A 72,089-nucleotide genomic window follows, 5' to 3' on the forward strand; every position below is an offset into this window, starting at 1 on the left:
TACCATGTTGAGTTTTGAAGCTTTACAAGTCCTAAGAAGCATTTTTACTTGAAGTATAAGCCTTTGGAAGTGATTAGGGCACCATTTCACTCTTTTGTGGAGTTTACGGTCCTTGGACCATTTCTCTTTGGGTTTACGGCCGTAAACCCAAAAGGTTTATGGTAATTTTGATGTTTTAAGTCCCTAGCACATCAAGGATGGTATCTAGACTAGTTTCCAAGGCTTGGTAAAGGACTAGGGCACCCTTTGGCCCCTTTATTAGGGTTTACGGTCCAAGGTGTTCTTGGACCGTAAACACCTTTGATCTTGTGTTTCTTTGGTGTTTTCTAGATGATTAGAAGTGTAACAAGTCTTATAATATACTAGGGTAGGAGTACTTACTAGGTAGAAGCTTGAAAAGGTGCTAAAAGTCCAAGAACACTAGTGTGTGTTATTGGTGTTCTTGGTGAAACTTGAAGATCTACACTTTTGGAATGATTTCACGGATGGAATCATGTAAGATCACTAGATTAAGTAAGATATCAACTTTTTAAGGATAGAAACACTTACAAAGTTGAAGATCAAGAAGAAAAGTTGGATGATACTTGAGAGGATTTGAGTTTGGATCTTGAAAATGTGAAAAAGTGGTAAATAATGACAAAGTGTCATATTTATACCCCCTTTTGGGTTTACGGCCGTAAACACCTTTGTTTAGGCCGTAAACTCCAAACTCTTGGAGTTTTGGGACATTATTGTTGCACAATAAACCCTAGGGCATCCCCTCTCCTGATATCTCCCGAAGTACTAACTTTAAAACACTCAAACTTATTCGAAAAAGCTTGAAAGTTAGCAGAAACTGTTCTGACTTCTATTGAATTGAATGGTTGTACAGAATAGAAATTTCGGGTTGTCACAAACCCCAACCGAAATCCGAAAATTTCTAGGCCTCGAAGGTTATTACCGAAGGTTCATCCAGAATTTTTCCAAAATCGCCAAGCCTCTCACCACTCTTACCTAGAAGGGTGTACCTTTCCAATGGAATGACAAACAAGAAGCTGTCTTCCAAACCCTGAAACAAGCCCTCTGCAGTGCCCCAGTGTTGTCCTTACTGGAGGGAATGGAAGATTTCGTAGTATACTACGATGCTTCTAATCAAGGGTTAGGCTGTGTGCTTATGCAACGTGGAAAGGTGATAGCTTACGCATCTAGACAACTAAAAAACCCATGAGGTAAACTATACCACCCACGATCTCAAGCTAAGAGTTGTGGTTTTCGCCCTGAAAATTTAGAAGCACTACCTATATGGTACGAACTACAGCATTTTCACGAACCACAAGAGCCTTCAACGCATTCTGAATCAAAAAGAATTAAACATGAGACAGTGGAGAAGGGTCGAACTACTAAACGACTATGAATGCGAGATCAAGTACCACCCAGGCAAGGCCAACATGGTAGTCGATGCCTTAAGCCGAAAGGAATACTCGAGCCGCCAAGTAAAGACGCTGACAATGACCATTCATTCCCATCTATCCTCACAAATCAAGGAGGCTCAACAGGAAGCCTTGAAACCATAGAACATCGTCAATAAAGCATTGCGCAGAATGGAAAAGAATCTGAAGATCAAAGAAAATGGAGCCTGTTACCTAATGGACCGGATCTGGACTCCGAGATTCGATGGGTTTCGAGACGTGATAATGAATAAGGCTCACAAAACAAGGTACTCTATTCATCCGGGTTCCGATAAGATGTACCTGGATATCAAACAACATTATTGGTGGCCAAATATGAAAGCGGAGATTGCCACTTACGTGGCCAAGTGTCTCACTTGTGCCAAAGTTAAGGTGGAATACCAAAAGCCCTCGGGTCTACTTCAGCAACCTGAGATACCCGAGTGGAAATGGGAGAGGATAACAATTGATTTTATAACCAAATTACCCAAGACGACAAATGGCCTGGATGCTATCTGGGTGATCGTTGACCGACTAACAAAATCCGCCCATTTTCTACCAATAAAGGAGACGTACAAGATGGAAAGACTAACACGAATATACCTGAAGGAAGTAGTGAGACTCCATGGGGTGCCTATATCTATTATCTCTGATAGGGATAGCAGATTCACCTCTCGTTTTTGGCAGTCGCTCCAGAAAGCTTTAGGAACTCAACTGGATGTGAGCACTGCCTACCACCCTCAAACTGATGGCCAAAGCGAGTGAACCATTCAAACTCTAGAAAACATGCTTCGGGCATGTGTAATAGACTTTGGAAGAGCTTGGAATACTCACCTACCCTTAATCAAATTCTCATACAACAACAGCTACCACACGAGTATAGGATTCGCTCCCTCTGAGGCCTTGTATGGCCGGAAGTGCAGATCGCCCCTCTGCTGGGCTGAGGTGGGGGACACCCAGCTGGAAAAAGGGTAAACGTCCAACAGCACACTCACGGGACCCGAGATTGTCCGGGAAACCATAGAAAAGATTGTCCAAATTCGAGCACGACACCAAGCATCGCGGGACCGACAAAAGATCTATGCATATAAAAGGCGAAAACCTCTAGAATTATAGGTGGGTGACTGAGTGCTGTTATAAGTCTCCCCTTGGAAAGGGATGATACGATTTGGAAAGGTAGGTAAACTAAATCCCCGATACATCGGACCATTCGAGATCCTTGCACGGATCGGTCTGGTTGCCTACAAACTCCAACTACCCTCCGAACTCAGTAATGTACACCCTGTATTCCATGTGTCAAACCTAAAGAAGTATCTATCGGAAAAAACCCTCACAGTTCCACTAAATGAGATCGAAGTGAACGAGAACCTTCTATTCATCGAGCAGCCTGTCAAAATTATGGATAGAGAGGTCAAGCGCACGAAAGAAAGCCGCATCCCCATTGTCAAGGTTAGATGGAACGCCAAGCTTGGACCGGAATTCACGTGGGAACGCGAGGATCAAATGATGCAGAAATACCCTCATCTTTTCGTTAGTTCGTAAGAAATACTTCTAAAGAATTTCGGGACGAAATTCCCTCTAACGGGGGGGATGATGTAACAACTGAAAATTTCCAAGTCTAGAAACCAAGCCAAAAGAGTCCTGTACCTGTAATGTTTGTACCCATGCTATTATTATATCTTGGTAATGTAATGTTTTTGAGAATTATATTACCCTAAAGCCTCCTAAGTTTTCGAAAACAACAAGAAGTTTAAGTTACGTCAAGTACAAATCACATAAACAACAAAACACACTTATTAAAGCTTTCTACACACCTAGACCATGAACTCTTCCCTAGAAACACACTTTGGTCGTGAACATCTAAGGAGAAGGGACGTAGGCCGTAAACAACTTTCAAGGGGCCACTTAGGCCGTGAACTACTTCCCATAATCTACTTTAGGCTGTAAACCCCCTCAAGCCACCAAAAGTTTGACCATAAACACCTTTCGAGGCACCTTTAGGCCGTAAACCCTTCCCCATGACACCTTTTTGGCCGTAAACTACACTAGGGAACTTCCTTTGAGCGTAAACCATGGTTTATTGTCCATCTAGACCGTGAACCTCTTCCAATTCAATGGTGTTCACGGTGGATGCAAGCTGTGATACGTAGAGTTCCAATACAAAACTCAGTAATTCATGCATTTTCCAACAGTAACCAAGGTAAGCATCTTATCAACTCCTTATCCCATATTAGGGATCGTGAACTCCATTCCCTCATTCCACAAGTCACATTTGCATTCTGTAAACCAACGAAAACTCTCCCAAGGCTTCATCCAAGTTACAAGAACCATTATCTTCATCAATCGTCCTAAGTTCTTGTAAGTGTTTTATGACTAGTAAAGGTTTCATACAGTTAGCTATTTTTAAACTCCAACTCACACATAAATTTTTGTGTTTATAATCTTATACTAGCTAAAATTCTCAAGAAGTTCATCCCACACTTCAAGTGTTCTAGGTTGTAACAACCCGAAATTTCTATCTTGTACAACCATTCACTTCAATCAAAGTCAGACTTGTTTCTGCTAACTTTTAGCACTGTTTAGAGTCTATTTGAGCATTCTGAGCCTAGTGCATCAAAGGAATCAGTGTTTGGATTTATCAGTTAAGGTTCCAAACCAGCTAGCAAACTGTAAACCTCCTCAAAAGGAGTTTACGGTCAGGAAGCTTAGAGCTTACGGTCATGGTGACCGTAAACTCCCTATATATACATAAATTATGATCATTTTGATCATTTCTTTCATTTCCAAGCCCTTGATCTCAAAAACTCTCTCAAGTATCATAAGATCTTCATCTTGATCTTCCAAAAATGTAAGAATTCTTTCCTTTGATTTGTTGTTACATGTCACAACTAGAAATTTTGGTGCCTTGTAACTACAACACTTATAACAACTATGAATCAATAACATGAAAGCATGCATGATGCTTATTCTATAACAACAAAACTTCATCAAATACTTCATTCTAGCACTACAAATGGTCAACAAAGAATTGGAAACCCTTGAAATCCCGGTTTAAGTCCATTTTGGATTAGGATTCCCTTATTGGGCCTAATGGACTAATAAGTTTCCAATTTGTCTATCTTGAACCTAGAACTCTCAAATGGGCCCTAATTGGACCTATATACATGAAACTTAATATTTTTGGGCCTTATGAACCCAAAATAAATTAGGTTAACTTTAATGGGCCTTAATGGGTCACAACCAATTTAATTTAGCCCTAATGAATCATAAAAATTATACCTTGATTTATTTTGGACCAAAAATCATCTAATAAGTTATGATATGGGCTTAAGCATACAAGGCCCAATCATTTTCTCTCTTCCCCTCTCCATTCTCGGCCCAAGCCCACAAAGAAAGAGAAGTTGACTTTTGGTAGCCACCTCACCATTATCTCTTGGATTCCCATGCTAAGTCTCATATCTCCATGCAACAATCCCATCACCACTCTCTTCTTCTCTCTTTTTTGCTCTCGGTCGAACACAACACAAACACACACACACCTCACAAAAATTCTCTCTAAACCACTCTCAAGATCATCTTCTTCTCCTTTGAAGATCTCAAAAATTTGGCTTGAAATCTAAGGATTTTCATCAAGTAATTCATCATCTAAGGTAAGTTGATGACTAATTCATGATCTAGCTACTTCATTTCATCAAAATCTCTTCTAAATCTAATCAAACTTGTGATCTTGCACCTCAGAAACATCTAAGTTCGAGATTTTCCAAGAAAGCTTCTAGGATCAAAATTTTCTTCACTCCTCTCTTCAAAAACCGAAACCACAACTCAAGGTGAGCTTCATACCCCTCTCTTTTCGGTTTTCATATGTTTTATGGGGGAGAATACAAGAAAATGTGTAGATCTATGTGTATGTGTATGCTATATGTGATTTTATGCATGTATGTGTGCGATTTTATGTGTTTTTGTGATGAATATGCAACCAAAAAGGAGTGTAACTCGAGATCTAGGACATGAGAAGGGAAACAAACATAATCTAAGTTATTCTACACTAAACAAGTCAAGAATAATAACTTATAAGATTTTGATGAACGTATTTCAACATAAAAATCCATTTTGGGCTTAAAATGTCAAATATGCAAAACTAGGGTCAAACATGGTCAAGTCACGGCTTCTTGAGGGTCAAAAGGGTCAAAACAGTTTCTATAATCATTTTTCTGAATATTAGAATTTTCAAAGGACTTGAAATGCAAATTTTTAGCTTAATGGGCTAAATTTGGGCTTTTTGGCCCAATAAGCCCATAATTGCGAAAATGTTGTTTTGAAGGGGCTGAAATGAAACTTTCTGCAAAACAAGGGACAAAAAGTGTAATAAAACTATTTCAAAGGTCAAAAATACTTTTCAATTCCAAAAAGGATAAAAAATGTAAAGTTTTTGGATTTTGGGCCAAAACTGTAAAAGTTGTGAAAAATGGGGTTTTAACCGGGTGTTACCAATTTTAAAGGGCTGAACCTGTTATCAAAATAAATTTTGGATTAAAACTATCATTTCAACAAATTTATGATGCAAAAGTGTCAAGAAATTGTTTTAAGGACTAAAAATGAAATTCTTTTATTTTAAGGACTTCAATTGTTATTTTTATGAAAGAAAGGAAATAAAAAGGTCAAACTTCTACTTAGACAAACTATTTCATTAAGTCAAGTTACAAAGCTACGACTACCGACAAATCGAAAGACGAATACACCTTTGACTCCAAATATCGTGATACACGAATCGATTCGGTCTCGAATCGATACAATATAACTAACATCAAAATCAAACTCTCCAAATGATACGCGATACCTACGATGAGTAAACTTACAAACTTTGGGCTTATGAGTTTCAAATCATGCTTGTTGGGCCTTGCTAGTCCATCAACATGATATTTGGGCCCAAAGGGATAATGCTTATATGTTATTGGGCCTTCAATGACCCAATATTTTATAAAAGGACTTTCAATAGCTTTTATGTGCTAGTGGGCCAAAGTGTCCCATTAGAAAAGTTAGTAAGGTCACAGTAATCAAATGCGAGTTGGACCATCGTGTCTTTCGCATCCACGACAGCCTAAGGTACTTACGATAGTAGCAGGACATAGTGTTCCTCTTCTCTTCGTTCGCTAAGGCTTATGAGTATTCAAAGTAGACGAAATTAGGACGATATTCATTCGATATGACGACACAAGAACTAGTAATTATGTACATCTTTCGACATCGGAAAACGTCGGGTTTTCCGGGGAAATCAATACTACTCACTCGAAAATTCTATAACTAAAATACAAAACGCCTTTCATATATATATATATATATATATATATATATATATATATATATATATATATATATATATATATATATATATATATCTTTTGAAATCATTCATGCATCAACTATGGATCTTCACACTTTGATAAACAAATGTCTTTTCAGAAAATATCGGATTTTCTGGGTTTTACAAACTATACAAATCATTTTTATTTACAACTATGCTTATGAACTCACCAACATTCCATATGGATGTTTTTCCAAAATAACTTGTATTCTCAGGTAACAGATAAGCTGAAGGATATTACCAAGTATGTTAGATTATTTTGTGTTGGAAACTTTGAAACAATTTGTGTTATGATGTGAAATATTTGAAAACAATGTACTGGATGTAAATCAATATCAGTTGTAATGTATTGATGCATGGTGATGTTTGTGTTATGATTCATGTATATTCATTGTGATGGTATTCAATTTAAGTCACACGAGCCCCCGGACGTTTCCGCCGTCTGGTTTCGGGGGTGTGACAGGTTGGTATCAGAGCTCTGTTTATAGTGAACTAGCATATCTAACCACACATCGATATGCAACTATAAACCAAAAGAGGGACTAACACAACTCTGAACAAAACGAATAAAACACAACGATAAAACATCTTTGCTTATGTGATATAGGAAAGAGAACATAATACTTAATCAAACAAAATAACACCGACATCTCGGTTAAGTCAGGGACTGTGCATGGTTGTAGTAAGGGGTGAGTGTAGCCTGATCAACTACATTCTCTCCGAAGTGCAACTATCACAGGCTGAGAGAAAGCCTCGATGGTCAGTAAATCTAAAAACATACCCTTGATTTCCAAGAAAAGAACATTAACTCAAATTACATAATAACTGAATCATATTAGGAGTAATGATAGTTTACTTACAAACCCCACCCCCCCTCTCAGTCGACATGGAAGGAGAACACCAGGGCATTCAGTTTCATTAGGTCCTAGTATCCCACGGGATGAACGAGGATGAGCCCGAGGGAGATCCGGGGAGAGCACACGACGTTGGACTTGAAGTGGAACAAGACGAATATGTAATAGTTGATTTCGAATATGACGAGCTTGACCAGGAGTTAGACGAAGAGAAGGGCGTAGAGGAGGCACATAGTGAACCCCACCAGTCGGAAGCCCCGTCAGATTCCCGCACGGTTCAAAGGGTTGATACAAACTATCTACGCTCTCTCGAGGAGGCAATTATCAGCCTGAAGCTTCAACTTATTACGGCTGAGGCAAGGGCTGTGCGAGCCGAGCAAAGAGTAGAGGTAATCACCCAAGAGGCGGATGAACTGGCTGAACTCCTGATACGTCTGCTCAACGATTGAGCGTCGTCATCATCTTTACTGATAGGACCTGCTCTACTACCTGCTATATAGGTCTCACCGTACGAGGAACTAGTCATAACTATCTTTAGTACTAGGCTGATGTGATCTGCTACGTGCTATATATATATACATGATTGTATGTTAATTTGTGAAACCACTTAAGTTCATGCAAAACACCTAGTTCTTAGGACCACAATCTCACAAAACTATAGGCACTCAACATCTTTCCGTTCCACGACAGAAAGATGCCTCAACGACCAACTCGTGGAAACCTTGGACCAACCCCACCCGAAGTCAACTCAATTGCATTCCAAGCTGCTGTATCTACTGCAGTTACTGCAGCCATGGCACAGATCCAGCAAGGAAACAACGATGGAGTCAATGGACAAGGGGCTGGGAGTTCGAACAATAGAACAAATCACGGACCTACCAGGACATGTACCTACAAGGATTTCACCAACGCCAAACCCCGAACTATTAATGGCACGGGTGGAGTGATAACCCTAAAGAGATGGGTGGAAAAGGTGGAATCGGTGTTCGAAATATGTGAATGCCCCGAGGAGGTGAAGGTAAAGTTTGTCGTATGCACATTTGTCGACCAGGCTCTTACCTGAAGGAATGGACATGTAGAGGCCATGACCCTCCCCGTATCCAACACTATGCCATGGACGGAGCTGAAGGAAATGCTAATGGCTGAGTGTTGGGTTTTAGTATACTACAACATCCTATGGTGCACATACAACCCTAAATACCTTGGATCTATGTTTTCTCTATTACACATGCAATTATGAACTTTCCAAGGTATTACCCTATCTAGCATACAATACTTGATACTTGGGTAATCAAATGGATAGAATACATACCTTTGTTTGATGTAGCTTGTCTCCATGAAGCTTGAGTGCCTAGTTCCCCAAGTGTGACACCTCAAATGGTTCACACAACACCAAATGCACATGGAATGACTTGAGATAAATGGAACACTCCTTGAAATCGTCTAGCCCTCATATTCACACATTAGTGCACGATTTCTTGAGCCATGGGATTCTTTTATATGGTGGCTATTAGGGTTACACCATGTAACTCATAACTTTACCCATTCCTTATGCTCCATGGATTTTAACCTCCATGGAGTATCTATGGGTCACCCCATGGACTTAGTCCAACATAAGAAATCTTGGATCACAAGCCCACATATATAAGAATGAATGATTTACACAATCAACCCATATATTTAATTAGTCTCCTTTTGATCACTTAATTAATTCCAAATTAATTCTTGATCAATACTAATTAAATAACCTTATTAATATATTAGAACTTATAATATATTAACCAACCTTAAGTGTTATTTCTCTCATTATAGTCTATCCAAATGCATGATGCCATGCAACCCAAATGGACCATGCCGGGTCGGGTCAACTCTTACCAATTATAGTTATGGACTTAGACATTAATCCAACAGTCTCCCACTTGGATAAGTCTAAAACTATTATTGCGTATGACTTCAGGAACCGATCAGCAATCGTAGCTCTCAAAAGCTTCTGTCGAACTCTGACCTTGTCGATGAACTCTGACCTTTGTCAATGACTTGTCCATTAGATAAGGGATCATATATTCCTCCATTCTAGATATCATATGGACTGAGACATGGATTATCAATCATTCTCTCTGTCCATTTGTTGTTTCCCGATTTCCGATTCATGATGACTGACTGATTGAACAAATCAAATCAGTCCTGGCTTGGCCAACCACTCACATGTATCATCTTTAAATCATCGAGGGGCCCACATATATCGCTTTTATCCCGAAGGTAAAAGGAATGGATAAACTTCGACTCATATGGCTTGTTCTACTACTTGTTGAATCATACACAAAGGCACGTTTTATAACATCGAGTTACCGAATGCGTTTTCGTGCAATCAATGTACAACCAACTCATAGTAACAACTCATATCTCTAGGTTTGAAGAATATAAGATATTATCGTCTCATGATCACTCGTGATAAAATCCATGAAGTGATTCAAATGAGCGTGGGTTGAATCCAATACTCAGAACTTATGAGCACTCATGAGTGTTGTAGCACCACTTTGTCCACCAACTTGGACCTCTACAAACCAACCCATGACAGTCTTGATTCATATCTACTTCGAACATATGACCGACTGTGGATATTTTGAATAACTTAGTCATTCAGGAAGAGCGACTTAGTTATTCTGGAAGTCAAAACATGCAAAGTGAAACACAAGAATAAATGAATCAAATATGGTATCAAACCCTATGAATGTAAATAAACACTTTTATTTATCACCATACTGATTACTCATTATTCATTGTTTCGGTTTTATCAACTTTATACTTGAATTAAAAACACTAGTTGTCCCATGCTCCAAGCATGTACACTATGTTTTTCTTAAACAATAGCTTTGCCATACACCAAGTATGCACTCTATGTTTGTCTATGATCCTTACTTTGTGAAATAAACCAATTGAACATAATTTCAATGATTCTAATTTCACACTCCCAAATCCTTATCGAAAAATGTGAGAATTTCAAATTCCTATCATTTATCGAAATCTGTTTAGATTTTAAACTTATATGCACTGACCCTCCTGTAATGAATATGTACAAAGTCACAAAGACTTGTCAACAGTCATTATAAGGTATTCCAATGGAGATCAACTCCATGGAAACTAAGTCTGATATTCAAAGTACATTGCTTTGGACATGCTTCTTGCATTAAGTTTTCTAATCTTACACAGATAGCTTCCACCTATGGAGACAACTCCATATTCTCATTTTGACTATCACTTCTGAATAAGAGATGCCTCTTTTCAGAATATGTCAATATGGTCCTTCCAAAATTAGCACTATACTTCCAACTGTCCCTGAGCAACCAATCTTTGGTAAACCTCAGATTGTCCTCGACAATTGCTTAATCATTTTAGTCATATCCAATTCTAGACCTTTTCCCTTTTTAATGCCTCTGGGCATTTGGAAAAATTTAGAAATGACAAATATTATAGCACATGCAATTGATCCTGTACCCAAAGCAAATGGTACACGATTCATGATGTCTCACATAAAGACATGATTCTAGACCAGTCTTTTGCTACAATATTTTTATTTGCCATGTTTTCAAAATTTGACTATGAAGAGGGATGTCATAATCATAATCGAATTTTGAGAACGCAATATATAGAATTTCCTATGAAATTCATATATATATTCTTGACTAAAGATGATTAAGGTCTCAATCTAAGCCTTTAGAACTGAAATGAAGTATATCATCTCCCTTAATTATAGCAAAACAACTTTTTCAATCCCTGCAGCCTCACGAATTGAAACTTTTGTTTTCTATAATTAACATTGCTAACTTGCAACACTAACAATAATTATCATGCTCCTACTAACATGATGATTATTAGCATAACACTTATGCTCCCACTAGCTTTGACATGTACTCAGAAATCAGCTGGACTTCTAGAAAGTAATACTTTATTGACTTTCTTACCAAAGTTCAGATTTCTGATATGAGATGCTTTGATAAAACTTTATCAAAATCATACACCTTTCCTTAGATAGCATGCATGTGTGGCTAAACAATTTAAGAACTATGAAAAGGGATGCCGTAATCATAGTCTCAATTGTTTAGACCTTTTGCCATCTGCTTCAAATCTACTTGGTGGAAGTGTTTCCTCACCATCATTTTCATGAATCGGAGAGAAACCTTATGACCCTTAGATTTTATGGTGTGTGTGTTCTTATCCGTGTGAATCATCAAAACCATAGTCATAAGACAAGGATAATGACAAATCCAAACTCATATGGACTGAACTTATGCAATCTTAACTTCTTGCCACCTGGCAGTACAGGGCCTGCCATTGCTTCCAAGTTGTTATGCAACCAATTGAGAACTTTCATAACTCTTATGCAAAGCTAACTTTAACTGGAATGGGCACAGAATATGTCAACATGATAGGTTATAAACCTCAAGTCGTGTGCTAGTGAAGAACCTCAGGTTTTATTCTTGATTAGTTCTTGAAATTCTTTTTAGGATCTTTAAGACTCCCACTGTCCTCTTGACATATAAGACTATCTTGCCAAATATTCAAGAGATAATGCAGATTCTTTATCAAGAGAAACACTTCACACAATTGGCCTTAGTTGGTCTTTGTTTAATCCAAAACATCACAACTTACCAACTTCAAATGTACAAGAGTAGGACACTTTTACTCTTACATTTGACAAGTGTTATAAACCTTTCTTTAAGATATGTCACTCAACTTATAGTCTTGGAGTATGACTCTAAGACTTGTTTTGAAACGAAGTATGACTCATCTTCTTGATTTAACCATTTCAATAATTCATGACTCCTCTTCTTAGTCATAAGAATGCACTAAGATGTCCTTAGAAGACCAATTGTGATGTGGTTCTTTAATCATTAAGATGATCACAAAACATGATACTAAAGTACTCTCCCATCTTTTCAGATTTGAGAAACTTTTATCTGTCTGCCTAATTTGATTCTTCCCATTCGTTCTGCCATACATTGAGACTTTTCCAATGTTTCAGAATTATACTTAAACTTGTAAGTATAACCATATTTACTAAAATTTAGTAAATCATGACGAATAGTCTTAACGAGCTTTGTGGTGGACTTGACCAGTGCACAAGAATGTGTACTCGGTCCCTTTAGTCCTTAACTTGACTCACACATCCATGTGAACAAGTCTTAATTTTCCAATGCTTGAAAGTTCTCATTCATCATACTATTCAACTTGCATGATTCCAAGTTTCTATCCAACTGAAGCCTTGGGAATGAGAATCTTTCCTTATTTGGTAAATTATGACACTACCACAAATGAAATAACCAAATCCATTTTCCAATATTGCTATCAATGGAAACATGTAAACAACAATTTTTCACAAATGCCATTGTAAGGGTACTTAAAATAAATAAATCAAAACTGTTTTTTATTTTAAAACTTCCGGAAAAACTTATCCTTACAATGCAAATGCATATGAAAAACTTGTTGTTATCTATTCCTAAGCAATATATCATAACTCCTAAGTAACAGCTTCAAAAATTCTGATCACCAAACCATGCGATCGAAATCCAACTTCGTGATCAGAATCAGCATGTACTTCCTTTAAGTTTCTTCACTTTTCTTTGATTCTTAAAGCATCAACATGTGATCCAGTCACATCATGTAATGAGAATCTCATAATAGAAACTTAACAGAGTTAGATAATGGACTTTTACCTGAAGAAGAGTCAAACTTCTTGAATTGATCAACCTTATGATCTTTCAGGTAAATAGGCAGCTTCGCAATCAATGCCCCTTCCTTTGGAAAGAGAAACATATGGACTCTTTGGGAATGGTGTACTGGACTATCACAGACTTGCCTTTCTCTTTACCATTTGGTCAACCGAGTTGACTATGGCCAATCCCTTTCCATTGGGCAGCGAAAGATTTTCTGGATATCTAATGTTACCATTTTCAAAGTCCATAGAAGTTTGGGAAGTTGATCTTCTAATCAAATTTGCTTTACTGGTCCTCCAAATCATTGCTGATTCAGTAGCACCAAGCAAATAGATATGATCATTAAGGTTCATGTCATAGTCTGTTTCATAGTAGTCCCAAAGGAACTCACTATGTGACTTAGAAAGTGATTGAACATCCAACTTTCTCAAGACTTTGACACCCAACTCTCGCGGCTTGTCAATATGTGACTTCATCTCTAAGATGTGATCACACATAGACCTTGCTTGCCATTAGGGCTTGAGGGACCTTGAACTTGTGGGTTAGGGAGAATAATTGGAGGAGGTGGAGGAAGAGAAGTATGACTTCCATGAGACAAACTCGGGAAGTCATATTCATTAGGAAAGCTTGGTTTGGGAAGATCATTGTTGTCTAAACCAGACATCAACAATGGGAGAAATTCACGTAAAGTTGATTTAAGTCCTTAATATAACACCCAATATGATATATTAAGGCTAGGACCCAACAAACTATTTTATAACTTGGAAGAGGGATGTCGTAATCCAAGCTATAAAATATTTGAAGGTAGGTGAATGACGATTCACCAATTTCCACCAAGATAAACGAAATATATTATTAGGTTTTAATTGGTTTCGAAACTCCTAGATTCTTTTGAGATTCATTGAACTTTTCAATGGCATGTTTCAATCTCGAGTGTGCCCTTCAGGTTTTGTGACTGGGATGCCGAGGATCACAAAACAAGGTGTGAAGTAACCATGAAAATATACTTGGTACCCTTAATATTTACCCCTCAATCGATGTGCCGGTTAACCACACGAGCTCCACCGATACTATGATAAATATTAAGTTACCCTTTGCCTACTTTGTTAAATCCAGGTTAGTGTGCCGGTTAACCACACACGCTCCACTAACGGTTTAAACAAAGTGCAAAGTGTAGTTTCATGGATTAGCACCTTATTCACATTTTCCTAAGTAACTAAGATTGGGAATTTATAAAAAGTTTAGTTACTTAGTATTTATCATTAATACTTTTAATGAAGGGAGAATTATAGTCCTTGTCCTACCCGTTCGGCTAACGACCCTCCACCAGTCAAGGAAGCGGTGGGTGAGAGTGGACACCCATTAAACTGCCATTTTATAGGCAGTAACCTTATACCCCCCTTATAGACCGGCTTCGTGAATGAGGCCTACTAACGGTAAGACTGACTTGCTTTTATACATATATTTATTATTAACTTATAATACGATAAAGTATAAGGGTTGAATTTTAACTTTTAAAATTCTAAGGGCTAACTTGGAATTAAAGTATTCATGGGGAAAACTTTACAAATTCCAAAACTTGAGGGCAAGTTTTGAAAATATTCAAAACTAATTAATTCCATAACTTATGTGTTTAAAGTAGTTTTAATTAAAAAAAAAACTCTTCAAGTTCCATAACTTGAGGACAAGTTATGGAAGACTTTAAACTAATAAAAGAATGTAACTTTTCTTTATTTTTGTAACTTATGGAACTAATTAAGGTTACACATTTTATCATTTAATGAAGTGACTCTTGAACCTCCATAACTTGAGGACAAGTTATGGAGTCATAAAACCATTTAATGAGGACAAGACTCTTCATTTTTCTAACCATTGCCAACTTTTTATGAGTTTTATGAAACTTAAATGTGACTTTTCATATAACTTGAGGACAAGTTACAAAAACACATTTTAGAATCAACTCTTAGATTAAAATGGATTGAAAACACATAATCAATTAACTTTTCTATTAATCTAATAAACTCATATGAACCAAGATAATTCACATCAAATTTTTTTCAAGTAATTAGCATAACTTTTAAACTAATACAATTCGATTTTTCAGCTAATTTTGCAAGTATAACAAGAAAACTAGCCTTGGCTCTGATACCACTGTTGGATTTTAGTATACTACAACATCCTATGGTGCACATACAACCCTAAATACCTTGGATCTATGTTTTCTCTATTATACATGCAATTATGAACTTTCCAAGGTATTACCCTATCTAGCATACAATACTTGATACTTGGGTAATCAAATGGATAGAATACATACCTTTGTTTGATGTAGCTTGTCTCCATGAAGCTTGAGTGCCTAGTGCCCCAAGTGTGACACCTCAAATGGTTCACACAACACCAAATGCACATGGAATGACTTGAGAGAAATGGAACACTCCTTGAAATCGTCTAGCCCTCATATTCACACATTAGTGTACGATTTCTTGAGCCATGGGATTCTTTTATATGGTGGCTATTAGGGTTACACCATGTAACTCATAACTTTACCCATTCCTTATGCTCCATGGATTTTAACCTCCATGGAGTATCCATGGGTCACCCCATGTACTTAGTCCAACATAAGAAATATTGGATCACAAGCCCACATATATAAGAATGAATGATTTACACAATCAACCCATATATTTAATTAGTCTCCTTTTGATCACTTAATTAATTCCAAATTAATTCTTGATCAATACTAATTAAATAACCTTATTAATATATTAGAACTTATAATATATTAACCAACCTTAAGTGTTATTTCTCTCATTATAGTCTATCCAAATGCATGATGCCATGCAACCTAAATGGACCATGCCGGGTCGGGTCAAGTCTTACCAATTATAGTTATCAACTTAGAAATTAATACAACACTGAGTACTGCCCACGTGGCGAAATTCAGAAGATGGAGCAAGAGTTGTGGAATCTCACCGTCCGAAACTCTGATATAGAGGCATACATATCAAGGTTTAGCGAGTTGTTATTGTTGTTGCCCTGGCATGATTACGTCAAAAGGAAAGAAAATCGAACGATTCATCTGAGGATTGACCTCCCCAATTCAAGGAAATGTGATCGCTGCAAATCCTGAAACCTTCGACAGTGCCAAGAGGTTGGCCAAGAGACTGTACGACCACAACAACAAGAAGGACGAGAAGCCAGCGGAAATTGAAGGCAAGAAGGAGAGTGACAACAAGAAAGGAAAGAATAACAAGAGGAAAGGGCGACAAGGCTCGGAGTCGACAAAGAAGCAACAAACAGTGACAGTCAACGCTGCAACTACCCAAATACCTTTCACACCACATGCTCCAGCCTCAGCTAATTCAAGCACTCCCAAGCAGTATTCTGGGAATCTCCCAAAGTGCAACAGGTGCAACTACCATCATAATGGCGAATGCAAGGAAATGCAATGCACTAGTTGCAATCGGAAGGGTCACACAGCAAGGTATTGTAGGACCTATCCTCCCTAGAATCAACCGCAAGGAAACAACAACAACAACAACCGCAACAACAACAACACCAACAACACCAACAATAGCGGCAATAACACAGGATCAAGCCCGACCTGCTATGGATGTGGAAAGACCGGGCATATCCGTCGAAACTGCCCCAACACCAACAACCCTGGAAACGGAGGAACAGGAAGGGTGCTAGTTATGGGTCAGGGAGAAGCGGTTCAGGATCCCGCTGTTGTTACTGGTACGTTTCTCCTAAACCACACTTATGCATGCATCTTATTTGATACCGGGGCAGAATGAAGTTTCGTGAGTAATAAATTCAAACACTTATTAAAACAACAACCCCAGAAGCTTAATGAAACCTTCACGGTGGAAATGGCCAATGGGAAGACAGAGTCCACTGGGGAAATCTACATCGGATGTACCCTGACTTTAAATCACCACGTCTTTCAAATAAACTTAATGCCTGTTTCCATTAGGAGTTTTGATGTGATTATCGGCATGGATTGGTTAAGCCCCCACCATGCTGAAATTATGTGTCACGAGAAGGCCGTTCGCCTTCATCTACCAAACCACGAAACCCTAGTTATTTACGGAGACAAACCCAACACGAACCTTCGTCTTATTTCGTGCATTAAGGCGCAAAAGTACCTACGAAAGAAGGACTTCACGTTCCTAGCTCATATCGTGGATAAGTCCAAAGAAGAGATCAATATTCGAAACATCCCTGTGGCTTGCGATTTCCCGGATGTCTTTCCGGAGGGTCTTCCGGGGATACCCCCAGAAAGACAAGTCGAGTTTCGAATAGATCTAGTGCCAAGAGCTACTCCCATCGCCAAATCACCCTACAGATTGGCTCCTGCGGAGATGCAAGAGTTGTCCAGTCAACTCAGCGAGCTTTTGGACAAAGGATTCATCCGACCCAGTTTCTCACCTTGGGGAGCTCCAGTTCTCTTTGTCAAAAAGAAAGACGGTACCTTCACGATGTGTATCGACTACAGAGAACTTAATAAGCTTACCATAAAAACCCGTTATCCACTTCCACAAATTGACGACCTGTTTGACCAGCTCCAAGGAGCTAGTCACTTCTCAAAAATAGATCTGTGATCTGGATACCACCAACTCAAGGTCCGGGAGGAGGATATTCCAAATACCGCCTTCCAAACTCGTTACGGACATTATGAATTTGTCGTAATGCCCTTCCGTCTAACGAATGCTCCTGCCGCATTCATGGACCTAATGAATCGAATCTGCCGACCTTTTCTCGATAACTTCGTCATCGTTTTCATCGACGACATCCTCGTCTATTCTCGAAGCGAGGAAGAACACGGCCGACATCTCCGACAAATCCTGGAAACCCTGCGAACCGAAAAGTTGTACGCAAAACTCTCTAAGTGCGAGTTTTGGCTCCGAAGTGTGAACTTTTTGGGACATGTTGTTAGTCAGGAAGGAATTCATGTGGATCCTTCTAAGATCCAAGCCATCGAAGGATGGGCAATTCCCACAACACCCACGGAAATTCGCCAATTTCTAGGCCTCGCAGGCTACTACAAGAGATTCATTCAAAACTTCTCCAAGACCGCAAAACCACTTACCTCGCTTACGCAAAAGGGCGTACCCTTCGAATGGACGGACAAGCAAGAAGTTGCATTCCGAACCCTGAAGCAGGCACTCTGCAGTGCGCCGGTGCTATCGCTACCCGAAGGAACAGAGGACTTTATAGTTTACTGCGACACGTCAAATCAGGGTTTAGGCTGCGTTCTCATGCAGCGGGGAAAGGTGATAGCTTACGCGTCCCGGCAACTAAAGACGCACGAGGTGAATTACACCACTCATGATCTGGAACTGGGAGCAGTGGTCTTTGCCCTGAAGATTTGGAGGCACTACCTTTACGGTACCAAGTGCACCATCTTCACCGACCACAAGAGTCTCCAACACATCTTGAATCAAAAGGAGCTAAACATGAGGCAACGAAGATGGGTCGAGCTGCTAAACGACTACGTGTCTGAAATCAAGTACCACCCAGGCAAGGCTAACGTAGTAGCCGACGCCTTGAGTCGGAAAGAATACTCGAATCGTCGTTTGAAGACTCTCTCCATAACCATTCGATCCCATCTAACCTCTCAAATCAAGGCAGCCCAGTTCGATGCTATGAAGGCAGAAAACAAAACAAGCGAAGCGCTGCGTGCAATGGAGATGAACTTCGAAGTGAAAGAAGACGGAACAATTTACTTCATGAACCGTATCTGGGTCCCTAAACTTGGGGGATTCAGAGAGGTAGTCATGAACGAAGCCCACAAGACGCGATACTCCATCCATCCAGGTTCAGACAAGATGTACTTGGATGTTAAGCAACATTATTGGTGGCCTAATATGAAGGCAGAGATTGCCACTTACGTTAGCAAGTGCCTCACATGTGCTAAAGTAAAGGTGGAATATCAGAAGCCCTCTGGATTACTACAGCAACCAGTAATTTGAGAGTGGAAATGGGAAAGGATTACCATGGATTTTGTGACCAAACTACCCAAGTCGACGGATGGTTTGGACACGATCTGGGTAATAGTTGATAGGTTAACGAAATCCGCCCATTTCCTACCAATAAAAGAATCATACAAGATGGAGCGCCTGACAAGAACCTACATCAAAGAAATCGTGAGACTCCACGGAGTACCGGTATCCATCATCTCAGATAGAGATAGTAGATTTACTTCACGCTCTTGGCAATCGCTTCAGAAAGCTATGGGAACACAACTTGACATGAGCACTGCCTACCACCCACAGACGCATGGTCAAAGCGAGCGAACCATTCAAACGCTAAAAGATATGCTCCGCGTGTGTGTGATAGACTTTGGAAAATCGTGGGATACCCACTTGCCTTTGATCGAATTCTCATATAACAACAGTTATCACTCGAGTATCAAAGTTGCTCCTTACGAAGCATTATACGGGCGGAAATGTAGATCACCGTTGTGCTGGGCTGAGGTAGGAGACACCCAGCTAGCGAGAGGGCAAACGCCAAACAATGCCTTGACGTGACTGGAAATCATACGCGAGACGACCGAGAAGATAATTCAGATCAGGGCGCGACTGCAATCGTCACGAGACAGACAAAAGAGCTACGCTGATAGACGACGAAAGCCCTTGGAATTCAGAGTCAGAGATAGGGTGTTACTAAAAGTCTCTCCTTGGAAAGGAGTGATTCGTTTTGGGAAGCGGGGCAAACTGAACCCTCGATACATTGGACCCTTCGAGATTCATGCCCGAATCAGTCCAGTGGCTTATAGACTGCAGCTACCCGCTGAGCTCAGCAGTGTACACCCTGTGTTCCACGTTTCCAACTTGAAGAAGTGCTTATCCGACGAGACTCTCGTCATTCCATTAGAGGAAATAGAAATCAATGAGAACCTTATGTTCATCGAGGAGCCAGTTGAAATCATGGACAGAGAGGTGAAGCGTACCAAGCAGAGCCGTATTCCAATTGCGAAAGTTCGATGGAACGCGAGACGCGGACCAGAATTCACATGGGAACGCGAAGATCAAATGAAGCAGAAGTACCCTGATCTATTCTCGCATTCTCAAATCTAGCTTTCAAAAGAATTTTGGGACGAAATTCCCTCTAACGGGGGGATGGTGTCCCAACTAGGAATTTTGGTGCCTTGTAACTACAACACTTATAACAACTATGAATCAATAACATGAAAGCATGCATGATGCTTATTCTATAACAACAAAACTTCATCAAATACTTCATTCTAGCACTACAAATGGTCAACAAAGAATTGGAAACCCTTGAAATCCTGGTTTAAGTCCATTTTGGATTAGGATTCCCTTATTGGGCCTAATGGACTAATAAGTTTCCAATTTGTCTATCTTGAACCTAGAACTCTCAAATGGGCCCTAATTGGACCTATATACATGAAACTTAATATTTTTGGGCCTTATGAACCCAAAATAAATTAGGTTAACTTTAATGGGCCTTAATGGGTCACAACCAATTTAATTTAGCCCTAATGAATCATAAAAATTATACCTTGATTTATTTTGGACCAAAAATCATCTAATAAGTTATGATATGGGCTTAAGCATACAAGGCCCAATCATTTTCTCTCTTCCCCTCTCCATTCTCGGCCCAAGCCCACAAAGAAAGAGAAGTTGACTTTTGGTAGCCACCTCACCATTATCTCTTGGATTCCCATGCTAAGTCTCATATCTCCATGCAACAATCCCATCACCACTCTCTTCTTCTCTCTCTTTTGCTCTCGGTCGAACACAACACAAACACACACACACCTCACAAAAATTCTCTCTAAACCACTCTCAAGATCATCTTCTTCTCCTTTGAAGATCTCGAAAATTTGGCTTGAAATCTAAGGATTTTCATCAAGTAATTCATCATCTAAGGTAAGTTGATGACTAATTCATGATCTAGCTACTTCATTTCATCAAAATCTCTTCTAAATCTAATCAAACTTGTGATCTTGCACCTCAGAAACATCTAAGTTCGAGATTTTCCAAGAAAGCTTCTAGGATCAAAATTTTCTTCACTCCTCTCTTCAAAAACCGAAACCACAACTCAAGGTGAGCTTCATACCCCTCTCTTTTCGGTTTTCATATGTTTTATGGGGGAGAATACAAGAAAATGTGTAGATCTATGTGTATGTGTATGCTATATGTGATTTTATGCATGTATGTGTGCAATTTTATGTGTTTTTGTGATGAATATGCAACCAAAAAGGAGTGTAACTCGAGATCTAGGACATGAGAATGGAAAAAAACATAATCTAAGTTATTCTACACTAAACAAGTCAAGAATAATAACTTATAAGATTTTGATGAACATATTTCAACATAAAAACCCATTTTGGGCTTAAAATGTCAAATATGCAAAACTAGGGTCAAACATGGTCAAGTCACGTCTTCTTGAGGGTCAAAAGGGTCAAAACAGTTTCTGTAATCATATTTCTGAATATTAGAATTTTCAAAGGACTTGAAATGCAAATATTTAGCTTAATGGGCTAAATTTGGGCTTTTTGGCCCAATAAGCCCATAATTGCGAAAATGATGTTTTGAAGGGGCTGAAATGAAACTTTCTGCAAAACAGGGGACAAAAAGTGTAATAAAACTATTTCAAAGGTCAAAAATACTTTTCAATTCCAAAAAGGATAAAAAATGTAAAGTTTTTGGATTTTGGGCCAAAACTGTAAAAGTTGTGAAAAATGGGGTTTTAACCGGGAGTTACCATTTTTAAAGGGCTGAACCTGTTATCAAAATAAATTTTGGATTAAAACTATCATTTCAACAAATTTATGATGCAAAAGTGTCAAGAAATTGTTTTAAGGACTAAAAATGAAATTCTTTTATTTAAAGGACTTCAATTGTTGTTTTTATGAAAGAAAGGAAATAAAAAGGTCAAACTTCTACTTAGACTAACTATTTCATTAAGTCAAGTTACAAAGCTACGACTACCGACAAATCGAAAGACGAATACACCTTTGACTCCAAATATCGTGATACACGAATCGATTCGGTCTCGAATCGATACAATATAACTAACATCAAAATCAAACTCTCCAAATGATACGCGATACCTACGATGAGTAAACTTACAAACTTTGGGCTTATGAGTTTCAAATCATGCTTGTTGGGCCTTGCTAGTCCATCAACATGATATTTGGGCCCAAAGGGATAATGCTTATATGTTATTGGGCCTTCAATGACCCAATATTTTATAAAAGGACTTTCAATAGCTTTTATGTGCTAGTGGGCCAAAGTGTCCCATTAGAAAAGTTAGTAAGGTCACAGTAATCAAATGCGAGTTGGACCATCGTGTCTTTCGCATCCACGACAGCCTAAGGTACTTACGATAGTAGCAGGACATAGTGTTCCTCTTCTCTTCGTTCGCTAAGGCTTATGAGTATTCAAAGTAGACGAAATTAGGACGATATTCATTCGATATGACGACACAAGAACTAGTAATTATGTACATCTTTCGACATCGGAAAACGTCGGGTTTTCCGGGGAAATCAATACTACTCGCTCGAAAATTCTATAACTAAAATACAAAACGCCTTTCATATATATATATATATATATATATATATATATATATATATATATATATATGTTTTGAAATCATTCATGCATCAACTATGGATCTTCACACTTTGATAAACAAATGTCTTTTCAGAAAATATCGGATTTTCTGGGTTTTACAAACTATACAAATAATTTTTATTTACAACTATGCTTATGAACTCACCAACATTCCATATGTTGACGTTTTTCCAAAATAACTTGTATTCTCAGGGAACAGATAAGCTGAAGGATATTACCAAGTATGTTAGATTATTTTGTGTTGGAAACTTTGAAACAATTTGTGTTATGATGTGAAATATTTGAAAACAATGTACTGGATGTAAAACAATATCAGTTGTAATGTACTGATGCATGGTGATGTTTGTGTTATGATTCATCTATATTCATTGTGATGGTATTCAATTTAAGTCACACGAGCCCCCGGAAATCTCTTTATGATTTCATCCAAGAACACCAAGAACACACACTAGTGTTCTTGGATCCTAATCACCCTTACAAGCTTCTAATAAGTAAGTACACTACCCTTAGCTTGATATATGCTTGAATCACTAGTTAAACACCTTGAAAACATCATTTTTATCCAAGAACAAGGTGTTTTACGGTCTAAGTGTATCTCCTTAGACCGTAAACTCTAATGAAAGGTGCATTAGAGGCATTAAACCCTTCCTAAGGCTAAGCATGGTCCCTAGAATCCGATGCCTTTGAATGAAGCCCTTGAAAACCATCATTTGTGCAAGATTTGATGAGTTTACGGTTGGATCTCCTTAAACCGTAAACTCCATGACCATAAGGTCATTGGACCATAAACCACTTTGACCGTAAACCACTTGGACCTTAACCACTTGGACCGTAAACCACTTGGACCGTGAACTCCCTAGGTCATGCCATTTGGACCGTAAACTCTATAAGGTGGCCATATACCCTAGTTATGCAATCATATGTGATTGTATCCCTTCAAACTAAGAGTTTCCTAGTCTATTAGGGTGTTATCCCTTATAATTAGTTGTTCGTACACTAAGCAAATACACATACATGTCATTATATGTTTATTAGGATCTTTGTGTGCTCAAGGTTTCACCTGACACTCTACATCCTTTTTCCAAACATACTTCCGTATCACTCACTACAGGTGAGTTCATACCCCTTAATCTATCTTTTAAATAATTTTAAATGCTTTTATGGGGGGGGGGGGGGATACAAGTTGAAACATTATAGTTATTATATCAATCACATGTGATTAATAACTATCAAACAAATGGATTTACTATACTTTTAGCTGTTTTATCAAACAAACTACTTCAAAATGTTTATCAAACTCTTTTACATGTTAACCTCTTTATCAAACTTGTTCTTACATGACAAACCTTTTCTTTTAACTCTTTTAAACTTATATATTGTCAAAAGCATGTCTAATGCATATATAGTTATATAAGTAAGGTTTGAAGGACTTAGGACTGATTACGCACTTTATTTCCTGTTCCTTGTTTGGTTGTGGACTTAGAGTACCCTGTTGTTTGTCCGAGTGTCGTTTGATCCTTAGTTATATATATATATATATATATATATATATATATATATATATATATATATATATATATATATATATGTAGACATAAAAGCTTTTACCTCAGTTCAATACACTCGGTTATACAAACAACTCTACTAGTAAACTATAATAGGTATATTTTAGGAAGACACTACTCATTACTTCTAGTACAATGAAACATACAAAGAGTAAGTTCATACATGAGTCAGTACATACTATTATGAGAAACTAAGAGAACATACTATTATGAGAAACTAAGAAAACATACTATTATGAGAAACTAAGAGAACATATTATTATGAGAAACAATACATACTATACACTATACCAGAGAACATACTATGATGAGAAACAAAGAGAATATACTACATACTAGACAGAGAGAACATACATTACACTAGTACATACAATACATATACAAGAATACTATAACATAAATGTGAGCGACGGTTTCGGGGCATGGCATCACCTGTCATGGCTCGTTTTGTATCCAGAGTCTCCTAGAAGGAGAGCGTGAATTTGTGTATAGTGGGACTTGCAAGTCTACGGGTGCCAAATGTCATTTCTTCCGACGTCTTTCATCGTTGTGTTATTAGTCGATAGTATGGTGCAATCATCTCACATTATACCTTAATAACCGGTTTAAGGTAGTTAGTAGAGCAATAGTTAGTATAATACAACACTACAATACTTTATTATTTCCCCATTGCATTCACATTGTGATCTTCTCACATAAACGGTAATGTAAAACTATATTTTTGGTTAATGATAGTCACACTTGGGAAAATACACAGTCTTAGAAGAAACAAACATACAGAACATTTGATGCCTTGGTAGAAGGCTACGTTTAGTAGAAAATATTGGATTTTCTAGGAGATACAAACATTTACTACAAACACCTACAAACTTATACATCAAACACTTACAAATGTTTTCATACAAACAATGACACTAAAATGCTTATGAACTCACCAGCTTTAAAGCTGATAAACTCTTTCAAAATAACTTGTATTCTCAGGTCATCAGTAGACAGGTACCGATGCTAGGTTTTGAGAAGATGGAGCTCGTTCAAGACTCATCTCTTATTTTGATTTACATTTTTGGTGTCTTATAAACTTCACATAACATACTTGTATTAAATTATATTATTAATGCAATGGATGATGTTGTTGCTTGTTTACTACTATGCTTTGTTGTGATACTGTACATGACGTCCTCCACCCCCGAACGTTTCCGCCGTTTAGGTTTTGGGGTGTGATAGATTGGTATCAGAGCATTGTTTATAGTGAATCGAGTATATCAAGCCATAAAAGATATACAAACTATAAACACATCGGGATTAAAATACTCTGACCAAGAGTTTATACTTTAAATACTAAAATATTTAACCAAGTATACATACCTGCATTCATACTAAAATCAATGTCACTAGGACAGAACAAAAGTATTACGATTGTTGAACATCACAAGTAGGCTTGGGAATGTATAGTCAGTTCTGGGAATGACATAGCCTGATCAACTATGTTGGTCCAAGAAGTGATTACCATATGCCCGAGAATGGTTGTGATATGGCAACAAGTTTAAAAACTTACCAACACTACTACAATGAAAACATTAGAACAGAACATAAACCTAAAATACTATAGGAGTATTTTGTGCTACTATCATTACTTATCTGAGAACTAAAGGTCTCTATTAGTAGGTCAATAGTTGCTAAGTGGATACGCTAAGGTTATATGTGACTAGGATGTCATAGACTTAGAATCTGTGATCTTTGCTTTACTTCCTGTTCCTTGTTTGGTTGTGGATTTGGAGTTAAGGTCACTTATTCGAAGGTCTATCCTGTTTTGATTACATGTAACTGCTATGCACTATGCAAGTATTGAAGTAACTGATAAATATCATTTTATAATTATCTAATTAGTACGTCTATTAATTATTTCTCTACCCCTTTTCTCACGTAGATAACATGGCTGGATTCCATCCCCACGGCGACCCATACTTCCCAAACGAAGGCAATGCTGGATGGCTTGAAGAAGTGCCAGAAGATGATCATCCCATCCCTTTGGATGATCACCTCGCAGAAGGCTTCTCAGAGGATTCTGACTCTGAGCCAGAAGTCAACAACCTACCATAAGAGGCTCCAATTCCAAACCTTAACCGCCGACCAGCATTTCAAGGTCCCACACCCTTGTGGGCGACAAACTTGAACCGTTGGAGTGATGAGCAGGGTCAGCCCTTCCCCTTCAATGGAGATCAAAGCTTTTACAATCTAAGCGAGGGAGGCTCAGCTGACCGAGTCCTGCCCATCATGGTTTGTAGGATTGCTCGGAATGTCGAGCTAGGTCGGGCAACCATTGACCGAGTCATGGAAATTGACGCCAACTCTGGCGTTAACACGGTCCGCATTCGCCAACTCGAAGAGGTTATGGAAAGGAATAGGAGAACCAATGAGACTCTGTAGCAACAGCGAGCTGCATCCCAAGCTGAAGTCAGGGAACTTCGAGCTCGGCAGGTAATTTCTGAAAGGCGCATGAGAGACATGGAGCGCCGTCTATCAGAATCAAGGACTCATTCTAGTGGTTCTAGTCGTAGATAGAGCCTACTCAACTCTCTCTTTTGGATATAACGTAGTCTATGTAAAAATTCTAGTTTAATTTCCTATCTATGTGAAGACTTTGAATCTGTTAAGTCTTGTTAAGTCGTAGTTCCGTCAAAATTTCCCATCTTGGTTTGATGTAAGACCTACTTCTAGGTCATTTTTCCCGAACTTGTTACATCTGTAATACCAGTATTATTGACAGATATCTAATCTCATGGAAATTGTTATCCAAATGTTATCACCTTTTTATTACTAGATCTACATTCAATCATACTATTCAAGTGTGTTGTTGGGCTATGGAGAGTTAGTCCATGAGTCACTCTCATCATTTCTCTCTATTAAATTCTTATCAATATCTTCATCTTTGTAAACTTTTAGTTAAAAGATGCCTCCGCGCCGATCAACGAGATGCGATCCTCGAGTAACTCCAACACCACCACCACCTCATCCACAAATTGATTCAACAGCTCTAAATGATGCAGTAGCTGCAGCTGTGGCAACAGCCATGGCTCAATATCACTCTACCAGTACCAGAGGAGGTGGAGCACCTGTCCATTCTACTCAAGGTGAGGTCCCCGTGCGCTCGAGAGAGTGCTCCTACAAGGACTTCACCAATTACAAGCCTTTGTCCTTTAAAGGGACTGGCGGAGTCATTGACATCTCGCAATGGTTCGAGAAGAGAGAGTCGATCTTCGAGATTTGCTCATGCCCAGAAGGGAGCAAAGTCAAATTTGCTGCGTGCACCTTCGAGGCAAAAGCCCTGACATGGTGGAATAGCCATGTCAAGTCACTAACTCTAATAGTGGCAAATTCTATGGGTTGGGAAGCTCTAAGAGAGCTCATGATTGAAGAATACTGCCCGAGGAGCGAAATCCAGAAACTTGAACAAGAACTATGGAGCCTAAGCATGAAGGTCTCCGACATAGTTTCCTATACCGCCAGATTCTGCTAGCTGGTGGCGCTATGTCCCAACATGGTTCACACTGGTGCCTCCATTCTAAGGGAATGTCTTGGATTCAAACCCCACTACATTCGATAGTGCCAAGCGGTTGGCACAACGGCTCATTGACCATGGCGTCCGTACCCCATCAACAACAACAACCCTAGCCATCTCAGAACCCTCCAAAACCACTGATAACAAGCGGAAATTCTGGGATGATAAAAAGAAGCAAAAAGCTACCAAAAAGCAGCAGGTCGTGGCGGTTCATGCTGCGATAGTACCTGCCGTTGCTGCTCCGGTAAAGCAGTACGCTGGGAGTTTGCCCAAGTGCAACAAATGCAATTTCCACCACACTGGAGCCTACCGGGATATGCAGTGTGCAAACTGCAACAGGAAGGGGCACACTGCCCGTTTCTTCAACTATCCGGCAAGGCCAATCAACCAAGTCCCCGGCGTTGGTGTGGGCCAAGCTTGTTACGGTTGTGGCGAGGTGAGCCACTACAAAAGGAACTGCTCGAAGGCAGGGAATGCCGGTGGAGTAGGAAGAGTTTTGGTTATAGGCCACGAGGAAGCAGTTGCCGACCCCACAGTGGTCACTGGTACGTTTCTCCTCGATAACTCTTATGCATGCATTCTGTTTGATAGTGGAGCGGAGAGAAGTTTCGTGAATCAAAAGTTTGCTCACTTACTTAAGCAAAAATCACGAGCACTTAAAGAACCGTTCACTGTAGAAATGGCTAACGGAAAGACTGAGAGCACTAGCAGTATATACATAGGATGTACTCTAACTGTAGATAGTCATTCATTTTCAATCGACCTCATGTCGGTCTAGATTAAAAGTTTCGACGTCATTATCGGCATGGATTGGTTGAGTCTTCATCGTGCCGACATCATGTGTTATGAAAAGGATGTTCGCCTTAATCTGCCATCTGGCGAAACTCTAGTAGTCTATGGCGACAAACCCGGCACGAACCTTCGTATCATCTCGAGTATTCAAGCCCAGAAGTACTTGCGAAAGGAATGTCACGCATTCCTTGCTCATGTTGTCGATGTGAGCCAAGAGATGAAGGACATTAAGAACATCCAAGTAGTACGCGATTTTCCCAACATCTTTCCAGAAGAACTCCCAGGATTACCTCCACAACGTCAAGTCGAGTTCAGAATCGACTTAGTTCCAGGGGCTACCCCAGTAGCCAAATCGCCCTATCGTCTAGCACCTGCAGAGATGCAAGAACTATCCGGTCAACTTAACGAACTGCTCAGCAAGGATTTTATAAGACCAAGCTTCTCACCCTGGGGAGCACCGGTCTTGTTCGTCAAGAAGAAAGACGGATCGTTTCGTATGTGCATCGACTACAGGGAACTCAACAAGCTTACCGTTAAGAATCGTTACCCTCTGCCTCGCATAGATGATTTGTTCGACCAATTGCAAGGGGCGAATTACTTCTCAAAGATAGATCTGAGATCCGGGTATCACCAGTTACGAGTGCTAGAGGAAGATGTTCTGAAGACAGCCTTCCGAACTCGTTATGGACACTACGAGTTCGTAGTGATGTCATAAGGATTTACCAATGAACCCGCAGTATTCATGGACTTAATGAATAGGGTATGCCATCCTTACTTGGATCAGTTCGTCATTGTCTTCATCGATGACATACTCATCTACTCTCGTAGTAAGGAAGAGCATAGTAATCATCTACGTCAGATCTTGGAAACGTTATGATCAGAGAAGCTCTACGCCAAGTTCTCTAAATGCGAGTTTTGGATTCGAAGAGTCGAATTCCTGGGTCACGTTGTTAGTGAAGAGGGAATTAATGTAGACCCTTCCAAAATCAAAGCCATTGAGAACTGGTCAGCATCGAAGACGCCTATAGAAATTCGTCAATTTCTAGGCCTCGCTGGCTACTATCGTAGGTTCATTCAGAACTTCTCTCGAATTGTAAAACCTCTTACGACTTTGACCCAGAAGGGCGTGGCCTTTGACTGGGAAGAGAAGCAAGAGAAAGCGTTCCAAACGCTGAAACGAGCCTTATGCACCGCACCAATACTATCCCTCCCGGAAGGAATAGAAGACTTCGTGGTCTAATGCGATGCATCTAATCAGGGGCTTGGTTGTGTTCTGATGCAACAAGGTAAGGTCATCGCCTACACCTCAAGACAGCTGAAGACACACGAGGTCAACTACACCACGCATGATCTTCAGTTAGGAGCAGTTGTGTTTGCTCTAAAGATCTGGAGACACTACCTGTACGGTACAAGGAGCTCAACATGAGACAACGATGGTGGGTCGAGCTACTCAGTGATTACGAATGTGAAATTCGTTATCATCCCGGCAAGGCCAACGTAGTAGCTGACGCCCTAAGTCGGAAAGAATACCCTGGTCGTAGAGTCAAATCATTGACTATGACTATCCATTCACACTTGGCCACACAAATTAAGGAGGCTCAGCTCAACGCCTTGAAACCTGAAAACATGGCGGGTGAATCCCTGTGAGGGATGGATAAGAACTTGGAAGTCAAGGGTGGCGGAGCCTTATATTTCATGGATCGGATCTGGACACCGAAACACGGTGGCTTCAGAGATTTGGTCATGACCGAAGCGCACAACACTCGATATTCCGTCCACCCAGGTTCGGATAAGATGTATCTAGATCTTAAAAAGTTCTACTGGTGGCCTAATATGAAAGCAGAGATTGCTACCTTCGTGAGTAAATGCCTTACTTGCGCCAAGGTTGAGGTCGAATACCAGAAACCCTCAGGTTTACTTCAACAGCCGGAGATACCTGAATGGAAGTGGGAACGAATCACGATGGACTTCATAACCAAGTTCCCAAGACAACAGGTGGTCTCGATACCATATGGGTGATCGTTGACAGGTTAACCAAGTCCGCACACTTCCTGCCTATCAAAGAGACTGACAAGATGGAGAAGCTAACAAGAACATACATTAGGGAGATAGTAGGACTACACGGTGTTCCCATATCCATTATCTCTGATAGAGATAGTAGATTCACTTTGAGCATCTGGCAGTCGCTACAAAGTTCCTTTGGAACGAGGCTGGACATGAGTACAGCCTACCATCCGCAAACCGACGGACAAAGTGAGAGGACTATTCAAACCTTGGAAGATATGTTGCGAGCCTGTGTGATCGACTTTGGGAAGGCATGGGATACTCATTTACCCCTTGTCGAGTTTTCCTACAACAATAGTTATCACACGAGCATAAAGGCTACTCCAGTCAAGGCCCTCTATGGCCGAAAGTGCAGATCCCCTCTGTGTTGGGCTGAGGTGGGTGACATCCAGTTAGCTAAAGGACGAGTTCCTGACAGCACTCTCACAGGTCCGGAGATCATTCGGGAAACGACAGAGAAGATCATTCAAATTCGTGAACGATTGAAAGCCTCTAGAGACCGACAGAAAAGCTACGCTGACAAGAGAAGGAAACCTTTGGAATTATAGGTGGGAGACCGCGTCCTTTTGAAAGTCTCACACTGGAAGGGCTTGATACGCTTCGGAAAGCGTGGGAAGCTCAATCCAAGATATGTAGGGCCTTTCGAGATTCTCGCTAGAATCGGCCCTGTAGCTTACAAACTCAACCTACCTCGTGAACTCAGTAACGTACATTCTACTTTCCACGTCTCGAACTTGAAAAATTGCCTATCTGACGAGACTCTTGTAATCCCACTCGATGAGATCGATATCAACGAGAGCCTCAACTTCGTGGAAGAACCTGTAGAGATCATGGACCGAGAGGTTAAGCGAACGAAGCAAAGCCGCATCCCGATAGTGAAGGTTCGCTGGAATGCCAAGCGAGGACCTGAATTCACTTGGGAGCGCGAGCATCAAATAAAACTAAAATATCCTCATCTTTTCGCTTAGTTAATTGTATTAACTTAATTGCTTAAACTCTAATTGCTTAAACTCTAATTTTGGGACAAAATTCTCTCTAATGGGGGGATAATGTGACAACCCGAAATTTCTATCATGTACAACCATTCACTTCAATCAAAGTCAGACTTGTTTCTGCTAACTTTTAGCACTGTTTAGAGTCTGTTTGAGCATTCTGAGCCTAGTGCATCAAAGGAATCAGTGTTTGGATTTATCAATTAAGGTTCCAAACCAGCTAGCAAACTGTAAACCTCCTCAAAAGGAGTTTACGGTCAGGAAGCTTAGAGCTTACAGTCATGGTGACGGTAAACTCCCTATATATACATAAATTATGATCATTTTGATCATTTCTTTCATTTCCAAGCCCTTGATCTCGAAAACTCTCTCAAGTATCATAAGATCTTCATCTTGATCTTCCAAAAATGTAAGAATTCTTTCCTTTGATTTGTTGTTACATCTCCTTATCTAGTGGTTATGCATGATTTCATCCATGAAATCTCTTCATTTTGATAGATCTTCAAGTGTTCTTCATTTCACCAAGAACACACACTAGTGTTCTTGGATCCTAATTACCCTTACAAGCTTCTAATAAGTAAGTACACTACCCTTAGCTTGATATATGCTTGAATCACTAGTTAAACACCTTGAAAACATCATTTTTAGCCAAGAAATAGGTGTTTACGGTCTAACTGTATCTCCTTAGACCGTAAACTCTAATGAAAGGTGCATTAGAGGCATTAAACCCTTCCTAAGGCTAAGCATGGTCCCTAGAATCCGATGCCTTTGAATAAAGCCCTTGAAAACCATCATTTGTGCAAGATTTGATGAGTTTACGGTTGGATCTCCTTAGACCGTAAACTCGATGACCATAAGGTCATTGGACCGTAAACCACTTGGACCGTGAACCACTTGGACCGTAAACCACTTGGACCGTGAACTCCCTAGGTCATGCCATTTGGACCGTAAACTCTATAGGGTGGCCATATACCCTAGTTATGCAATCATATGTGATTGTATCCCTTCAAACTAAGAGTTTCCTAGTCTATTAGGGTGTTATCCCTTATAATTAGTTGTTTGTACACTAATCAACTACACATACATGTCATTATATGTTTATTAGGATATTTGTGTGCTCAAGGTTTCACCTGACACTCTACATCCTTTTTCCAAACATACTTCCGTATCACTCACTACAGGTGAGTTCATACCCCTTAATCTATCTTTTAAATGATTTTAAATTCTTTTATGGAGAGGATACAAGTTGAAACATTATAGTTATTATATCAATCACATATGATTAATAACTATCAAACAAATGGATTTACTATACTTTTAGTTGTTTTATCAAACAAACTACTTCAAAATGTTTATCAAACTCTTTTACATGTTAAACTCTTTATCAAACTTGTTCTTACATGACAAACCTTTTCTTTAAACTCTTTTAAACTTATATATTGTCAAAACCAAGTCTAATGCATATATAGTTATATAAGTAAGGTTTGAAGGACTTAGGACTGATTACGCACTTTATTTCATGTTCCTTGTTTGGTTGTGGACTTAGAGTACCCTGTTGTTTGTCCGAGTGTCGTTTGATCCTTAGTTATATATATATATATATATATATATATATATATATGTATAGACATAAAAGCTTTTACCTCAGTTCAATACACTCGGTTATACAAACAACTCTACTAGTAAACTATAATAGGTATAGTTTAGGAAGACACTACTCATTACTTCTAGTACAATGAAACATACAAAGAGTCAGTTCATACATGAGTCACTACATACTATTATGAGAAACTAAGAGAACATACTATTATGAGAAACTAAGAAAACATACTATTATGAGAAACTAAGAGAACATACTATTATGAGAAACAATACATACTATACACTATACAAGAGAACATACTATGATGAGAAACAAAGAGAATATACTACATACTAGACAGAGAGAACATACATTACACTAGTACATACAATACATATACAAGAATACTATAACATAAATGTGAGCCACGGTTTCGGGGCATGGCATCACCTGTCATGGCTCGTTTTGTATCCAGAGTCTCCTAGAAGGAGAGCATGAATTTGTGTATAGATCTATACTGGATTGACTATCCTACACCTTGTTGCTCGCTACACTGGGACTTGCAAGTCTACGGGTGCCAAATGTCATTTCTTCCGACGTCTTTCATCGTCGTGTTATTATTCGATAGTTTGGTGCAATCATTTCACATTATACCTTTATAACCAGTTTAAGGTAGTTAGTACAGCAGTAGTTACTATAATACAACACTACAGTACTTTATTATTTCCCCATTGCATTCACATTGTGATCTTCTCACATAAATGGTAATCTAAAACTATATTTTTGGTTAATGATAGACACACTTGGGAAAATACACACTCTTACAAGAAACAAACATACACAACATTTGATGCCTTGGTAGAAGGCTACGTTTAGTAGAAAATATAGGATTTTCTAGGAGATACAAACATTTACTACAAACACCTACAACTTATACATCAAACACTTACAAACGTTTTCATACAAACAATGACACTAAAATGCTTATGAACTCACCAGCTTTAAAGCTGATAAACTCTTTCAAAATAACTTGTATTCTCAGGTCATCAGTAGACAGGTACCGATGCCAGGTTTTGAGAAGATGGAGCTCGTTCAAGACTCATCTCTTATTTTGATTTACATTTTTAATGTCTTATAAACTTCACAGAACACACTTGTATTAAATTATATTATTAATGCAATGGATGATGTTGTTGCTTGTTTACTACTATGCTTTGTTGTGATACTGTACATGACGTCCTCCACCCCCGAACGTTTTCGCCGTTCAGGTTTTGGGGTGTGACATAGGCCTTAACTCCTCATCCCATCTCTTCACCTACACTATCTACTACTGAAGGTGAGCTCCATACCCCTATTTTTGATGCTTTTCATGGTTTTGGGAGGAGGATACAAGTCAAGTTTTTGTTTGAATCTAGTTATACTTGCTTGTTAGACATATATGCCAAGTTATATATATGTTATATCTTTGAAAACTCCATATGAAATAGTTTCTTGAGTTCGAAATTTGGGAAGATTTAAATGGTAAAACCATAATATACAAATGATGGAAAGAATCAAAACTAGTATGCTTAAAATATATGATGTTACAAGTTTTATGACAAAAACCCCAAAGGGTTTCCTAAAAAGTTGCTCAAAACCAAATTGATGAACAAAATATTTGAAAGTGGTTAGAAAATGGAAATAATAATACTTTTAGGGGACCATTTTCGGCCATATGAATATATAAAGACTATTTTTGGACTATAGGATAAATTTGGGAAATTATTGAATACCTCAATTTTTAAAGGACCAAAAATGAAATTTTGGATAAACAAGGACCTTTTTGAAAATTTTCATAAGTATAAGCCTAAAATGAACATTTTAGAAGGAATGGGCCATTTTTACACATTGCACCAAGTTTTGGCTACTTATGACACCTTTTGTCAAATATGGCTCTTATTTGATACTTTATAAAAAGAAGGGCCATTTTTGCCAATACCGATAATATTTGGTCATTTTTGATAAATATGATTCAAAATGGATTATCCTCAATAAACGAAAACGATAAATCTAGTCAACGAGAATAACTATTGTTATTAAATAAAGAACAAATTACTGAAATCGTCCCTGTGGTTTGGTCAAAATTACGTGTTTGGTCCCTAACATTTGTTTTGCACTCGGACCGTCCCTAAGTTTTGATTTTGTTGCATTTTTCATCCCTCCCAGACATGAAAAGACTTTATTACCCTTGGTCATTTCTTTTTTCTATGTTATTTGATATTTGTTTAATATTAACCTAATAAAGAATATTATTAAAAATAAAAATATGGGTCCTTCCATAATCTCTTCTCTAAAATCTGCTAAACACCCTCATACCAATACTCTCTCTCTCTCTCTCTCTCTCTCTCTCTCTCTCTCTCTCTCTCTCTCTCACCGGAGACCTGTAAACTTTGGTGTTTCTCTCTTCCAAATCCTTTCTTCTTCCCTAGACATCTATCAGCTCTGGTGAACACAACCCAACGAAAACTATAACTCCTATATAACCAAATTCCGAAATCTTGAAATTAAACATGAACTCGAGCTGAATGATAAAGAACATACCCTCTCCGATTCACATACCTGTAAAAAATAGAAACCCTAAATCTAATTTCATCTCCCATAAACACAAAAAAAATCACCCGAAAAATAAAAATCAGTCCAAATGTAATTTTTTTTTTGTAAAACCAGTCAACATTGTTCTTCAATCTTGAACTTGTTTAACGCCATCCATTCTCCCAGATCTACAGTTAATTCTGACAACAAAGCTGAAGTCTTAAACATCAGCAACCGTCCAAGAATCGAAGAAACCCATGAAGCATTTACTTCATCGTCTTCGTTCAATCCAGAATCGGGAGAACCCCAAAATTAAAATTGAAGCGTCTGACTTCATCATCGTCGTTTCCACCTAAATCAAAACACCCAAAATCGATAAACACAAAATCAACATAATTATTATTATGTGTATATATATGTGTATATGAGAGAAAGAGTGAGATGAGAGAGTGATTAAAGGCGTACCAGTTATGTTTGTTCTACTCTTTGATTTTGAGGTATGTTCTTTTACCTTGAAAAATCGATTTCAGTAATTTGTTCTTAAATAAATAATGGATTTTCATGATTTGCTCAGAAACCTATTACTATTCTAGTCAGACGAATCTCCACAGTATATATATATATATATATATATATATATATATATATATATATACATATTAGTGTACATCTAAAGTCCTGTAATGAGTTATAACCAGAGTCTCCAGGAGGGAGAACGGAAATTTGTGTATAGATCTATACGGGGTTGACATCCCGCACCTTCGCTGTTCGCTACAGCTAGACCGGCCAGTCTAGGGTGACAAATGTCTTTAATCAAACGCGGGCGCCTGAGAAACGCCAAGACAGGCCTCCGTCATATTAGTATGGTTACAACGGCTCACTTAGAATATACCAGTGAATTGTTTAGAAATAAACATATGTTACACCTTTCGACTATAATAACGATTTTTTGGATACTTTAAACGAAACTTTTATCACACTAGTATTAGGGTTTTAATACTACTATTTTACACATTCAGAAAATATAGGATTTTCTGGGGAAAACAATTGTTTACGAAGTCTAAAACGATAAACGAACACATACAAGCAACTATACTTGATTTAAAACGAGACTTACAACTATTTTGATAAGAAAATATTTGATTTTCTGGTTTTTCCAACTAACACCGACTTTTATACAAAATGCTTATGAACTCACCAACATATTTTATATTGACGCTTTTCAAACGACTTGTATTCTCATGAAATCAGTAAGCAAGTTTGTGAGTCGCAGATGCTGAATTTCTTTGATGTATTTTGGAACATACCCTCCATTGTTTCTTTTGTGTAATTCAAAAACATAAACATGATGTAAAACAATGTAAGTTTGATATATTGATGTATGATGTTTGGATTTGCTATGTTTCATTTATATTCAATTGTTATGATACTGCACAATGAAGTCACCCGCCTCCGGACGTTTCCGCCGTCTGGTCCGGGGGTGTGACAACTGACAATCTTGATCATTATCAACCGAGAATGGACCAAATCAGAACCAGTCGATTCACAAGTCTAGAATGACATATAGAATTAATCGATTTGCAATAAGTGATGAAATCAAAACGAAACGATCGAATGAATTTGATCAATAATCGGGAAAAAGAAACTTCAAGCGTACAACCGAGTCAAGTAATGACAAAACTGTGAGATTTGAAGGCAAATAGATTTATTCAACCTTGGGCTTCAACAAATTAAATCGATGTACACACTGATTATTGGACCGAAAATCACTTCGTGATCAGTAACATATTTGAAACATGTGGGCTCAAGATTTGAATAAAAAAATGAATAGTAAGTTCATGTTTTTTATTTTGATTTGGGCTACAAACTTGGATTTGTGAATAGTATCGAAAAAACACTTTGGGCTTGAAATTTGATTCAATGAACAATGACTTTCAAAAAAAAAATTAATAGAATACGATTTTGATTTTTAAAATTTGATCTATACAAAAATAATTGGATCAAACAAAGTGGTTGAAACAGATTAGATCCAATGAGTCAAATCGATCAAAAATGAAAAACGAAAAATATGAATCGAAATCATGGACGTTTTGGAATCCATTTGAGAATTTGAGATACCTTTTTGACAAATCGAGTTTCGTTTTCAATGAACAAATCAAATTTAGAAGATCTTGGTTCTTTTGTTGGAATGAGAAAATCTACAATTTGAACATAGTACCACCCATTATGCGTGATGTACAACTTGTTCTTCGTGTTCTTCAACAATCCAAGAACATCTTCAAAAGAACCACCAACACTTTTCGGTTTTGACTTCAAATTCAATGCAACATTTGGAGATTGTTGCATTGGAACCCAAACTTGTTTCACAGATTTCGGCTTCACAACATTTGATGATTTTTGTGAGTAAACCCGCTTGTTTTTGCGATTAATCTTCTTCTTTTTCTTTCTCATCTTTTTTCATCTTGAAGACTTGATTTCATGAACAAACCCAATTTCCACAACTTTAATTTTACGAGTTTGAATCAAATCTTTTGGAGTTTGATACTTGTGAAATTCTTGGATCACCGGCTTCCGATAAGGAATCATTCCTTCAAACGAATCACAAGATCACAAAATATCATCGGTTTGAACTCCAATTGAGCAAAAAAACCTTTTCATCTTGAGAATCAACTTGAATATTCTTATCATGAACTTCAAGAACATCAAGAACATCATATTGAACTCCATAGTCTTAAACTTCAACCAATTTAAGAGCACGAAGATCATTTAGGTCTTCAATAAGAGAAACATATCTCTTTTTAAACAAATCTCTTTCTTCTCCATTCTTTTTATCACAACTACGTGTTGTTATGGACAAGGTAATTTCAGCCAACCATTCAATCTTACAAAGTGGTTGAAATATCAAGCTTCCATGATCATCCTTCAATCCTCCATAAGAAACCATAGTTCCCCATTTAATCAAATTGTTTAACACCAACCTATAATATTGATCTTTATTGACTTTGTATTTGATATCTTCAACTATCACAATCCAAGAATTATACGGCAAATTCACCATGATCACAAGAACTTTAAAATTTCTAGAGAGAGAAAGCGATTTTGAATGGGTTTTCTAGAGAGAGAAAGTAAAAATCACTTGAATTCTAGTGAAGAAAATCGATTTATGAATAGAATCAAAGATGAATTTGATTTCTAGAATCTAAAAACTCTCTAAATCATGAAGATCATAGATCAAAAAGAAAGAATCACCAAATCTAGAAAGCCATCATGGATCAATTCTTGATCAAATCAAGAACATCTGCTCTGATACCAATTGTAGTGGTGTTGATTATGATGGCATGTGCGGAATAAGAAAAGATCTAGTGAATCATCATGCCAACTCAAGAACACAAGAAGTAAATAAATCTGTGTAAGCTCATATTAGATCTAGAAAAGATATACAAATGGGTTTGTACAAATTTATCTATGTAGTCTAACACTCCAAATGGTTCCTTACCAAAAATGAGTGTCACTCACTTCCTTATAAAGGAAATACAACTCATTACACACATACAAAGGAGTAAGCCCTCATGACATCCAATAGTGACTTTGCACCCTAACATCTACTGATCCTGATATGTCGAAGGAGTTTGAAAATATGATGAAAAGCCAGTTTGAGATGAGTATGATGGGCAAAATAAATAATTTTCTGGGGTTAAACATTCGTCAAGGCAGAGATGGAATTTTTATCAATCAAGAGAAATACTCTCGAAATCTTCTTGAAAAGTTTAGCATGACGAATAGCTCAAAGTTGCGAGTACCGATGACAATTGGAACAAGAATTGGTCCTTCGTTAGACAAACCAGCTGTTTATCTCACTTTGTACCGAAGCATGATAGGTTCGTTACTATACCTAATGGCTAGTCGACCTGATATTATGTTTGTTGTGTGCAATTATGCTAGGTACCAACCGAATCCAAGGGAACCACATCTTACAGCCATCAAAAACATCTTTCGCTATCTCAAAGGCGCAGTTTTGTTGGGCTTATGGTATCCTTCAAAAATAGGGTTTTCCATTCAAGCATTCTCAGATGTAGACCTTGGAGGGTGTCAACTTGATCATAAAGCATGTGTGGTGGACGTCAACTTTCGTATGGGAAGCTTGTTGGCTGGCAATCGAAAAAGCAAACTTGTGTTTCAATTTCCACAGCAGGAGAAGAATATGTTGCTGTTGCAGCTTGCACTTCTCAAATCATATGGATTCAAAGTCAACTACGTGATTATGCAATCAACATGAACAAAATTTTGTTGTATTGTGACTCACAAAGTGCAATCCGCATCTGCCATAATCCAGTGCAACATTCAAAGACTAAGCACATTGCGCTTCGTTACCAATTTATCAAAGATCATGTTGAGGAAGGAAACATTGAAGTTCATTTTGTGAAAACTACTGATCAACTTGCTGATATTTTCACAAAACCTTTGGACGAGAAAACTTTTCTAAGGATTTTATCAGGATTAGGAATGCTTTATGCGAATGCTGTTCCAAATCTTACTTCGCATAAAGTCAACTTGTGTCGACAGACTGCTGATTCATTCCGAGGTTACTGTTCACATGCAGCACTTCGACACGCTTCGCTTTCGACATTCCTCTGAATGATTCAGCACACACTTCGTTAGTCGAGACTTAACAACGATGTCGACACATCACATCTTTATGCTCCGTTAGTAAGACCTTTATACTTTGTTTTATAGGTAATGTATATTTCGTCTGTTTAGTATAATTTTCGTTTAAAAAAATAACACCAAAAAGATTTTCTTTTGTTTTGTCTTTTCAATTCAAAAATCAAAAATATCAAAAAGATTTTTTTGTCTTTTCAATTCAAAAATCAAAAATATCAAAAAGATTTTTTTTTGTTTTGTCTTTTCAATTCAAAAATCAAAAATATCAAAAAGATTTTCTTATTTTTGTTATTTTCATTCAAAAATCAAAAAGCAAATTTTTTTTCTATTTTGTTTGGTTAATATGCTTGTGAATCTTTCTAGCGAAGATCTATAGTGGAACATGTTTTGCGGATCTAGGGAAATGTATATATTCGATATTTTGTACTAGTTAGATGTCCCTAGAAGCATGCTGCAACATGTCGACCCAAGCCTCCATGACTCAATGTGTTTCGAAGCCTTAATGGATTTCACATCACGAGGATTCCTTCCTAATCAGGCTATATTCACATTAGTCCCTGGGCTACCTTACTCTTCTCAAATGAGTTAAGAGTTTCCTGCTTGGTCCACTAATAGCAGAGGTATTTTTGATTATCTAACTAATCTTTTTCGTCAAAATATTCTTACACGGTCACACACATAATGACATATGCCCAAGAGATCTCTGGTTCAAACCAACCAGGAATTAGGCATGTCCAAAGTCTGTGTTTATGATCCTGATTCATGAGACCGTGATGAAGGTGAAACCCACAATTTCGCAAATTATAAGGCATTGATGGTGAACTTTTAGTTCAATAATGTAACGAAACATTTGTTTCAGTACCTTAATTCGATATTCAAAATCAAATTCTTTCTTTTTGAGTGGTTTTGATAAAATGTTCGAAACCCACGACATTTTTACCCAACAAGATCTAGGACAATTTTTTTTGGAATATGATTTATGTTTGGATATCAATTTGATTCTTCGTTACTTGATATGTTTCCAACGCATACTTGTCACTGACTACACTGGTCAAACAAATAATTTTGTTTACATTTAATCACTTATTTTGAGTTGTCATATGTAAGAAAATTTTAGCCTACCCACAAAGCTTTTCAAAAGATACCCTTCGATACTCCTTTATGAGTATTCGATTGTAATTCACGGGAACCACACAAGCTGTTCGACATCTCTCTTGATGACGAACGAAGTGATCTTTGCCTGGGATCTTATTGCTTTATGTTGATTTTTAATTGACATCATAGATCTAAAATTTTTTTATCTTGATCTCATCCCAATTTTTGGCACACATAAGCACAAATCGAAATCCTTGAGGTTTTGAGTAAAACCAGCTCAGGCTGATGATTTCGAAATGTCTGGTGTATGACTTCGCTTCTCAACCCAAAAGGGAAAGAGCCTTGCCTCCATGGCGAAGGGTTTCTGACGGTTCTTATCCTATTGGGACAAGCGAATAGACTGATTGATGTGACGTTCTGGTTACTATGCAATTTTCAAGGAAAAAGTGATCATCACTTTTCAGACGTGGCTACTTTTACGGCTACTGGTACGGTTTTTAAGGTGACACGTGGCCTGCATTTAATGCTTAACCGCTTCAAATTCAAATTGTGCTTTACCTATAAAAGGGTTTTGGGTTACCTCTTTACAGGTTTACGCGATTAGATTTTCCCAATATTTTCTTGCCCAATATGTTATGTCCTCTCAAATTCTTTCAAACCCTAACAATGGTGTCTGCTCGTGATCATGTTGATCCATCTCAAACAACAGACGATGTTACTTCTCAACCTTTAATGAAGATTCAAAACACTAATTATCGAGTTCAATCGGATGTTTCATAGTATCCTGAAGAGCTGAAGATGCTCATTGTCACTTTGAATCACTCTGTTTTGTCTACAGAAATGTCGGCATATTTTTATGTACCGATGACATGGTTGTCACTTGCTGGTTCCACTGCGGTGTTCAACAAGACAATCAAGGTGGTTACCTTTCAATTAACTACTAAGAAGAAGTTCATGTTAACCAGGAAGACGTTTGCTCAAATCTTGAAAATTCCTAATGTTGGACCTTTCTATGAGGTCTCGAATAAACAAGTGCTTCACAGGTTCAATGAAATGGGTTACCAACCATCTTTAACAAAGATAAGTGATTTTAAGAGATCTTCTTTTCCTTGCATCTGGAATTTTTTGTTTGGTATTTTCCTTCGATGTCTGATGGGTTGAAGCATTAGATTGGATAAGGCAAAATTGGAAATTTATGTCATGGTAGCAGTGATTTATTATGATTTACATGTTGATTCTGCGATACGGTTGTCAGAAGAATTTGTAAAAAGCATCAGTAACACTAATGTGGTGAATGAATTCTTGTGCTCGTTACTGGAATCTAATCTTGCAGTACGCGTATGAAAAAGGAAAGTATTGATGTTCCTGATGATGAAACTAAGACTGAATTTGCTTTGTATCATCATCCAAAGATGGTGGAGGATAATCCTACTGAGTTTCCATCAATTGCACATATTCCTGATGCTATGATTCGAAGAGTTGATCCTACAAATCCAGTTCTGGTGGCGTATCTTACAACTATCAATCCTACGATTGAAACTGGAGCGTTGTTACCAAAAGCTGCTCGTGGTCCATCGAAAAAGAGCAAAGGCTCTAAGAAGGGAGTTAAGGCTAGTCCTTCAAATCCAGTTCTCCAAAGAAAGTTAAAAAGAAAGTTGCTAAGTCGATTGTCGAAGATATGTCTATTCTAACCAAGGAAACTATGCCTTCGAAGTCTGGGGTACTTAAGAGGTTAAAGAAAATGGCTCACGGACCTTGTCATTCACCTAAACATCCTGATTCCCGCTCAAAGAAGATTCATAAACCTCAACTCAATCGTAAGGGAGTTGTTTTTTGTGAGATTCCAGCTCCTGTTTCTCCTGCTTCTATGAAGCGAAGAGCTCAAGACATAGTGACGAAAATTCAGAAGAAGAAAAAGAAGATTATGGATTCAAGGGATGAGGTAGTTCCTGAATCTGATTTTGAAAGATCTCCATCTCCAAGACAGGATGATAATTTGGGCTTTACATCACCTTCGAGGGGCTCTCCAATCAATTCAAACATCAAGGAGAGTGGATGTCCTGTGGCTCTATCAAAACATGTAATGTGGACACAAGCACTAATCAAGGTGATCCTTCGAAAGTATCCACTCCTAAGAAGACTACTGTCACACCACCTGAAGTTTCACATACCGAATCAGTTTTTGAGGAGGTTCAGACTTTAGGCATCACTGCAAACATATCTCATATGGACACAACTGTCAACATGGGTGATGGAGTGTCGACCAACGAAGCCCAAGGTACTTCTACTATTATCATTTCATCTTCCTTTGAAACCTCTACCATTAATATCGATACTTCACTACCACCATTTCATTCCACCATTTCTACCACATCGCCACAGTCCATACATTCTCCAACCTTTGATAACATCACCAATCATCCCATCACTTCTTTATTTCCATCACAATCCATAGAAGGTCACAAATCTGTTCCAGAGTATGACACCACAAAAGATGGTGAGTTTATGGGATCTTTTGCTGAAATCCAATTTGATCCAGAGGAGGAGAACATTCCTGATCATATGTGAATGTCTGGGAAACATTTCAAGACTCTCAACAGTAAGCTTAACTCTTTATTGCAGCTTCAAGCTGATGCAGGGGGTCGAAATTATGTGTATGGGATTGAAGTGGATGTGATGGTCAAGGCTCAAGAGCTTCATCTGCTGAATGAATTGGATCAAATGGACAGTAACAATGAGTCATGTGTAAAGGATTAGTCTTCATCTCTAAATCATGAACTTAAAGATTTGAAAGCAGTGGCAAAAGAAAGGCACATTTTGTTTGTTAAAGATGTCAAAAAGGTTCGTGAAGATGTAAACCTGAAGATTGAGGAACTCAGGGTTGATATGGCGAAGGAAGTTACAGCTCTTAATCACGATTATTCTTCTCTCCACACCAAGGTGGATATAATCGTTGATTTTTTTACAAATGTGGTTAAGTGGTATCGTTCGTTACTTCCGAAGGTTGATAAGAAGGATGAACTTGATGTTCAGAGTTTTTGCAAAATTGAAGAAACGTTGAATAATCTTAAGGAATTAGTTTCAAATATTAGTTCTGAAGGGGTTTGAGCATTCTAACACCCCTAAGGTGTACCTGCAACCCTAAATACCTTGGATCTATGTTTTCAGTATTATACATGCAAATATCATTTTTTCCAAGGTATTGTTCTAACTAGCATAATATGAAGAACATATAATATAAATTCTAGTAGAATTACATACCTCTTTGTTGTAGCTTGATTCCATGGATCTTAAGAGCCTAGTGCCTCAAGTGTGACACCTCAAATGGTTCACACAACATCACCAACATCTTGGAATAACTTGAGAGAAAAGGTTTCTATGCTAAAATCCGCTAGCCCTCATGTGTACACACACTAGTACCAATTTCTTGAGCCATGGGGTCCTTATATATGGTGGCTATTAGGGTTACACCATGTAACTCATGCCTTTCCATATTCTTCATGCTCCATGGGTTAAAACTGTTGGATATAGTGTCTAAGTCCATAACTTTATTTGGTATGAACTTGACCCGACCCGGCATGGTCCATTTGGGTTGCATGGCATTGCAATACTTAGATAGACTAAATGAGAGAATAAGGCACTTATGATTATTAATATATTATAAGTTCTAATATATTAATAATAGTATTATTTAATTAGTATTGGTCAAGAATTAATCTAGTATTAATTTGGTGATCAAAGTGAGACTAATTAAATATATAGGGTTGATTATGACAATCATCAATTCTTTTATGGTGGATTAATGATCCATGGTTTATGGGTTTGGTTATAACCATATGGAGCTCCATGGATAGTCCATGGGAGTTACAAACCCATGGGTCATGAGAAATCAAGAGTCATGACAATTAAGGGCATTCATGTGTAAACCCTAATTGTGACAACACTATAAAAGGAACCCTATGGCTAGCAAAATCGTGACCTAGTGGACCTAGTGTTACTAGAGAGGGCATAACCGATTTTGAGTGCTAGAAGTATTCTCTCAAGTTATTCCAAGTCTTGTGGTGTTGTGTGAAGCATTTGAGGCACAACATTTGGGGTGCTAGGCTCACAAAGTCTTGAAGGAATCCAAGCAACAACAAGGTATGTATTTCTACTAGTTTTATGTTCTATGTAATCCCCATGCCATGCTAGTTCGGAAATAACCTTGAAAAGAAATTTGCATGTATATAGAGAAAACATAGATTCAAGGTTATTAGGGTTGCATGTACACTTAGGAAGTGTTAGAATGCTCAAAAACCCATCAGTGGTATCAGAGCCTAGGATTGTTTTCTGTATACTTGATCAAAACTGCTTAAAAATCGAAAAATTCTGCACTCTGACGACTGGACTCGCCGAGTCCATGGGGAGGACTCGCCGAGTCCATGAACAAATTCATTCTACTCGCCGAGTAGAATAATGCACTCGGCGAGTAGGAGCGTGCTGGGCAGTTTTTTCGAGTTTTGTTGCTGGAAATGGATTAAGATCATTATCCCAATCTGTTTTGGACTTGTAAAATCTGTTTTTCAAAATGATAATGATTATGTTAACCCATTTTACATGACTTTTATCAATTTTCAAGTATTGTATATGTTTATATGATTCTCTTGAAATTGCTTGACATGAATTTGTGTTCATATGAGTTTAGAAGATCATAGGAATTATGTGTAACCTCCATGTGTGTTTAATTCATGATTTTAATGGCAATGATGGTGTCCATAACTTGTCCTCAAGTTATGGATAACCAAAAGTCACTTCTTTAAATTGTGATTAAAGAACTAAAGAAGTTTCATAAAATGAAGAGTCTTCATTTTATGAACCATTAAAACTCATAAGTTACAAATTGAAGAGACTTGGAATAGTTTCAATTCTTGCCCTCAAGTTTTGGAATTTGAAAAGTCTTACACTCTAATACTTTAATTCCAAATTAAACCTTAGATTTTTAAAAGGTTTAAAAATCAACACTTATACTATTATTATAATTTTATAATATAGATATGTATAAGAATATGTCATTCTTACCGTTAGTAGGCCTCATTCACGAAGCCGGTCTATAAGGGGGGTATAAGGTTGTTGCCTATAAAATGGTGACTTAATGGGTGTCCACTCTCACCCACCGCTTCCTTGATCGGTGGAGGGTCGTTAGCGAACGGGTAGGATACGACTTTAAATACTCGTTAAAAGTATAATGAATTATAAAGTAACTATACATTATAAATTCCCAATCTTAGTTACTTTAGGAAAATGTGAAATTGGTGCTAGCCCATAAAATTACACTTTGTACCTTACAAAGTCGTTAGTGGAGCGTGTGTGGTTAACCGGCACACTAACATGGACTAGTAAGAGTGGCAAAGGGTAACTTGACTTTATTATAGATCGGTGGAACGTGTGTGGTTAACCGGCACATCGATTAGGTAATATTGTTGAGGGTACCAAGTCAATTTGTATGGTTATTCACACCTTGTTTGTGATCCTCGGCATCCCAGTCACAAACTTGAGAGGGCACAATCGAGATTCAAACATGCCATTGAAAAGTTCAATGTATCTCAAAAGATCTAGGAATTTCAAAACCAATAAAACCTAATAATAAAATATTTCGTTCTTATGGTGGAAATTGGTAAATCGTCATTTACCTACCTTCAAATATTTTATAGTATGGATTACGGCATCCCTCTTCCAACTATAAATAGTTTGTTGGATCCTAGCCTTAATATTTCATTTGGGTGAATTATTAAGGATTCCTAATCTAATGAAACTTGTCTTTCTTTCCTTTCAGATGTCTTCCAACAATGCTTCTGGCTCAAACCCAACAGGCTCCTTTTCCCTTATGAACTTGTGTGGTAAGGTCATCTTTGATGGATCCAATTTCAATGAGTGGATCAGAAACATCAGAATGATTACCCGCTATGAGGACAAAGAATATGTCCTCGATAGGGAGCTTAAGGTTGTGAGTGAAGCCACTGCTACTCCTGAAGAGTTTGCGGAGTTTGTTGCACATGAAAAGGATGCTACTAAAGTAGCATGCATCATGATGGCCACCATGACTCCTGAACTTCAAAAATCCTATGAAGATTTCTACCCCTATGAGATGCACCTGGATCTGATGGAAAGGTACCATCAGAGCGCGCGTCAGGAGAGGTATGAAATCATCTCCTCCATGATAACCGCAAGGATGAAGGATGGTGAACCCATCACCGGTCACTTGCAGAAGATGCAAAGGTTCGTTGACCGGTTGCTGAAGCTAAATGTTGACTTTCCTGAGGAAATGGCGATTGACATCATTCTCCATTCCTTACCTCCAAGTTATGATCAGTTTCGTATGACTTATCATATGAACAAGGAGGAAGTCACACTTAGCAAACTTCAAGGACTCCTAAGGACAACTGAAAATGGCCTTAAGGGTAAAGCGGTTGCTACTTCGACTCCTTCAACAGCCCCTGTTCTGGCTATTGGGCAGGGAGAGGGTAAGAAGAGGAAAAGCCCTTCGAAGGGTACCAAGGGTAAGACTCTTGATGGTTCCTCTTCAAGTGGGACAAAGAAAGGTCCCATTACTCCTTCTTCAAACCCAAAGGAAGCACAGTGCTTCTATTGCCAGGATAAGGGACACTTCAAGCGAAGCTGCCCTAAATATCTGCAAGATGTAAAGGATGGGAAGGTTAAACCCACCCATGCAGGTATTTACACAATATTGTCTAACAACTCATCTAATGCTAATTCTTGGGTGCTTGATACAGGGTGTGGTATTCACATTTGTACTGACTTGCAGGCACTAAGAAGAAGTGAGCAAGTGGAGCACGGGAAGATAAACTTAGTCATGGGCAACACGAAAGCATCACCTGTTACCAAGATAGGAGTTTATTCTTTATTGCTTAATAATGGGTTAATGTTAGATTTGAATAAGTGTTGTTACTCGCCCGAAATGGCGAGAAATATTATTTCTTTTCATGGCTTGTACAAACAAGGTTTTACATTTTCATTTGATAATAAAAATGGTGCTATTAATGTTTATTACAATGATGTATTTTACTTTAAAGCATTACCTTGTGATGGTGTATATGAAGTCGTGAATGTTGTAGACAATCTAGGAAATAATGTGTTGTATATTGATTCTTCAGATAGCTTGGATAAAGCATCCTTGTGGCATTGTCGTCTTGGACATGTTAACAAGAAGCGCATAGGCCAACTCCAAAAGGCTGGAGTTTTGGAATCATTTGACCCCAAGTCAGGTGATAGTTGCGAGTCTTGTTTACTTGGAAAAATAACAAAGTCACCCTTCACAGGTACTTGTGATAGGGGTGAAGGTTTGTTGGACCTTGTACACACGGATGTGTGTGGGCCCTTCAGAGTTGCTACAAGGGATGCTAATCGCTATTATGTGACTTTTACTCATGATTACAGTAGATATGGATATATTTACTTAATCAAGCATAAGTCAGAAACCTTTGAAAAGTTCAAAGAGTTTAAGCAGGAAGTGGAGAATCAATTGGGCAGGAACATCAAGATGCTCCGATCCGATCGGGGAGGAGAGTATCTTAGCATTGAGTTCCTTGACTATCTTAAGGAATATGGGATTGTCTCATAATTGACACCTCCCAGGACACCACAGTTGAATGGTGTGGCTGAGAGGCGCAATCGAACCTTGTTGGATATGGTTCGTTCCATGATGAGTCGGGCTTCGTTACCAATCTCTTTCTGGGGGTATGCCTTAGGGACTGCCGCCCATATCCTTAATCTAGTCCCTACTAAAAAGGTTGCCAAAACACCTCACGAGATGTGGACTGGGAAAGTTCCCAATTTGGACCACATCAAGATTTGGGGTTGTGAAGCTTTCGTGAGGCGTGAGACTCATGATAAGCTTGAACCTCGAAGTGAGAGGTGTATTTTCATCGGCTACCCACAGAGATCCTTTGGTTACCTCTTCTACAGACCCAGTGATAATGTGGTTTTTGTTGCAAGAAGAGGAGTGTTTCGTGAGAGAGAATTCATAAGCCAAGGGGACAATGGGAGGCAAATTGACCTTGAAGAGCTTCAAGAGTCAAGTGGTAAAGGAACCTCAAATGCTATCGACCAACCTGAGGAGGAAACTCCTGTTGATCCGATAGATGAGTCTGTACCTCCAAGACGTTCCACTAGGGTGAGGAACACACCTGATTTTTATTATGGTTATCACATCACCACTGAAGGTGATACATTTATTGGTGACAGTACACTAATAGATTTGGATGAACCTAATAATTACAGGGAAGCCATGGCAGGCCCTGAGGCTGCTAAATGGAAGGAGGCTATGGACAGCGAGATTCAGTCCATGTATGACAATCAAGTTTGGAATTTGGTTGACAATGTACCAGGTCGTAAGACAGTTGGGTGCAAATGGATCTTCAAGAAGAAGACCGACATGGATGGGAAGGTACATACTTACAAAGCGCGACTGGTTGCGAAGGGCTTTACTCAAACTCCGGGAGTTGACTATGATGAGACCTTCTCACCAGTAGCTAAGATTAAGTCTATTAGAGTATTGTTAGCCATAGCTGCATTTCATGATTATGAAATATGGAAAATGGATGTCAAAACCGCTTTCCTTAATCGAAAGTTGGCTGAGGATGTTTACATGGCTCAACCAGAGGGTTTTGTCGATACAAGATACCCTAATAGAGTGTGTAAGCTTGATAAATCCATTTATGGATTGAAACAAGCATCTCGCAGATGGAATCTTTGCTTTGGTGAGAAAGTCAAAGAGTTTGGCTTTTCTAGGAGTGAGGATGAGTCTTGTGTATATGTCAGGGCTAGTGGGAGCATAGTTAGCTTCTTGGTGTTGTATGTGGATGACATACTTCTCATAGGAAACGACGTCCCAACCTTGCAGGAGGTTAAGACCTGGCTTGGGAAGTGTTTCGCTATGAAGGACCTTGGGGAAGCTGCCTATATCCTAGGGATAAGGATATTGAGAGATAGGAGTAAGAGACTAATTGGACTTAGTCAAAGTACTTACTTGGATAAGGTGCTGAAGAGGTTCAGCATACAAGAATCCAAGAAAGGGGAATTACCCGTCCAGAGTAATGCCAAGCTGAGTAAGACTCAGAGTCCGAGTACAGAGGCTGAGATAGCTGAGATGAGTCATATACCATATGCTTCCGCTGTGGGCTCGATCATGTATGTTATGACTTGTACTCGCCCTGATGTGGCCTTTGCTTTGAGCATGGTCAGTAGATATCAAGGGAACCCTGGCAAGGCACACTGGACAGCGGTAAAGAACATTCTCAAGTATCTGCGGAGGACTAAGGACTGGGTCCTTACCCTCGGGGGCAGTGATGACTTGAGAGTGGAAGGATATAGCGATGCTAGCTTCCAGACTGATAGGGATAATTTCCGCTCTCAGTCAGGCTGGGTCTTTATCCTAAATGGAGGGGCAATTACTTGGAAAAGTTCGAAGCAGGAGACAGTAGCTGATTCTACTTGTGAATCAGAGTACATAGCAGCAAGTGAAGCAGCTAAGGAGGCGATATGGCTAAAGAACTTCATCGGAGACCTTGGAGTTGTACCTGCTATAAAGGAGCCAATGGAAATTTTCTGTGACAGCGAAAGTGCGGTTGCTTTGGCTAAGGAACCAAGAGATCACGGGAGATCTAGGCACATTGATAGAAAATACCATTTCATCAGACATCAAATAGAAGAAGGACTCCTCGTGGCTAAGAGGGTATCATCAGATGAGAACCCGGCAGATCCCCTCATGAAGGGACTGAGCAGGGTTAAGCATTTACAGCATGCGAGGCGCATTGGGCTGAAGGATGATACTAGTTTCAATAATTAGATTCCTGAAACTTGTAAAATGTAATTGACATTTGATGATAAATAAAAGTTGTTATTTATTTATGAGTAAGGTGTTACTATCTTGTGTTGATTGTTTACTATGTTTCAATTTTGCATGTTTTTACTTCCAGAATAATTATGTTATTATTCAAACCATCCACAGTCAGTCAAACTTTGGAAGTAAGTATTGATTTAAGACTGTCATGAATTTGGCTTGTATGATTTGTCTAAAAGTGCTTTGGACAATGCAATGGTTGCTACAACATTCATGAGTACTCATAAGGGCTGAGTATTGGATCCAACCCACGCTCACTTACATCACTTCATGGAATTTATCTCGAGTGATCGTGAGACGGTAATATCATATAAATCTTCAAACCTAGAGATATGAGTTGTTGACTATGAGTTGGTTATTCATTGATTGCACGAAAATGCATTGGTAACTCGATGTCATAAAACGTGCCTTTGTGAATAATTCAACAAGTAGTTAGTACAAGCATATCAGTCGAAGTTTATCTGTTCCTTCTAGAAATAGAAGCGATATCTGGGCCCCTCGATGATTTGGTTTTGACCTATGTACCGGGCCCGGTCAGAACCTAATTGATGTGTTCAATTTAGTTCTATGTCGAAACAAATCAGAGATCGAGAAACAAATGCTGGACAATAAGTAAGACCATGTTCCATGTGTTTGTCCGGCTGATATCATGAGAACAGAGGATTATATGATCACTTATCTTAAATGGCGTATCATCATCATCTCAGTTCCGAGAGACTTTGAAAGAGCTACGATTGCTAGTCGGGTTTTGAAGTCATATTTGCAAATATAATTATTAGACTTATCCAAGTGGGAGACTGTTGGATATAGTGTCTAAGTCCATAACTTTATTTGGTATGAACTTGACCCGACCCGGCATGGTCCATTTGGGTTGCATGGCATTGCAATACTTGGATAGACTAAATGAGAGAATAAGGTACTTATGATTATTAATATATTATAAGTTCTAATATATTAATAATAGTATTATTTAATTAGTATTGGTCAAGAATTAATCTAGTATTAATTTGGTGATCAAAGTGAGACTAATTAAATATATAGGGTTGATTATGACAATCATCAATTCTTTTATGGTGGATTAATGATCCATGGTTTATGGGTTTAGTTATAACCATATGGAGCTCCATGGATAGTCCATGGGAGTTACAAACCCATGGGTCATGAGAAATCAAGAGTCATGACAATTAAGGGCATTCATGTGTAAACCCTAATTATGACAACACTATAAAAGGAACCCTATGGCTAGCAAAATCGTGACCTAGTGGACCTAGTGTTACTAGAGAGGGCATAACCGATTTTGAGTGCTAGAAGTATTCTCTCAAGTTATTCCAAGTCTTGTGGTGTTGTGTGAAGCATTTGAGGCACAACATTTGGGGTGCTAAGCTCACAAAGTCTTGAAGGAATCCAAGCAACAACAAGGTATGTATTTCTACTAGTTTTATGTTCTATGTAATCCCCATGCCATGCTAGTTCGGAAATAACCTTGAAAAGAAATTTGCATGTATATAGAGAAAACATAGATTCAAGGTTATTAGGGTTGCATGTACACTTAGGAAGTGTTAGAATGCTCAAAAACCCATCAAAAACCTCCATGGAGTATCCATGGGTTACTCCATGGGTTTAGCCCAACATGAAGAATTATGGATCATAAGCCCACATATATAAGAATGAATGATTTACACAATCAATCCCCATATATTTAATTAGTCTCCTTTTGATCACATAATTAATTCCAAATTAATTCTTGATCAATACTAATTAAATAATATGATTTCATATTAATATATTAGAACTTATAATATATTAACAAATCATAATTATCCTTTTCTCACAAAAGTTTATCCAAATTGTTCCGATGCCATGCAACCCAAATGGACCATGCCAATCGGGTCAAGTACATACCAATTATAGTTATGGACTTAGACACTAATCCAACAGTCTCCCACTTGGATAAGTCTAAAACTATTATTGCGTATGACTTCGAAACCCGACTAGCAATCGTAGCTCTTGAAAGCTGCTGTCGAACTCTGAAAAAAGTCAATGACGCGTCCATTAGATAAGGGATCATATATTCCTCCATTCTAGATATCATATGGACTGAGACATGGATTGTAATCATTCTCTCTGTCCATTGTTGTTTCCCGATTTCCAATTTATGACGACCGACTAATTGAACAAATCACATTAGTCCTGGCTTGGCCAAGCACTTCGGGGTGTCATCACTAAATCATCGAGGGGCCCACAGATATCGCTTTTATCCCTTCAAGGGTAAAAGTAATGGATAAACTTCGACTCATATGCTTGTTCTACTACTTGTTGAATCATACACAAAGGCACGTTTTATAACATCGAGTTACCAATGCATTTTCGTACAATCAATGCATAACCAACTCATAGGTAACAAGTCATATCTCTAGGTTTGAAGAATATAAGATATTATCGTCTCATGATCATTCGTGATAAAATCCATGAACTGATTCAAATGAGCGTGGGTTTAATCCAATACTCAGAACTTATGAGCACTCATGAATGTTGCATCAACTCTTGCTATGTCCACTACCTTGGACATCTACAAACCAGCTTCATGACAGTCTTGATTCATATATACTTCCAACATATGACCGACTGTGGATGGTTTGAATAAATTAGTCATTCAGGAAGAACGACCTAGTTATTCTGGAAGTCAAAACATGCAAAGTGAAACACAAGAATAATTGAATCCAATATGATCTCAGAACTTATGAATATAAATAAAACACCTTTTATTTATCACCATATTTATTACCCATCATTCATTGCATACTGTTTCAAACTATCAACTTTATACTTGAATTAAAACACTAGCTGTCCCATGCTCCGAGCATTTACACTATGTTTTCTAAACACTAGTCATGCCATACACCAAGTATGCACACTATGTTTTTCCAAACATTAGTTATGCCATACACCAAGTATGCACACTAAGTTTGTCTATGATCTTTACTTTGTGAAATTGATCGATTGAACATAATTCCAATGATTCTCATTTCACAATCCCAAATCCTTACCGCAAATGCAAGAATTCCAAATTCCTGCCATTTACCTAAATTTGTTAGATTCTAAACTTATATGCATTGATCCTCTTTTAACGATTATGCACAGAGTCACCAAGACTTGTCAACAGACATTATAGAGTATTCCAATGGAGATCAATTCCATGGAAACAAAGTCTCATATTCAAAGTACATTGCTTTGAACGTCCTTCTTGCATTAAGTTTCCTTATCTTACACAAATTTAATGAATAACTTCCACCTATGGGAACATTTCCATATTCTCATTTTGACTATCACTCCTGAACAAGAGTTGCCTCTTTTCAGAATATGTCAATATGGTCCTACCAAAATTTAACACTATACTTTCGGCTGTTCCTAGGCAACCAATCTTTGGTAAACCTTAGATTGTCCTTGACAATTGCTTAATCAAATTAGTCATATCCAGTTCTAGTACTTTTTCCTTTTTAATGCTCTAGGCATTTGGAAAAATTTAGAACAGATGAATATTATAGCACATGCAATCGATCCTATATTATAGCACATGCAATCGATCCTATATCCGAAGCATATGGGACACGATTCATGATGTCTCACATAAAGACATGATACTAGACCAGTCTTTTTGCTATAATGTTTCTATTTCTATTTGCCAAGTTCTCATAATTCAGATTATGAAAAGGGATGCCGTAATTATAATCGAATTTTAGAACGCAAATAATGGACTCATATATAGAATTTCCTTATGTTGAGCCATTCCAACATAAAATTCATATATATATCCTTGACTAAAGATGATTAAAACCTCAATCTAAGCTTTTAGAATTGAAATGAAGTATTATTTCCTCTCCCTTAATTATAGCAAAACAACATTTCCCAATTGAAACTTTTGTTTTCTATAATTAATATTGCTAACTTGCAATACTTATCATAATTATCATGCTCCTACTAACATGATGATTATTAGCATAACACTTATGCTCCCACTAGCTTTAACATGTACTCAGAAATCAGCTGGTCTTCTAAAATCAATACTTTATTGACTTTCTTACCAAAGTTCAGACTTTTGATACGAAATGCTTTGATAAAACTTTATCAAAATCATACACCTTTCCTTAGATAGCACACATGTTTGTCTAAACAATTTCAGAACTATGAAAAGGGATGCCGTAATCATAGTCTCAATTTTTTAGACCCTTTCCATTCCTCACAAGTCCATGTTAGTGTGCCGGTTAACCACACACGCTCCACTAACGACTTTGAGAATGCAAATATCGCAATTGCTATCTACTTAAAATCTACTTAGTGAAAGCATTTCATCACCGTCATTTTCATGAATCGGAGAGAAACCTTATGACACTTAGATTTTATGGTGTATGTGTTCCTATCCATGTGAATTTGTCAGGACCATAATCTCAAGACAAGGTTAGTGACAAATCCAAACTCATATGGATTGAACTTGTGCAGTCTTAACTTCTTGCCACCTGGCAGCACAAGGGCCTGTCATTGCTTCCAAGTTGTTATGCAACCAATTGAGAACTCTCAGAACTCATATGCAAAGCCAACTTTAACTAGAATGCGCACATAAATAAGAATATGTCAACACGATAGGTTATAAACCTCAAGTCGTGAGCAAGTGTGAAACTATAGGTTTTACTCTTGATTAGATCTTGACATTCTTTCAGGATCTTTTAGACTCCCACTGTCCTCTTGACATATAAGACTCTCTTGCCAAGACCCATTCCTTGACAAACATATATTCAAGAGATAGTGCGGATTCTTATCAAGTCAAACACTTCACACAACTGGCCTAAGTTGGTCTCTGTTTTATCCAAAACATCACAACTTACCAATTTCAAATGTACAACAGTAGGACACTTTTTACTCTTACATTTGACAAGTGTTAATAAACCTTCTTTAAGATGTGTCCTACTGTGAACGAAGTATGACTCATCTTCGTGATTTAACCGCTTCAACAATTCATGACTCCTCTTCTTAGCCATCGGAATGCACTAAGATGTCCTTAGAGGACCAATTATGATATGGTTTCTTAATCATTAAGATGATCACAAAACATGATACTAAAGTACTCTCCCATCTTTTCAGATTTGAGAAACTTTTATCTTTCTGCCTAATTTGATTCTTCCCATTCGTCCTGCCATACATCGAAACTTTTCCAATGCATCAGAATTATACTTAAACTTATAAGTATAACCATATTTACTAGGCTTTAGTAAATCATGACGAACAGTCTTATCGATCTTTTGTGGTGAACTTGCTCAGTGCACCCGAATGTGTACTCGATCCCTTAGCCCTTCACTTGACTCACATATACATGTGAACAAGGAATTAATCTTAATTTTCCAACGATGAAAATTCTCATTCATCATAGTATATAACTTGCATGATTTCCAAGTTTCTATCCAACTGAAACCTTAGGTGATGAGAATTTTTTCTTATTTGGTAAATTTAGACACTACCACAAATGAAAGAATCAAATTCATATTTCTATTATTGCTAGAAATATACAAACATCAATTTTCCATAAGTGCCATTGCAAGGACATATAAATTAAAACAAAATTTTATTTATTTATCAAATGCGGAAAAACTTTCCTTACAATGCAACTTTAAATGGAAACTATGCTATTACATATTTCCTAGCAATCTATCATAACTCTCTAAGTAGTAGCTCAAGAATCTAATCTTCGAACCACGCGATTGAAATCCATCTTCGCGATCAGATTCAGCATACTCTTTTTCTAAGTTCCCTTCCCTTTGCTTGATCCTACCATACATTAAACATGTATTAAGAATCTTCAAATAGGAACTTAAGAGAGTTAGATAGTGGACTTACCTGAAGCAGAGTCAAGCTTTTTTTACTATACCTTCTCTCAGATCTTTCAGGTAGTTAAGGCAGCTTCGCAACCAATGCCCCTTCCTTTGGCAACAGAAACATATGGACCATTTGGGAATGGTGCACTGGACTATCTCAGACTTGCCTTTCTCTTTACCATTTGGTCAACCGAGTTGACTATGGCCAATCCCTTTCCATTGGGAAGAGAAAGGTTTTCTGGATATCCAATGTTACCATTTTCAAAGTCCATGGAAGTTTGGGAAATTGATCTTCTAATCAAATTTGCTCTACCAGTGCTCCAAATCATTGCTGATTCAGCAGCACAAAGCAAATAGATAAGATCATTAAGGGTCATGTCATAGTCTTTTACATAGTAGCCCATAAAGAACTCACTATGTGTCTTAGGAAGTGATTAGTCAACATCCAAATTCCTCAAGACTTTGACACCCAACTCTCCCAGCTTGTCAATATGTGACTTCATCTCCAAGATGTGAGCACACATAGACCTTTCTTGCCAATAGGGCTTGAGTGACCTTGAACTTGTGGGTTAGGGAGAATAACTGGAAGAGGTGGAGGGAGTGAAGAATGATTTCCGGGACATCATCTTCATTAGGAAAAATTGTTCCAAGAGTTTTTGGGAAGATCATAGATGTATGAACCTGACATCTTTTGGGAGATATTCAAGATAGTTTATTTAAAGTCCTTAATATAACACCCAATATGAAATATTAAGGCTAGGACCCAACACAATATTTTATAACTTGGAAGAGGGATGCCGTAATCCAAGCTATAGAATATTTGAAGGTAGGCGAATGACGATTCACCAATTTCCACCATGAAAAACGAAATAATGTATTAGGTTTTAATTGGATTTGAAACTCCTAGATCTTTTGAGATTCATTGAACTTTTCAATGGCATGTTTCAATCTCGATTGTGCCCTCTCAGGTTTTGTGACTGGGATGCCGAGGATCACAAAACAAGGTGTGAATAACCATGAAAATATACTTGGTACCCTTAATATTTACCCCTCAATCGATGTGTCGGTTAACCACACGCGCTCCATCGATACTATGATAAACATTAAGTTACCCTTTGCCTACCTTGTTAAATCAAGCTAGTTGCAAAGTGTAATTTCATGGGTTAGCACCAAATTCACATTTTCCTAAAGTAACTAAGATTGAGAATTTATAAAAGGTTTAGTTACTTTATATTTATCATTAATACTTTTAATGAAGGGAGAATTATAGTCCTTGTCCTACCCGTTCGGCTAAAGACCCTCCACCAGTCAAGGAAGCGGTGGGTGAGAGTGGACACCCATTAAACTGCCATTTTATAGGCAGTAACCTTATACCCCCCTTATAGACCGGATTCGTGAATGAGGCCTACTAACGGTAAGACTGACTTGCTCTTATACATATATATATATATATATATATATATATATATATATATATATATATATATATATATATATATATATATATATATATATATATATATATATATATATTATTAACTTATAATACTATAAAGTATAAGGGTTGAATTTTAACTTTTAAAATTTTAAGGGCTTAACTTGGAATTAAAGTATTCATGAGGGAAACTTTACAAATTCCAAAACTTGAGCGCAAGTTTTGAATAATTCAAAAATTTTCTATTCCTTAACTTATGTGTTTAAAGTAGTTTTTAATAAAAAAAACTCTTCAAATTCCATAACATGAGGACAAGTTATGGAAGACTTTAAAGCATTTACAAAATGAGACTCTTCAGTTTTTTATAACTTATGGAAATCTTATGAATTTTAATAATCATAAATGTGACTTTTCATATAACTTGTGGACAAGTTACAAAAACACATATTATGAACAACTTTTAGATAAATTTGGATTGAAAACATATTATCACATAACTTTTCTATTAGTCTAAAACAACTCATAAGAACAAGATAATTCATATCAACAATTTTCAAGAACTTAGCTAATCACATAAACAAAAAAAAAGTCTTGAAACTTTGACAATTATCATTTATTTGGATGAGAATAAACATTACGATAACATCAAAAACAAGTTTTATGAACAAAAACACTTTGTGGTAATGATTCTAATCCAAAACAGGCCAAAAAACTGAATTTTTTTTCCACTGAACAGTCACCACCTCATAGTAAATTTTACCACCTCGTGGTGAACCGGCAGATTAAAATAAATGATTTTTCTTGCAAATATCATCAAGTATAATTGAAAACAAGCCTAGGCTCTGATACCACTGAAGGGTTTTCAGCATTCTAACACTCCTAAGGTGTACATGCAACCCTAAATACCTTGGATCTATGTTTTCACTATTATACATGCAAATATCAATTTTTCCAAGGTATTGTTCTAACTAGCATAATATAAAGAGCATATAATATAAATTCTAGTAGAATTACATACCTCTTTGTTGTAGCTTGATTCCATGGAGCTTAAGAGCCTAGTGCCTCAAGTGTGACACCTTAAATGGTTCACACAACATCATCAACATCTTGGAATAAGTTGAGAGAAAAGGTTCCTATGCTCAAATCCGCTAGCGCTCATGTATACACACACTAGTACCAATTTCTTGAGCCATGGGGTCCTTATATATGGTGGCTATTAGGGTTACACCATGTAACTCATGTCTTTTCATATTCTTCATGCTCCATGGGTTAAAACCTCCATGGAGTATCTATGGGTTACTCCATGGGTTTAGCCCAACATGAAGAACTATGGATCATAAGCCCACATATATAAGAATGAATGATTTACACAATCAATCCCCATATATTTAATTAGTCTCCTTTTGATCACATAATTAATTCCAAATTAATTCTTGATCAATACTAATTAAATAATATGATTTCATATTAATATATTAGAACTTATAATATATTAACAAATCATAATTATCCTTTTCTCACAAAAGTCTATCCAAATTGTTCCGATGCCATGCAACCCAAATGGACCATGCCAATCGGGTCAAGTACATACCAATTATAGTTATGGACTTAGAAACTAATCCAACAAGTTCTTCATCATCTTCGTTACTTACTCCAGAATCTTTGTCTCAGAAGTTTATGTCTTTGGAGTCCACACTCAAGGCTGAATTAGCTCCTCTTGCGAAGCTGATAAATTTGATGCCAACAGATGCCCCACCTGTTCGTACAAGGGTGCAAGTGGGAGAAGGAGTAAGTATTGGAAAGGGTTCGAAGGCCTGTATGGGAGGAAGTGGTTTTCCGAAGGATGAAGGTGATGCAAAAGTAGTTGGGAAGGTTATGTCAACCCAAATACCTACTTCGTTACCAAAGACCATTGTTTCAATTTTGTCAACAGCAACAACAACAAAGTCCTTAACGAAAGGTGTTGTAATTGGTTCTGGTTTTGGAGGTTCAAGTTCGTCGAAGCCACCTCAATCAACAGGCGAAATGAAAAATAAAGGAAAGGGTATTTCTACAGAACCAACCGTCGATGAAAAGAAGGCTACCATTGAAAAAGAAATGGAAAGACAAAGTCAGATTCAAAGCATTCTTCGTCAACGGGCAAATGACCCTCCTGGTCTTGAAAAGGGTGATCCTTCGAAGCATTATTGCTATGACAATATTGAAGCCTTAGTTGTAACTGGGGAAATGCATGATTTTGAGAAAATTCCCAAGAAGAGTTATGCCATAGAAAATACTGATTTTAATCAGTTGGATTTTCCAATCAACAAGATGATGTTCATGGCTACAAAATATCAGATCGATGATAAGTTCGAATACAAAGAAGAATATAAACAAATGAAGATTTGATTCCATGCAGTTCTTGGAAAAAGGGAGGAGGAGATTCGGTACTTAGTCAAGATAATTCGATTTCTTAACATTTCCAAAGACGTTTTGTTCGAGGGTGTGTTACAGAATTCTCATTTTCATGTAGTCCGAGCAAACAACGCCGCATTTGATTTTTCAGTTGCTGACTTGCCTCTAATGAATCTTCATGATTTGATTTGTGTTTCAAGAATTTTGAAGGGAACTGATGTCTCAAAGCTTCAGTTAACAAGCAAATAAGATTTCTTAATCGGATTTGCTCATATCAAGTTGTTCATAGAAAATTACTATGAGTATCTTGCTTTAAATGATGTCGAATTAGACTTGGCGATTGGTAAATAGATCACAGTGCCCCAAGCACCTGAAGTCTCGCGCCTCTAATGCCTCACACCCAAACCCTAGCAAGTTAGAGGCTAAAAAGAAGAGAGAAGAGGGAATGAGAATTTTTGATTCTCATTCTTGTAGATGGATAGACGAAATTATGAACCCTTAGGAGGGTTTATATTGGTGACTAACAGAACTAGGATAAGGCAGGTTTCCTTAGATAAGTCTTACTTCCTTTCGTTGCTCCGTAAGAACTCTAGGCTTCCTTAATGCCCCAGAAAACCCCTAAAGACCATCTAGAATTCACCCCCCCCCCCTCATAGGGAGGTTCTAGAATTGATGAATGTTCAACTTTTGAACATTGTCAGCTTTAGTCCTTCTACTTTGAATTAATCCAATTAATCCAAAAATTAATTCCAATTAATTTTTGATTAATCCTTAATTAAATTATAATATTTCCAATTAATATATTATTATCATAATATATTAATAAATTATTTATTTTTATTTCTAATTAGTTTATTAATCATATAATAAATTAATAAATTTGTCTCTCTCTCCAAATAGCAGTACAGTCAATTACTAGGTATGAGGGCAACCCAAAAGGACTTTGCTAATAATTCAAGATTATACTAATTTAGTTATTAGCTTAGATACCTAATTCAATACTTCAAGCATCCCAAATGATGATTTAAATGGAAAGAAAAAAAACTCAAAGCAAAAAACATGAATTTTTGAACTCATGAGACATGTAGGTTATGCATTACATATGTAATATGCACACATCGTGTAGGCTACACAATGTTTTGGTTAATTTTTGTGCACCCTATAGGGAAAAATCGTAATTTACTCATATCATTCTAGATCTAGTTTCCTCGGGTGTTTTAGCTCCATTATGCTCAAAATATGCATCAAGGTGCTTCCAAAAATTTCCATAATACTGCTCCACTTGAAATACTTGAGTACGATATAAGAATATGAGCATTTTGGGAATTCTGGTGAAAAATATGAGGTGACCATTATTAGTAGTAATCCGAATAGAAACGCATAAAGTATGGTACAATAGATTAATAAAAACTATTAAAATGGACGTAGAAAATGGCATCTAACAAATCTCTCCAATTTTAAACCTTACTTGCCCTCATGTAATAAAAATATTTAACATTATAAACAAAATAGAAAGATGCAAATGATATAAAAATGAACTTAGAACAAAAACTAGAATAGAACTAAGGAAACTAAAAACCTAAACTTGAAACAAACTTATGAAAATTCAATTAAAAAAACTAAAATACTTTACTCTCTTTTTTCTTGATAAGACTTCACATCAAACAAACTCTAATTAATCACAGACATAAACATCAATCTCAATACCTCTACTTCCATGTAACATCCCACAAATTATAAGGTAAAATTTTCATTTTTAAATCAACCATAAACACGATTTATCCTTTTAAATCATTCAAAAGTATATCAGAGTAAAAATAGTTATCAGAGTACAATCCCAAAAACATAAAGTTGCAGAAACATGGGTGGATGCACTACAATCAAGTTGGGGCCTTCCTTTTCGAACCGGAAGTACCTGACACCATAACCATAAAACCTTAAGCACAAAGCTTAGTAAGTTCCCCAAAGTACCTCATACCATACACATAATGGGCATTTCCCAACAACCATCAGGCCCCGCCCGACATCGGGCCCCTCAGTAACATGCGATGGGTCCCGCCCAACACACTGATCAGGCCCCACCTGGCATCTAGCTTTGCCATGTATACATAACAACACATACAACACATGCAAGAGTCACATAGACAACTAGCATACAAATAATAATAATCCATGGGCTGACATTAGTGCCTTCGACCCGCCAAACACTGGGAGGAGACTCGCCTCAATTCGAGATAACCAAGACACATGTGTTGTTGCTACCAGAAACCTCACACTAAACATAATCAAATATCCTAATCAATATTTAAGGTTATTTCCAAAATCCAAGGTCCAATCCATATTCTATACTTCCCATGGATAAAAGACCATTTTACCCTTCTCATATTTGACCCAACAACTCATGGCCCAACTCCCAAAAGACCCAAGGCCCAAAAGTCCCAAAAAGAGGGTTTCACGAGTACGCCCCGTGTGGCAACCCGAAATTTCTATCTTGTACAAACCATTCACTTCAATCAAGTCAGACTCGTTTCTACTATCTTTTAGCACTGTTTAGTGCTTGTTTGAGTGTTCTAAGCCTATTACAATCAAGGTTTGGGTTTAGGGATGAGTTACCCTAAGTCATAGTATTGCATTTCGGGTCAAGCACTCCTTCAAGAGGAGTGTACGGTCGTACACATGGGTGTACGGCCGTACACCCCCTCATGGTCGTACACTCTCACATATATGTGTGACACTTAGCCATTTTTAATCACTTTTCACACATTCAAGCCAAGATTTCGGATTCTCTCTCAACTATCATGAAGTTTCTCACCTAGATCTTCAAAGATGTAAGTGTCTTCTAGCTTGATTAGTTGCTATATTGCTTTCACTAGTGAAAGATCCATGTTTTCATTCCACAAATTTCATCTTTGGCTAGATCTTCAACTTTCACCAAGAACACCTACTTGTTCTTGGACCATAAACTCATTAGAAGCCTTCAAAAGTGTAAGTTTCTCTTCCATCTTCTAGTTAGGCTTGGGAATCACTTCTTTTCTAGCCTTAAAACATCATATGATGCATGAACAAAAAGAGTGTACGGCTGTACACCCTTCGTATGGCCGTAGACCCCTTTTTTAGTGCATGTTTTGCCTCAAACTCATGTTATATTCCAACATAAGATCATGGACACTTAGAGGATGATAGTAAGAGCCCTAGACCACCTTTTTGGCATGTTATTCAAGGAGTGTATGGCCGTACACTCTATGGCCGTACACACATGTGGTCGTACACCACTTGGCCGTACACACACTAGTGTGGCCATAAACCCATTTTAAGTAATCCTTGGTACTTCTAACACTTCAATCTAAGTGTTTCCTAGTTCCTAGGGTGGTTTTCTTGCATGATTAGTTGTATAACCACTAATTTGATACATATATGTGTCATTATATCCTAAATAGGATCCGTGTGTGCTCGAGTCTTCACTTGACACTTAGCATCCTGCAACCGATCTTACATTCGTATTACCCACTGCAGGTGAGTTCATACCCCTTAATCTACCTTTTAAATTATTTTAAATGCTTTTATGGGGGGAATACAAGTTGAAAACATTATAGTTATTATATCAATCACATGTGATTAATAACTATCAAACAAGTGGATTTTATATACTTCAAAACTGTTTATCAAGCAAACTCTTCAAAACATTTTATAAACTGACATCAAGTACTCTGTTACAATTCAAATGGTTAAAATTCCTTTTTTATGTTAAACTCTTTTATATGTTAAGCTCTTTATTAAACTCTTTTAAACTTATATATTGTCAAAATCATGTCTATATAGTGATGGGTTTTGAGCATTCTAACACTTCCTAAGTGTGCACGCAACCCTAATAACCTTGGATCTATGTTTGTCTAATAATCATGCAAAGTTGAATTCCAAGGTTATATTCCTATCTAGCATACATGGGGAACATTTTTAACTTGAATGAAAGATAGAATAACTTACCTTGTTGTTGATTATGATCCTTGAAACCTTGTGAGCCTAGCACCCCAAGTGTGATGCCTCAAATGCTTCACACAACACCAAATGCAAAGGAGTAAACTTTGAGAGAATCTTACACTTGCAAAATCGGCTCTAGCCCTCTTGTTTCTTAGTGTAGCCGATTTTGGTGGAGAATGGGTTTCTTATATAGTGTTGACACATCTAGGGTTACACCATGTAAACCCTAATGTGTCATGACTCTTCATTTCCATGACCCATGGGTTTGTAACTCCCATGGAGCATCCATGGAGCATCCTATGGGTGGAACCCAACTTGATAATCCATGGAGCCTCTTAGCCCACTATATAAGACATGGAAGATTTACATAATCTACCCATATATTTAATTAGTTATCTTTTGATCACTTAATTAATTCTAAATTAATTCTTGATCAAACTAATTAAATAATATTATTAATATATTAGAACTTATAATATATTAATAAACCATAAGTGTTATTTCTCTCATTTTAGTTTATCCAATTGCATGGTGTCATGCAACCCAAATGGACCATGCCGGGTCGGGTCAAGTACATACCAGAAATAGTTATGGACTTATACACCTTATCCAACAGTCTCCCACTTGGATAAGTCTAATGACTATAACTGCAATACTTCAGGAACCGATCGACAATCGTAGCTCTTTCAAGGTCTCTCGGAACTGAGAAGATGATGATACGCCATTTAAGATAAGTGATCATATAATCCTCTGTTCTAGATATCAGCCGGACAAATACATGGAACAATGTCTTACTTATTGTCCAGCAGTTTGTTTCCCGATTTCCGATTTGTTTGACAAAGAACTTAATTGAACACATCAACTTAGTTCTGACCGGGCCCGGTGCATAGGTCAAAACAAAATCATCGAGGGGCCCAGCTATCAGCTTCTAATCCAAGAAGGAACAGATAAACTTCGACTCATATGTTTGTTCAACCACTCATTGAATTATACACAAAAGCACGTTTTATAACATCGAGTTACCAATGTGTTAACGTACAATCAATGCATAACCAACTCATAAGTAACAAATCATATCTCTAGGTTTGAAGACTTATATGATATTACCGTCTCACGATCACTCGAGATAAATTCCATGAAGTGATTCCAGTGAGCGTGGGTTGAGTCCAATGCTCAGAACTTATGAGCACTCATGAGTGTTGTAGCCATGTCCAACAACTTAGACCTCTGCAACCAATCATGACAGTCTTGATTCATACCTACTTCCGACATATGACCGACTGTGGAGGTTCGAATAATATGATATACCAAACATAATTATTCTGGAAGTCAAAACATGCAAAAGAAATATAGTAAACGATTGACAAGAGATAACAACACTTTACTCATAAATAAAACACCTTTTATTCATCATCTAATGTCAATTACACTTTATAAATTTCAACGTTATCTAACTACTAAATCTAATATCATCCTTCAGCCCTATGCTCCGAGCATGCTGGAGATGCTTAACCCGAGTCAGTCCCTTCGTGAGGGGATCTGTTGGATTCTCATCCGATGATACCCTCTTTTCCACGAGGAGTCCTTCTTCTATTCGATGTCTGATGAAATGGTATTTTCTGTCGATGTGTCTGGATCTCCCGTGATCCCTTGGTTCCTTGGCTAAGGTACCTGCACTTTCACTATAACAGAAAATTTCCATTGGCTCTTTAATAGCTGGTACAACTCCAAGGTCTCCAATGAAGTTCTTCAGCCATATCGCCTCCTTTGCTGTCTCGCTAGCTGCTATATACTCTAATTCGCAAGTTGAATCAGCCACTGTCTCTTGCTTGGAACTCTTCCAAGAAATTGCTCCTCCCTTTAACGTAAAGACCCAGCCTGACTGAGAGCGGAAATTATCCCTATCAGTCTGAAAGCTAGCATCACTATACCCTACAACTCTCAAGTCTTCACTCCCACCGAGGGTAAGGACCTAGTCCTTAGTCCTCCGTAGGTACTTGAGGATATTCTTTACCGCAGTCCAGTGTGCCTTGCCAGGGTTCCCCTGATACCTGCTAACCATGCTCAAAGAAAAGGCTACATCAGGTCGAGTACACGTCATAGCATACATGATCGATCCTACAGCCGAAGCATAAGGTATTCGACTCATTTCTGCTATCTCAGCCTCAGTACTAGGGCTTTGTGTCTTACTCAATCTGGCATTACTCTGGATGGGTAACTCTCCTTTCTTGGAGTCCTGCATGCCGAATCTCTTCAACACCTTATCCAAGTAAGTACTCTGACTAAGTCCAATTAGTCTTTTACTCCGGTCTCTCAAGATCCTTATCCCTAGAATATAGGCAGCTTCTCCTAGGTCCTTCATAGAGAAACACTTCCCAAGCCAGGACTTAACTTCCTGCAGAGTTGGGATGTCATTTCCTATGAGTAGTATGTCATCCACATACAATACCAAAAAGCTAACTATACTCCCACTAGCCTTGACATATACACAAGATTCATCTTCACTCCTAGAAAAGCCAAATTCCTTGACTTTCTCATCAAAGCAAAGATTCCATCTGCGAGGTGCTTGCTTTAACCCATAAATGGATTTCTCAAGCTTACACACTCTATTAGGGTACTCTGTGTTGACAAAACCCTCTGGCTGACTCATGTAAACATCCTCAGCCAACTTTCCATTAAGGAAAGCGGTTTTGACATCCATTTGCCATATTTCATAGTCATGAAATGCGGCTATGGCTAACAGAACCCTAATAGACTTAATCTTGGCCACTGGAGAAAAGGTCTCATCATAATCAACTCCCGGAGTTTGTGAGAAACCCTTTGCAACCAGTCGTGCCTTATAAGTGTGTACATTACCATCCATGTCGGTCTTCTTCTTGAAGATCCATTTGCACCCTACAGTCTTACGACCTGGTACATTCTCAACCAAGTTCCAAACTTGATTGTCATACATGGACTGTATCTCGCTGTCCATTGCCTCTTTCCACTTGGCTGACTCAGGGCCTGGCATGGCTTCCACGTAACTGTTAGGTTCATCCAGACCTATCAGTGTCTCATCACTGATAAGTGTATCACCTTCCGCAGTAATATGGAATCCATAGTAATGCTCAGGTGCATTCCTAACCCTTATGGAACGCCTCAGAGGTACAGACTTGTCAATTGGCTCAACAGAAGTTTCCTCCTCAAGTTGAGTGCTAGGGTTTGAAGTTCCTTCACCACTTGACTCTTGAATTTCTTCAAGGTCAACTTGCCTCCCACTGTCTCCTTGGCTTATGAACTCTCTCTCTCTCTCTCTCGAAAGAAAGCCCTCCTAACTACAAAGACCACATTCTCACTAGGTCTGTAGAAGAGGTAACCAAAGGATTTTTGTGGGTAGCCGATGAAAATACACCTCTCACTTCGAGGTTCGAGCTTATCATGAGTCTCGTGTCTCACGAAAGCCTCGCAACCCCAAATCTTAATGTGGTCTAGTTTGGGTACTTTACCAGTCCACATCTCATGAGGAGTTTTGGCAACTTTCTTTGTGGGAACTAGATTAAGGATATGGGCGGTAGTCTCTAAGGCATACCCCCAAAATGAGATTGGTGGCGAAGCTCGACTCATCATGGAACGAACCATATCCAACAAGCTTCGATTACGCCTCTCAGCTACACCATTCAACTGTGGTGTCCTGGGAGGTGTCAATTGTGAGACAATCCCACATTCCCTAAGATAGTGGAGGAACTCTGAACTAAGATACTCACCACCTTGATCGGATCGAAGCATCTTAATGTTCCTGCCCAATTGATTCTCGACTTCCTGTTTAAACTCTTTAAACCTCTCAAAAGTCTCTGACTTATGCTTGATTAAGTAGACATATCCATATCTACTGTAATCATCAGTAAAAGTCAAATAATAACGATTAGCATCCCTTGTGGCATGTTTGAAGGGCCCACACACATCCGTGTGTATAAGATCCAACAAACCTTCACCCCTCTCACAAGAACCTGTGAAGGGTGACTTTGTCATTTTTCCAAGTAAGCATGATTTGCAACTATCATCTGACTTTAGGTCAAATGACTCCAATACTCCATCCTTTTGGAGTTGGCCTATGCGTTTCTTGCTTATATGTCCAAGACGACAATGCCATAATGATGATTTATCCAAGTTATTATCATTAACAGAATCAATACACAATACATTATTTCCTAAGTTGTCAAATACAGATACAGTTTCATACACACCATCACAAGGTAATTCTTTAAAATAAAGAACATTATTAAAGAAAGCATTAATCGAACCAACTTCATTATCAAATGAAAAGGTGAAACCTTGTTTATACAATGCATGAAAGGAAATAATGTTTCTTGCCATTTCTGGCGAATAACAACATTTATTCAAATCTAAACTAAACCCACTACTTAGCGATAAAGTATAAACTCCAATCTTGGTGACAGGTAAAGCTTTCATATTCCCCATGATTAAGTTTATTCTTCCATGCTCCACATTCTCACTTCTTCTTAGTCCCTGCAAATCAGAACAGATATGAATACCACAACCGGTATCAAGGACCCAAGAGTTAGAATGGGGTGAGTTATTAGATAAGATAGTGTAAATACCTGCATGGTTGGGTTTAACTTTCCCATCCTTCACATCTTGCTGGTACTTTGGGCAGTTCCGCTTCCAATGTGACTTTTCATGGCAATAGAAGCATTCAGCCTCTTTAGGGTCAGAAGAAGGAGTGACAAAACCTTTCTTGGTTCCACTTGAAGAAGAGCCATCAAGGGTCCTAGCCTTGGTACCCTTCGAAGAGCTCTTCCTCTTCTTCCCTCTACCTTTCCCGATTGCCAAAATCGGGGCGGAGTTTGGAGTAGGAGTGTTAACAACCGACTTACCCTTAAGACCTGTTTCTACGGTCTCGAGGAGTCCTTGAAGTTTGCTGAGTGTGACCTCTTCCTTATTCATGTGATATGTCATGCGGAATTGATCATAGCACGATGGTAAGGAGTGCAAAATGATATCTATTGCAAGCTCCTCAGGGAAGTTCACATTAAGCTTCAGCAACCGATCCACATACCTTTGCATTTTCTGCATGTGGCTCGTGACGGATTCCCCGTCCTTCATCATGGTTGTTATGATAGAGCATATGATTTCATACATCTCTTGTCGTGCACTTTGATGGTATCTTCCCATCAGATCTTGGTGCATTTCAAAAGGGTAGAAGTCCTCATAGGACTTTTGGAGTTCCGTTGTCATGGTGGCCAACATGATGCATGCCACTTTTGTAGCATCCCTTTCATGTGCCCGGAAGTCAGCGATCTCCTGGGGAGTTGCAGTGGTCTCATCAATCTCGTTAAGCTCCTTGTCAAGGACATATTCTTTGTCCTCGTAGCGGGTAATCATCCTGATGTTTCTGATCTATTCATTGAAGTTGGATCCATCAAAAGTGACTTTCCCACACAAGTTCATAAGGGTAAAGGAGCCATTAGGATTAGAGCCAGAAGCAGCATTGTTTGAAGACATCTGAAAGAAGAGGACAATATTAGTTTAGATATTAAGAGAGTCCTTAATAAAACACCCAAATGTAATATTTGTTGGATTAATGTCTAAGTCCATAACTATATTTGGTATGTACTTGACCCGACCCGGCATGGTCCATTTGGGTTGCACTTCACCGACACAATTTATATGGATAGTCTTTTGAGAATAGTATATTTATGATTTATATTAATATATTATAAGTTCTCATATATTAATATATAATCATATTATTTAATTAGTATTGATCAAGAATTAATTTATAATTAATTAAGTGATCAAAAGGAACTAATTAAATATGGACTCTTAGATATATATATATATATATATATATATATATATATATATATATATATATATATATATATATATATATATATATATATATATGTGTAGTGGGCCAAGTTCATTTAGGTTGGGCTAAGTCTTCATGGATAGCCCATGGAGCTTTAGCCCATGGATCCTAGGAAATGAAAGGTCATGGGTATTAGGGTTTAACCCTAATCCTCCACACTATATAAAGGGTCTTATGGTTCATGAAATTATGCTAGTGGCTAGTGTGGATACACTAAAGAGGGCAATAACCGATTTCATAGTGTGAGCCAAGTATCCATATTCTCTAAAGGTTTACCAAGGTGTTTTGGTGATTTGTGATTCCACTTGAGGCTTCCACACTATTGGGGCTAAGCTCTTAAAGCTTGAAGACATCAAGCTACATCAAAAGGTATGTCATCTAACAAGAACTTTGTAGTATAGGTGCTTCATAATATGCTAGTTAGGATGAAACCTTGGAATATTTAATATTTGCATGTATAATAGAGAAAACATAGATCCAAGGTTTATAGGGTTGCATATACACCATAGGAGTGTTAGAATGCTCAAAACCCAACAGTGGTATCAGAGCCATGGGTTGTTTTCTGTTATATTGATGCAAATGTTTTATTTTCAAAGTTGGAAAAAAAAGGAAAAAAACATGACGTTTGTCAAATTTTAAAATAATTACTTGTTTTTGTGAAAAACTAATTATTTGTAAAATTTGAATCATTTGCTATATGAGTTGAATTAGGTCAAATTTAGTAAAAGATAAAATGATATGATTATTTTATTAGTTTTAAAAGTTTGATCTAAAGAGTTTTTTGAAACCTCCATAAGT

This window comes from Lactuca virosa, chromosome 5, assembly GCF_052849685.1.
Source record: "Lactuca virosa cultivar CGN04683 chromosome 5, Lactuca_virosa_CGN04683_v6, whole genome shotgun sequence".
NCBI classification, from domain to species: domain Eukaryota; kingdom Viridiplantae; phylum Streptophyta; class Magnoliopsida; order Asterales; family Asteraceae; genus Lactuca; species Lactuca virosa.